Genomic DNA, 56557 nt, shown 5'->3' with positions numbered 1-56557 from the left:
AGGATGGTAAAACATCTGACATCCGGGCGTCCCCTGAGCAACGTCCTTGGCAAAAGGCCAATTCTCTCACACCAGAAGCGACTTGCAGTTTTTCAAGTCATTCCTGCAACGGAGAAATCCAAAGGCAGGAGTTTCTATACTTACAAACATATTGAAAGAAGTCGTGAATGTTTGAAAGAAGATAGATTTATACAATTACAATTACAAGATAATATATAGTTGCATACACTCTTTAAATATATAATTCAAAATATATACAGTAAAGTCTTGCTTATCCAACATAAACGGGCCAGCAGAACGTTGGATAAGCAAAAATGTTGGAAAATAAGGAAGGGTTAAGGAAAAGCCTATTTAACGTAAAACTACATTATGATTTTAAGCACCAAAACATGTTTCAAAACAAAACGACAAAAAGTTCAATACACGGTAACGTTATGTAGTAATTTCTGTATTTACGAATATAGCACCAAAATATCACGATGTATTGAAAACACTGACTACAAAAATGCATTGGATAATCCAGAACGTTGGATAAGTGAGACTCTACTGTATACATATTCTCTTTCAAGCTGTCATTCTTGACCTCTTTCTATATACTGTAGAGAGAGAGAGAGAGAGAGATGGGGATGGTGAGTGACAGTTTGAGACCATAGAGACGCCAAGGTGCGAGGAGCTTCGCACAGGAAGAAATGCTGGCGCTGCCCTTCTCCAAGATGGCGGAGGGGGCGTCGTCTTCCCTTTTCCCACTGCGTAGCGCTCCCTCGCGCTCGACCACCAAAATGGCGACCGACGGGGTTTGAGTCCAGGTCCTCTGGCTGTCGCCTCTTGTTACTGGGTCGGGCGATCAGAGGCAGATCTTGGGGACGAAGGGGAGGAAGAGGCCCGGCTGATTGGCCTATGAAGGGGAGCAACTGCCTCGCCTCCCCCCGCATCGCAATGCCTGCCTTCCCTCCGAGGAGCAGCTGGGCGCTCAAGTAAGCAAGGCTTCCCCGCCGCCTTCCCTTTGACAGCCCCGCGGTGAGAGTGGTGCGTAGCATGGCCTGCCTCCCTTTGGCTGGCCTTCGTCGGATCTACAGCCCTCTTGTCGCTCATCCAACGTAAGGGGATTGTTTCGTTATGATCCGCTCAAGAATATCAAAGTATTCCTTTTTTGTAAGCTGCTGACTGGAGCCTTGCAAGCATTGTTGGGTATATCTTGACAGAGTCTGCTTATATATGCATACATGTACACACACATACATGTAGATATATCTGGAATTAATTTACTTCTTTTTAATAATATTTAGTGAAATCCAGAGGGTACTATATATTTGTACAGATATAGATATACAATAGATTCTCAATGTGTTGTCGAAGGCTTTCATGGCCGGAATCACTGGGTTGCTGTGAGTTTTCCGGGCTGTATGGCTTTTTTCCAGAAGCATTCTCTTCTGACGTTTGCCCACTTCTTTGGCAGTCATCCTTAGAGGTTGTGTGGTCTGTTGGAAACTAGGCAAGTGGGGTTTATATATCTGTCGAATCTCTTTCTCCCACCCTGTAGAATCCAAGGTTGAGAGAACTGGGTTGTTGTGTGTTTTCAAGGCTGTATGGCCATGTTTCAGAAGCATTCTCTCCTGATGTTTCGCCCACATCTATGGCAGGCATCCTCAGAGGTTGTGAGGTATAAACGTCAGGAGAGAATGCTTCTGGAGCATGGCCATACAGCCTGGAAAACACACAACAACCCTGTGATTCCGGACATGAAAGCCTTTGACAACACATTGAGAGAACTCCTAGTTGCTTTGAATTTTGGCATAACAGCTGTACTCACTTCGGCAGCACATATCCATATACAGAGATTAGCACGGCCCCTGTGTGATCATGGATTTAAACAAAACTTGAAAATATTTTTAAAATCTAAAATAAGCCTTTGATTTAGCATGATTTTTATGCAAGGGACACCAGTTTACTAAACTACTGTATATTGTGAGATTTTGATATCCACAGGATGTCTCGGAACCAAGCCTCATTAGGCACTGAGGGCCTACTGTATTGTAAATATATCCGATCTCAGAAGGCTGACCACAATAAAACAATGTAGTTTTTCTCATTGGAGTGGTCAGTGGTTCATATGTGCTGGACCTTGACCAAGATGGCAATCATGCACCCTTCAGCTATTGTTAGACAGCAACGCCAGTGTTCCTGTTCTGATTGCAGCTAATTGGAAGAGCAGAGCTACAACAAATACAAGGCTCAAGTTTCCCATCCTGCCTAGAGCACTAGTAAAATATTTTTAGTAAAATAATAATAATAATGACAACTTTATTTTTGTATCCCGCCTCCATCTCCCCGAAGATACTCGGGGCGGCTCACATGGGGACAAGCCCAACAACACAAGTTAAAACACAGAACAATCAATTAAAAACATTATAACTACATAAAACAATATAACATACCAACAAAATTAAAACCAGGACAATAATAATAACTAAACATTCAGAGGATAAAACTGTAGAATTCTGAATAGGGCTCCTAGGAGGTATAAGGGCAATCAAAAACAGGGGCAGAGGAGCAATCTCAGTACAGTGTTCCCTCATTTATTGCGGGGGTTACATTCCAGGACCTCCTGCAATAAGTGAAAATCTGCAAAGTAGGGACACTATATTAATTTTAATAAATATAGTGTCTCTCCCTCTTTTAATGTACTGTACTGTTTTCCTTCTTGTTCGCTGAGGCAATGAGGCGCAGGTGGGGTCTACTGGCGCTGCCTGCAGATGGCTGAGGAGGACAGGCCAGGCCAGGCCACATGCCTCAGCCTGGGCCCTTTTGTACCTGTGAGGGAGGGCCGTATGAAAAAATCCGCAAAACAGCAAATCTGCAATAAGCGAACCGTGAAGTAGCAAGGGAACACTGTAAACACTAAAACCATAAAGGGTAAGGAATAGTGCAATAACTGATAAAGTGCAATAATTGATAATGAGTTGTAAGCGGGCTGAGTTTCTGGTGGGACTGCTTACTCAAAAGTGCACCGGAACATCCACGCCTTTAGGTATTTGCGAAAGGTGGACAGGGTAGGTGCCAGTCTGATCTCCTTTCCAAGTTTAATAATAATAATAATAATAATAATAATAATAATAATAATAATAAGCTTTATTTGTATCCCGCCCCTTCTCCCCGAAGGGTTTTGGGGCAACTTACAACAACAAATGAATACAGTAAATAATATAGCACAGACAATAATTACATATCACTTAATACAACAAAATAACACAATAGTATCAACATTAGTAAACAAGTTTAGAAACTATTTTGCCCTCTAAAAACTGTAGAAATATATGTGCTGTTTTATTATATAAAACAATATCCTAAATATATAAGAAACACACATGAATTACATTAGGAATAGAGGCCAACAAAGACATGAAGAATGAAACGCCTTATTGATGTCATTAGGGTATTATTCTGTTTGACAGCTGAGAGCTTAGTAAGCAGAAAAGCCCTGTGGAAAGTAATGTTGCCTTTAGGCCTGAACATTTTTATAATCTTGATTTTTTTAAAAATGGAAATCAGTGGCATAACTGTTGCTTCAGATGGGCAGTTTTTGTTTTCGTTCTTGTTGATGCACTTTTATGCAACAGCTAACACCTTTCTCTATTTCAGTTTTGCTATAAACTCGCACTGAGAAGGAATGATGGCAGCTTTGGATGTTAAAGCAAAGAAGACTCTGGGAACTGTTGATTATGTGGAATCATCAGAGTTTGCCCAAGGAATTCTGCCTACAAAGAAGGATGTCATTCAAAACATGTTATATCTACTGCACCCGAAAAGAGCAGGGCAAGCCCAGCGGTCCAAAGAAGATGCTGCCCAGTTGCTTGCTGAACTTTTGCAGGAACATTGGTCATTCTGCAACTTATATACCATAGCAACACAAAGCATAAAGATGCATATTCTGAAGGTGTATGAGGAATTCTCAAAGCTGTATCAGTCCAGAAACCGAAGAAAAAATGAGTTGTTTACACAGAAGGCAGATGATTTCAACAGGAGTTCAGAACAGCTCTTTGACATATTTTGTACAGACACTGTAACCAGAGAGAAACAGGAACAGTTCAGTGGTGTGAAGATGACAGATACTGAGTGGAAATTTCTTGAGGATCAGAGGAGTGAAAGAAAAATGTATTTTGAGGACTTTGTGGTGAAGAAACAGATGGAAACCACAGCAAGACAAAGAAAAGCAGAGTCACTGGAGCATTTCAGGAAGATAGCAGAAGAAGAGATGGAAGGTTGCAAACGTAAAGAAATAGCTTCCAACCGAGACGAACAGTCAGTTGAAGATGTCAGTGATAGGAGTAAAGATGATTCCTGTATAGAACACAACAAAGGAATTGGAAGCTTTTCACATAAGGCAAAAAGAAAGCGCTTATCTTCTGGCTGGATTACTGGGACAGCAAGTTCAACTAGCTATAGCAAATCAGTTCTTCCTGAGTGTCAGCATATACGTATGAGCATTAGAAAAGTCCGACCAGGATTCTATGAAACTTTTGACAAATATGAAAACTGCTAATGTCCATGTTTCTAGAGGCAGTTGTTTCTGTTAGTGTTTACAGAATTTTGGGAGGTCTTAAATACCCTGATTAATTGGAAGTTGATGTAGATAATAATGCAGGGCTTCATTAATCACCAAAAACACCAAAGCAATGGCATCAGTAGAAACTGTCTTTTAGCTCACGGGAAAAGGCTGAGGTGTGGCTTGTTTAAGCTTTTACCACTACCTTCCAAGGGTGAAAGTATGTGGTCCTAAAAGGCTGTAGTATAGCAAAGGACAGCAGAACCACCAACGTCAAAAAATTAAAATAAACAAAAATGCATGACAATAAGTTAATTCTTTGAAGATAACTAGAACAGGCTGTTAAGGAAAATGGTATGCCTGAAAATATTCTGTATTTAAATGTTGAGAGTGGAGGCCTGAGATAAAAATACAAGAGAAAATACATTCTCTTCTGCAAAACAGTAGTCTTACTAAATAATATGTTACGCATTCCAATTTAAGTAACAATCAAGACTGAATGCCAAATACAGATGAGGGGGAAAGTAGCTAATGGGATGGCTGCTTAAAGGAAGGTGCAATTGTAATGGTTTACATTGGACTGTAGAATCTTTATTAATAGAACACTCCTTTATGAGTAAACAGTAATTGGTCTATTGCCCTAAGAGGTACTGTAGCTTCATTAATGGTCTTAAGAGACAGAACAATTCAATTAATTCACTGCAGTTTGAAAGGGTTCTGCATCAGGGCTAGATCCTGGTAGGAGAAGGAACATGGATTACTTCGCATGTCCTAGGAGAGCATGGTTGCTAAGAGACCATTACAATTATGAGGATAAGCTTTGCGAGGTAACATTGGTTTGTTTGAGAAGGAAAGAATGGTCAGGGAACAACAACTTTAGGTATAAATGTGATGGTGACAACACTGTATATTTTTTGCATTCTTAGCAATTAAATAGTATACGGTGGTGAGAAGTTATGTGGAAAAGTAGAATTTGTAACTGTAAACATTTGAGAGTTGAACATATATAATGCACTGAATGTGGCATAGGATGGAATTGCATAAGACATTGTTTTAAAGCAGGCAAAATGCAGGCCATAGGGTTAATCTGGCCCCCCATGGTCATTTTGTGGCCCTCAGATGTCAGAAGTTAAAACATTTTTGCCTGAAATGGTCTTTAGAGGGTTGAAAGGCATTCTTTTTGTGTTTCTGCTCCCAGTCTTCCAGCTCCCCTGCAAACTAAGAGGAGCCCCCCCCCCCCCCCGCCCGCCCAAACAAAGCCCTCTATGTTTTAGGGGACTAAAGTGCCCCCTAGCCTTTCACATTTGCCCTGCTCTGTTTAGAGGGGTTTTTTTAAAAAAAAAAACTGTTCCCATAAACAACTATTAATTCCAAATGTACTGTTGTGTTTGCAGTAGTGGAAAGACATAGCAATAAGCTAATAATGAGAATGATACTGGAAGCAAACTTTAAAATCTAGACAACACTACATGTCTAAATAGATTATATATAGTAGTTTTTTTCCAGTTCAAAGCAAAGCGACACATCCCGTGTTTATATTTTCTCAGTATTCATTAGATTTCCTGTCGTAATTTTAAATCCAGACATATTGTATATGTGGTAGCCTGCACACATATCCCTCTACTGCATGACTTGTTGGTGTCATGCCTATAGATATTCCCAGGCAGACTTGCTGTAAAGCTACCTCAAAGGGGATAGGAATTCACACAGACCTATATTTTCACTGATTCAAGAGAGAGGAGTGATTCCTTTTTCCTAATGTGCAGCTGTATAGACTATTTAACAGTCCAACATTGATAATGATAGGAGTCCTGGAGCTGGTTTTTTGGTGGGGGTATATGTGTATTTCGATCTGGGAGTTTTTAGCTGAATTGTAGCTTAGTTTTAAGGCATAAGGAATGGAAAAGTAAATTGTGCTATTTTCCCCAGAGATATTTCTCTTTGGGTGTTGCCTTTGAATTGTTAAGGACCAAGAATATTAGTTCTTTCACAAGGATTTACATCAAACAAAGGAATACTGATTTATTACTGTATCGTTTCATCTGGTTTAAGGGTATAGCCTAGATGTAACAAAGCCCATGACCATATTCAGAACATATTTTGCACATATGTATGCACTGAAAAAAATGGTAACTAAGAACTACATCCATAAATCAGACCACCTGTATTGATACAAATCGAGAATAAACCACTAAACTACAAGCAGATCACTTGTAAGTATATAAATACAAACTAAATTCTCTGAATAGAAAAATGCATCTTTCAATTGTTTTAATTCACAAATAGTGTTCATTTATATGAATCATCAGCCTGTTTTTTACATGAATTTTATTTTACATCTGCCTGTGTATATTAAAGTCTTTATAAAATTCTAGATTTATTACTTTATATATAGAGGAATGCATGTGTTGGATTGGGTATAGCACATATACGTTTACAAGAGGGTATATTGTAAAGTAATCCAATGTGTAAGAATATCGTGAATTATAAGAATGTGTCAAGTTGAGTGGGAAAATATTACAGAACATAAGATCTCTGCTGGATCATGCCAAATGGCCATCTGTTTCCTACAGTGAGTAGCCAGATGTCTCCGAGAAAGTAGCAAGCAACACCCTTGTCCTCTTATTTGCTAGTTAGTAGCTGGTGATCAAAGGCATATATCCCTGATCATGGTGGTAATATATAACCATTATGACTAATAACCTTCAGTGACCTTATATTCTGTGAATTTGCTTCATCCCTTTTTAAAACCATACTAGTGGCTACTACCCTATTTTATGGAGATGAATGTCTTTGGTTTATTTTGTATGAAAATGCATTTCATTTTGTCTGTTCTGAATCTTATTAATTCAAGCTTCATCAAATGATACAAGGCTGTGCTATGATGAAAAAGGGAAGAAGCAGATACGAAATACAAATCGTGTGGGAGATTAATGCAATGAACAAACAATACTAATTACTGAAGGGGGATAATTTAAACAAAATAGAATTAAATTGCAAAAAGCACAATAAAATCAAAGAAAACAAAAGCAGCATGTTCAATTGGTGTTTCATTTCGCTTATGGATGGAGGATGTGGGAACCCAAGCTTTAATACACCCCGCATTTCTTCGTGTTTTCATTGTTTTTAATCATGTTGGCAACCTTAACAATCATGTCCACTCCTTTTCAATATACAGGCAGCCCCCAAGAAGGGTTAACCCCCCTGTGGTGTTTGTTTTGCTGTGTGTGCCCTTGTTCAGAAAATTTCACCTCACTTTCTGTCCCCATGATCACTGGATTTTGAAAAAAAAAATGGCTTGTTATGGAAACAAGGATTGGTGAGAAAGCTTCAGTGGAGACACCTTTTCCCCATAACTCTTTCAGGAAAGCATTTCCCTTACTAGGGGTAGATTTCTCTCATTTTCTGTTGTCTCACCCCTGAATTGTTTGTCATTCAGATGTTTGTAATTCAGGGACTGCTTTTACTGTTCTTCCTCTATAAAAGGAGCCAGGTGAAATGTAACACTGGATTTAACACTATAATTTTAAGTAAATGAAGTTGTAGTCACCTTCCAAAATGAAACCAGTTAACTATTTACTTAAAATTATTGTGTTATGTGCAACATCAGATGTGCCCACTTACAATACCAGACCATTCTTGGAACAGGTTGAAGTTTTGATGGACTTTTGAATAAAACGCTCACAATAAGATTCAGACAAAGCTCTGAGCTCAAGATAGTTTAGGACAGTTTAGGACAGTGTTAAAGCTGTTCATGAAATTCATAGAAATAAGTAAGTAGTAGTAAGTAAAAGTTTATTTGTATACCGCCCTCTCTCCCAAAAGGGACTCAGGGCGGTTTCCAATATAAAATCAGCATAAAACATTGTATAATAAAACACTGAAAACACTATAAAACGCTATAAGAATTCTTTTCTCACATAATGGTATGGATTGTAGCATTGAGTAAACCTACACAATTGTCAGGAGAAATAAAAGTATATCCTCAGTTCTATATACCTTACCTTTTCCTAGTTTCATTTTGGAAAAGAATTATATAATAAAAGATACCACTGGCCAACACACATTTTGGTGCCTCAAATGTTAGCCCTGTTTCTGGGTATATTTCACCTGATGATTCCAAAAGTGGCAGCCGTTTTCCTCTGTTGGCTCTAGTTTTTAAGGTACAGAACAAATGCCATATATCAGCCATCATCTGCTCGCCCATAGAAAATTATGATAACCATATCTAAGAAACTAGAGCTGATACTGTCTACCCAATGCAAGTTTCTCAATCAGCGCACAAAATAACCCCAGGAATAGGCTTTGAAATCCAAGACACCAAAAAAGTTATTTCTGTTTGCATTGTGTTGTTATGACAGAGAAAACCCTATGAAATATATGGAGTTGCTATACATTGGCAGGCAACTTGAAGGCATTCACTATCATCACCATTATTATTACTACCTTCTTTATTTATATCCTGCCTTTCTCGCCATGGGGACTAAAGGTGGCTAACATCTATGCACACTAAAGAGTTTTAAAAGAGCAATAAAAGGTAAAGGTTTTTCCCTAACATTAAGTCTAGTCATGTCTGACTCTGAGGGTTGGTGCTCATCTCTATTTCCAAGCCGAAGAGCCAGTGTTGTACGTAAACACCTCTGTGGCCGGCATGACTGCATGGAGCGCCGTTACCTTCCCATTGGGGTGGTATCTATTGATCTACTCACATTTGTATATTTTCAAACTGCTAGGTTGGCAGAAGCTGTGGCTAACAGTGGGAGCTCATCCCACTCCCCAGATTAAAACTGCCAATTTTTTCTGTCAGCAAGTTCAGCAGCTCAGCGATTTAACCCACTCATATCTCTTCCCCCCCCCCCCCAGTCCCTCCCACCCTCCTCACACACATATATCATGGAAAACCCATACATTCTGGTATTGCTGACAGCTGCTATCAGGAGTAATTTAGGTTCTTTTAAGCCACTAACGTTCCAGGAGATATGGTTCAGTTATTTTGCATCAATTGTAGCAGTTCTGCCAGAATCAGTATAAAAAAAGAAAATCAACTTATATTCTTTAATTAGCAGCTACCAGCCACATAGTAAGAGGCATGTTTCATTTCCAAAATTATTCTGGGAAGTCCACTGAAGTTTGGAAGATGGAAGTGTTCCTCTAGAAGTGTTGTTGTTATCATTAAAAGGCTACTCAGGGTTGCTTGATATAACGCAGAAAGGAAAAACAATTCCTATTTGTGAATAATCTATATATATAAAAGAGTGATGGCATCACGGCAGCGGACAAAACAACAAAAGTAAGCACCCCCCAACCTCGAAAATTGACAGAACAACCCCTCATCCATGCCTCTAGGTTGATACAACAAAAAGAAAAGAAAAATAAAGTCCTAATTAGAGGGAGAGGAATAATTGTTTTTATCCAATTGCTGCCAGTTACAAGGCTAAGCTCCGCCCACTTGGTCTCCTAGCAACCCACTCAGCCCAGTGTTAATAAAATAATGATAAAAAATAAATACAAATAATACAATAAAAAATTATAAAAAACACTAAAATAATTAATACAATAAAATACTATAAAAATGACTAAAAATAATACAACAAAATAATACAATATAATAAATAAAAAAGATAAGTGACAATAAAATTAATTTTAAAAAAATACAAATAACGTCAAATAAAAATTCCACAACAAGTTTTAACCGATACCACCACCACTTTGCCACAGCAACGCGTGGCCGGGCACAGCTAGTAGTATAATAATAATAATAAAAACTTTATTTCTATTCCACCCTATCTCCCCAAAGGGACTCAGGGCGGATCCTAACATACATTCAATGCCTTCATTCAGATTTAACTCAGAAATAAAGGATACTCAATTCAGTTTGATGTGTTTTATTGTTTTATGTAGTTATGTTTTTAATTGATTGTTCTGTGTTTTAACTTGTGTTGTTGGGCTTGTCCCCATGTGAGCTGCCCCAAGTCCCTTCGGGGAGATGGAGGCAGGATACAAAAATAAAGTTATTATCTTTATATATAAAAAGGTAATGAAATTTCGGGCTAGGACAAAACAACAAAACTACACATCCCAGAAACATTAAACTTGGCAGCACAACCCCTCATCCATGCCTCCACGTTCATACAACAAAAAGAAAAGAAAAATAAAGTCCTAATTAGAGGGAGAAGAATAATTCCTTTCATCCAATTGCTGCCAGTTAGAAGGCTAAGCTCCACCCACTTGGTCTCCTAACAACCCACTCAGCCCAGGGGACAGGCAGAGTTAGGCCTCACTTAGGCCTCTTCCACACTGCCTATAAAATACAGATTATCTGATTTGAACTGGATTATATGGTGGTGTAGACTCAAGGCCCTTCCACACAGCTATATAACCCATTTATAATCTTATATTATCTGCTTTGTACTGGATTATCTTGACTCCACACTGCCATATAATCCACTTCAGTGTGCATTTTATACAGCTGTGTAGAAGGGGGCTCATAGAAGGGGGCTTAATGTCAGGGGGAAACGTTTACCCTTTACCTTAACTACCACCAATTTCTCAATACTTCTCAATACACCATACTTCGCCACAGCAACGCGTGGCCGGGCACAGCTAGTCTATATATATAAAAGAGTGATGGCATCAGGGCAGTGGACAAAGCAACAAAACTACAGGCCCCCCAACCTTGAAATTTGACAACACAACCCATCACACATGCCTCAGGGTTGATACAACAAAAAGAAAAGAAAAATAAAGTCCTAATTAGAGGGAGAGCAATAATTGTTTTTATCCAATTGCTGCCAGTTTAGAGGGCTAATCTCTGCCCACTTCGTTGCCTAGCAACCAAGGGACAGCCAGGTTTCAGTTAGGGGACAGGCAAATTTAGGCCTCACTTAGACTTCTTCCACAGATTATCTAATTTGCACTGGATTATATGGCAGTGTAGACTCAAGGCCCTTCCACACAGCTATATAACCCATTTAGAATCTTATATTATCTGCTTTGCACTGGATTATCTTGACTCCACACTACCATATAATCCACTTCAGTGGGCATTTTATACAGCTGTGAAGAAGGGGCCTCATATAATCCAGTTCTGAGCAGATAATATAAGATTATCAATATACAGTAGAGTCTCACTTATCCAACGTAAACAGGCCAGCAGGATAAGTAAATATATTGGATAATAAGAAGGGATTCAGGAAAAGCTGATTAAACATCAAATTAGGTAATCATTATACAAATTAAGCACCAAAACATCATATTATACAACAAATTTGACAGAAAAGGTAGTTCCACGCGCAGTAATGCTATGTAGTAATTACAGTAGAGTCTCACTTATCCAACACTCGCTTCTCCAACGTTCTGGATTATCCAACGCATTTTTGTAGTCAATGTTTTCAATATATCGTGATATTTTGGTGCTAAATTAATAAATACAGTAATTACTACATAGCATTACTGCGTATTGAACTACTTTTTCTGCCAAATTTGTTGTCTAACATGATGTTTTGGTGTTTCATTTGTAAAATCATAACCTAATTTGATATTTAATAGGCTTTTCCTTAACGCCTCATTATCCAAATATATTCGCTTATCCAACATTTTGCCAGCCCACTTATGTTGGATAAGTAAGACTTTACTGTACTGTATTTACAAATTTACCAGTAAAATATCACAATGAATTTAAAACACTGACTACAAAAACATTGATTATGAAAAGGCAGACTGCGTTGGATAATCCAGAACATTGTATAAGCGAATGTTGGATAAGTGAGATTCTACTTTGATATGAAATAATTTCTAGGATAGAATAATGCAGAACAATATAATCTCTAAAACCAGGACAGTAATAAAGAAATAAAGAAAGTAAATAAAGCAAGAAAATTGGAAATTCCACAAAGGAAACAATCAGGGCCAGCTAACACCTCCCAAGAAAGGATTCTTCCAGAAAGGAAGCTGAGAAGGCAGTGAAGCACTATGTATTACCAAAGTCATTATTATTACTATCATTACTATCATTACTATTATTATTATTATTATTATTATTATTATTATTATTATTGTGTTGCGGTCAACCGTGAAAATGAATACAATCTGGCTCCAAGTATTCAAAAACACTAAAATCAGAATATATAAAAATTTATGTGGTATAATAAATCAGAACAATACAATCTCTAAAATCAGAACACTAAATAAAGAACAACACTCTGAAAACGGGAATTCCACACAGGAAACAATCAGGGCCAGCTAACACCTCCCAACAAAGTATTCTCATCATCAAAGTCTGGCCAATCCTCTGTTTTCTCAGGGCCACAGACAGTAGAAGCACATAAAATATTGCAAACAACACCACTCTGAAAACAAGGCAATTCCAGACAGGAAAGAATCAGGGCCAGCTAACACCTCCCAACAAAAAAATCACTCAGGGAGGAAACAGCTAGGCTTTAAATCTGCAAGGCCATTACATCCTAATCATTTTTCCTAATTGCAGCATTCATACTTGCCTCCAACAGACAAAAAAACAAAAACAAAAAAAAACAATCAAAAATATTGTATATTCACAACCTTTAGGAAATAATATCCCCTGATGGCACAGCATGTTAAAGCGCTGAGCTGCTGAACTTCTGGACCGAAAGGCCGCAGGTTTGAATTGGGGGAGCGGAGAGAGCCCCCACTGTTAGCCCCAGCTTCTGCCAACCCAGAAGTTCGAAAACATGCAAATGTGAGTGCATCAATAGGTACTGCTCTGGCGGGAAGGTAACGCCGCTCCATGCAGTCATCCCACATGACCTTGGAGGAGTCTACGGACAACGCCGGCTCTTTGGCTTAGAAATGGAGATGAGCACCAACCCCCAGAATCAGACATGACTGGACTTAACGTCAGGGGAAAACCTTTACCCTTTACCATAACTACCACCAATTCCTCAATACTTTATTTCCCATACCACCATACTTCGCCACAGCAACGCGTGGCCGGGCACAGCTAGTTTATATATAAAAAAATGTAATGTGGCACTTTATTATGGAGTAAACAGTAAAACCACTGAACCCAATCACACCAAATTTGGCCACAAAAGACATAGTCATCCAAGGTATGTCTTTCAATCAAAAAACCCTCTAAAATAGACCAAATTACAGAGGATGAGGAAGAGCCTTTCTCCCCCTAACTGCCAGTTAGAAAGGTAGGCTCCGCTGCCTTTACCGCCCCCGCCCCCCCGCCTTTAGGCCCTGCCCCCTTCGTATCCTAGCAACTCCCTCAGCCAAAACGGCGCCCAGAGCAGAGGCAGAGTGCACTTAGGCCTCATCCAAACTGCCTATAAATACAGATTATCAGATTTGAACTGGATTCTATGGCAGTGTAGACTCAAGGCCCTTCCACACTCCTATATAACCCAGAATGCCAAGGCAGATAATCCACAGTATCTGCTTTCAACTAGATTATCTTAAGTCCACACTGCCATATAATCCAGTTCAGTGTGGATTTTATAAAGCTGTGTAGAATGGGCCTCATATAATCCAGTTCTAAGCAGATAATATAAGATTATAAATATAATATGTAATAATTACTGTGGTATAATAATACAGAACAATATAATCTCTAAAACAAGGATAGTAAATAAAGAGCAACACTCCAGAAAGGAAACAATCAGGGCCAGTTAACACCTCCCAACAAAGGATTCCCCCAGGCAGGAAGCAGTCAGGCTTTGAAGCTGCAAGGCCATTAAATGCTAATCAAGGAGGCTAATTGCAGCATTCATACCTGCCACACAGAGACTATTACAGTAATTGCTATTCAAACTGGCCAACCAAGGATTCTGCAAGGCAGAAAGCGGCCAGGCTTGCAACCCGCAAGGCTGTTCAGTGCTATTCAACCTGGCCAACCAAGATTTCCCCTAGGTGAAAAACCCCCAGGCTTTGAAGCCACGAGGATACTCCGTCCCATTCAACCTGGCCTGGCAAGGATGCCCAATGTAGAAAGCAGCCAGGCTTTTAAGCTGCAAGACTATTCAGTGCCATTCCAGCTGTCCAAACAATGATTCCCATACAAAGGAAGTAGCCAGGCTTCAAAGCGGCTCTTTGATTGAGGGTGCTACTCCAGCTACTCCAGAAAACGGCCAGGCTTTGAGGCTGCAAGGCTATTCACTGTTATTCCACTTGGCCAACAAATGATTCCCATAAGCCATAGCAACGCGTAGCCAGGCACAGCTAGTTATTATTATATTATTATACTTCTTAATTTGAAGATAGACAATATCTAGAATTGGCAAATAGTCATTAATTTACTTACCTGCCCAGGACAAACTCTGCAGTTAGACAAAATGAGACAACTGCCTTAAGCAGCACATTTAGAGTGTCATGAAAAGGGATGAAAATGTTCACGATTTATTTTTTTATCTTTTATCAGGGATGGGAAGATACACTGTAGGATCATCCAAGATTCTCTCTAGCTTCTGCCTGCCCTTGTTTTCTCCTGCAGACCAATGTCCTGCAGAGGGGCTGAAATGGGGAAGCAGTGTATTTGTTTAAATTCAAAAATTATCAACTACAACATAGCCTTGAATGACTTATCAGAATGATTTTGTGGTTGGCAGTTATCACCTTTTTAGAGAACGTACTGTTTTCTATAGAATCGACATGGCATCACACTTTGGAAAGAGGGGAAACACAGTACTTCCCCCATGCAATGCAAACCTTCTATTTTCCAGTCATGTAAGGTCATATATACGTTGTGCAGGTGGTACAGGGTGGAGTGAAGCACTCACAATTTTTTCAGATAATAAAACAGATAATTGAAGATAGCTGCAGCTTCTCAGATCAACCAAAAGATTACCATTGGGACTCTATCCTTTTTCTCAATAAGAATATTTCAAATTTTACTCCACCCCTACATTTGTGCATGGACTGAACAATATAAAAAGCACAAGAAACTGGAGAAAACAGATACAATATTTTCTCTGACTTATAGCAGGTGAGATGAATAATACTATAGCCTTCCCTTGTTAGGATGGAGTAAAGCAAAATGCATGAAAGCTGGATGCTTAATTTTTGAGATGGAAGACAGAGGTTTTAGTAATCTCTGCTTATCCATTTGAATTCTTAGAGACAGGTGAGCTGATAATGAGAAGTATAACATCTTCTAGGGCACATTAGTATATTCTACTTGACAAAAATTAAATTTATTCTGAAGGGTCTCTGCCTCTATACATCAAACCTTTTTGTCTGGTGAGGGTTGGCAAATGTTGGATAGCAAAAGGGAAAGAGCGGATGCAGTGGATGAATGCTCCTAACCATGCTGTATTCTGTCCCAGGATGTTTAGTTCCAATAGACCATTGGGAGATGGAGACATGCGGAAATTACTGAAGCTTTATCGCACAGAGATTTCAATGGCTGTGGATGATGTCTTTCCATTACTTCATGGACTTGCAGACTATGATGTTGTCACTGAAGAGAAGTTTCAGGTGAGAGAAGCAAAAACTTTTCTGAACTAGTTTATTCTTCAATTGATAATGCAGGCCAATCTCCATTTATTTTATGCTATCCATATATTTTGTATACATACTTCTAAATTTAATACATTTAATACATTTAAATTTAATACATACTTCTAAATTTAAGGTCTTATTTAGCCAACATATCAATGCTTTGCTTCTGGAGTTTCCATGTGTTTTATTTTGCATTTTCATATTGCCTCTTAATTTCTTTATAAGGTTTTAATTTTTAAAAAATATTTCATTCATATAATGGGCAATACATACAAATTATCAAGCAAATGAAGAAAGTAAATGTAAGACATTTAACGTATGGACTTTTGGGGAGAGCATGATCACTGCAAGTATTCTTCATGGCCACACATTTATCTTCCTTTCTGCCTGCACAGAACTTCCCCTGAGTCCAGTTCTGAATCAAATGGTTTAATCAGAGATCATTCTTGCATGGTGTACTGTAGCGTTGGGGGTTGTGGAAGTAAATAAATAGAAGCTTTAACAGTTTCTGAATCAAGATAAACCCTGCAGTACAGTAGAGTCTCACTTATCCAAGCTAAACGGGTTGGCAGAAGCTTGGATAAGCAAATATCTTGGATAATAAGGAGAGATTAAGGAAAAGCCTATTAAACATCAAATTAGGTTATGATTTTACAAATTAAGCACCAAAACATCATGTTATACAACAAATTTGACAGAAAAAGTAGTTTAATACGCAGTAATGTTAGGTTGTAATTACTGTATTTACGAATTTAGCACCAAAATATCACAATATATTGAAAACATTGACTACAAAAATGGCTTGGATAATCCAGAGGCTTGGATAAGCGAGGCTTGGATAAGTGAGACTCTACTGTATAATAAAGCGTCACTCAGGCTTGTGTAACAAGTAACAGTATCATTACTTCAGTTCAAAAGTTCAAACAGGGCAACAATATATATAGCAGTCTTTCTGAATTCACATATAGGGAATAGGGAGAACATAGGAAATAAACAGTATCTTTAAACAGTCTTTAAATATGCCTCATTTGCCTTATAAATAATCAGGCTTTGGAGAGTATGGCAGCCATTTCTTTCCTGACCATTTTCAGTCAGCTGCTCTCTTCCCTCTCTGAGATGAAAATGGCAGTTAAAACTGTTTGTCTCAGCACCAAGCTAGAGACAGCAGCCAATCGGAATTCTGGCTCCTGAACTGGCTTAGCGAATCAGTTGTCGACACATGCCCTTTCCAGTTAACTCACCACATCTTGGTGCCTCTTTTACAAATCCTCACATGTAGGACCAACCTGTGGGTTGAATCTTAAACCATGCTCCCAAGTGGATCTCACTGGAATATGTTAAAGGTCAATTCAAATATATTTAGTGTCTCGGTTGCTTTTATTTTGTCTTCCTTTTCTTTCTTCTTTAAGGAGACACTCCATCTAAAGGAAAAGGAAGGCTGCCACAAAGCTTTTCATGCCATGTTAACATGGTTGCTGAACCAAGATTCAGCTTCTATCCAGGACTTCTGGAGGGTTGTCTTCAAGGATTACAACATGGAGAGATACTCCAAGCTCCAGAACATTCAAAACAGCTTTTCTAAAGGTATTTGCTCATGGCACCACAGCCTATTTACAGGTGAATTATAAATAAAAGATGGAATGAAACATCTCCAGGTTTAGAAGCGGAGACTTAGGGTCCTGAGTAAGGGATTTTATATTTCATTTAAAATCAACTATATGTAACTTAAGTCATGACTGAAGCTCACATAGATATGTCTGGATCCAGTCCTACATATACTTCACATTTTTGGAAGGTCATAAGACTCTCACTCAGAGATTATGTTTCCTCCTCTTCAAAAGAACTCCTTCTATATATAATGTCAGATCCATCTCTGCTGCAACAACCCTGACCTGGAGGAAGGGAAGAGTAGACAGTATCTTCCAGACTTAACCCCCTTCCCTACTATCACTCTCTTTTCCTTGTGTGTTTAATTTAGATTGTAACCCTCTGGGCAAGGAACTGTCAAATTCACAAATTTTAAGACATCCTGGGAGCTCTTTTTGCCTGAAGGGCAGGGTACTCTAAATATGTAAATACATTAATAAATGAGATAATATTTATTTACCTGTCACTAAGGAGGCTGTCCAGGTCCTGAACCGGTGTCTGGCCGCTGTGTCGGACTGCATGAGGGCGAACAAACTGAAACTGAATCCAGACAAGACGGAGGTCCTCCTGGTCAGTCATAAGGCTGAACAGGGTATAGGGTTACAGCCTGTGTTGGATGGGGTTGCACTCCCCCTGAAGACACGGGTTCGCAGTCTGGGTATTCTCCTGGACTCATTGCTGAGCCTGGAGCCACAGGTCTCGGAGGTGGCCAGGGGAGCCTTCGCACAACTCAGACTTGTGCGCCAGCTGTGCCCGTTCCTTGGGAAGTCTGACTTGGCCACGGTGGTCCACACTCTGGTTACATCCCGTTTGGACTACTGCAACGCTCTCTACGTGAGGTTGCCTTTGAAGATGGCCCGGAAGCTCCAACTAGTACAACGGGCGGCAGCCAGATTAATAACTGGGGCGGCTTACAGGGAGCGTACCACCCCCTGTTAAGCCAGCTCCACTGGCTGCCGATATGCTACTGAGCCCAATTCAAAGTGCTGGTTTTGACCTATAAAGCCCTAAAAGGTTCTGGCCCAATCTACTTGTCCGAACGTATCTGCTCCTATGAGCCAGGAAGATCCCTAAGGTCATCTGGTGAGGCCCTGCTCTCGGTCCCACCTGCCTCGCAAGCACGGCTGGTGGGGACGAGAGACAGGGCCTTTTCAATCGTGGCTCCTCGGTTGTGGAACACCCTCCCCAGAGATGTACGACAAGCCACAACCCTTTTGAGTTTTAGAAAAGCCCTGAAAACATGTCTATGTGCCCAGGCTTTCGAAGATTAAATGATAAAGATGACCCGGACTGATTTACGGCTACAGCACGAGGATTTTGGATGAATGGATTTTTAATCATATGTTTTATATTTTTATATTGTTTTAATTGGATTTTAATTGCTGTTTTAATTATGTGTAGGCATCGAATTGTTGCCAATTGTGTACGCTGCCCTGAGTCCCTTCGGGTGAGAAGGGCGGGATATAAATGTTGGAAATAAATAAATAAATAAATAACATAATTCCTTTGCTCCTTAAAGTAAATAAAGTATATTTAAGGATATAACCAGTAATCCATATATCCTACTGTATAATATAATTTATCTTCTTGCTTCAAAAATGATTCCTTTCATTTTTGTCAATAATATTACAAAATATTACAAAATTTCTAAGTCCTTCTTCGGCTTAGAAATGGAGAGGAGCACCAACCCCCAGAGTCAGACATGATTGGACTTAACGTCAGGGGAAACTTTTACCTTTACCTTTTATTACAAAATAACTAGGTATTTTTAATTACCAAAATGTGAGCCAATCACTGAAAGGGCTAAATAAGCTAGCATCGCCCTGAGGAGAGTATGTCAAAGCCTGTTAGAGTTAGTCGGTGAAAGCTAGTGTCATCCTGAGGAGTGTTAGAACGCTTCAGTGTTTTACTCAGCTTCTGTGCGAGAATGCCTCACCGTGAGAGGCTTCGATGTGAGTATGCCCCAGGTTGAAGGCCTCATGTGTGAAGCTCCAGCGTGAAGGCGTGTGTAAAGCTACTGTGTGACACTCTTGTGTAAGTTCAGTGTGAGAGGAGGCTCTGTGAGAGCGAAGCTGTTTATCTGCATGAGAAAGAAGCCCAACATGGAAGCAAAGAAGGAAGTTTAAAGAACTTTGTGTTGTGGAAACCTTGTTTTTGTAAATAGTGCAACCTTATTATTTTGCTATAAAGAAAAGCCTCCTAAGGAAGAGACAACATTGGTCTGTGTGTTTTTGTTCTTTTTATCACTTTTGGCTACTGGTGCTGGGTCACACTGCTGTTAATAAGTTACTCTGCTATACTTTTGTGGGGAGGGTCTTTTGTTAATAAGCCTACTCACCCAACATTTTTCACAGGCAAGGTTTCTATAGGTATAGCCAAAAGTTCTCATGCAGTCTTTGCGATTTTCTTTTACTCCCCCCAGGTACAGATCTTAGCAGGCATCGCAAAGCAAGGAAACTCCCAACCAGTCCCAGGGCACTGACTCAGCAGCATAAGCCTCCTCATGGAAAGAGGAAGGCAGTGGAAGAAAAGGACTCTCTATACCGCTCTCAGTCTCCAGCAAAAGGCGATCCACACCTTGGTAGAAAACTCTTTCTTTGGCTTTGCTGTACTCTTTGTAGATACTAGTATTCAGCTGTGGAAGTATAGAAAATAAACGATAGCATTCCTCACCTATACACACAAAACAAAAGCACCAGGAAAGGATTTCCATTAGGATAATATACTTCTTTTTCTATAAGAACTGTGCTTATATTAAATGTTACACAATGTTCAGTATTTTCATTTCATGCCATTGTGATTGAAGGTGACCCCCCCCCCCACCCAGAACTCTGTAAAGGATGGTTCAAAATCAGAGAATTTGTAGTTTTGCCAGGGACACCAGGCTGAAATGATCCCACAATCCCCTATCTCTCCCCATGGGGAAACCTAGGGCTTTTTCCATGGCCCCACATGGCAGCGCCCCTGTAGCCTAGACTAGCATCTAACCAATTTGGCTCAGGCTGCTCAGTGCTCCTGGGGCCTTCTGTACACCCCCATGAACTCTTATGAACTCTTGTGGACTTTCCACGAATTGTCATGAACTTTATAGGATCTATTGTAGGTTCTTGCCAGACTCTGTGAACTTTTGTGGACTTTGGGGGGGGGGGGCTGACGTGGCTTCCCCTTGGACCCTGCATGGTTCCCCCTCTTCCTGTGAACTCCCATCCCATTCCTTATTCTCTATATGTATGTATGCCTGTATGAAAGCAGGCTGCTTCTGAAAAGCCAGCAACTCATGGCTCTTATCTGACCAGACCTCGGAGGGTTGATAGTCAGGCCATCTGGAATAATAGAGTCTATTGACATTTTGGATCACCCAACATAAAGGGCAATTCTCTATCTGCAAGGAACCAGGGAATTTGCCACTGACTCCCCGCTGTGTCACAACCTGATCCAAAAACCAAGCTTCATCTGCCACCATCTGACAATGGGCCCAGGAAGGGCCAGTCATAATCCAGCCATTAGACAAATATTTTCTGTTGGACTTATATGGAAGCTTTTAGTGTTTGGGGACACTAGGCTTCATCAGAGACTGTACATGCAAAGAGTTTCAACAGGGTTGTTGTCCCCACACAGCAGGAAACTTAATCCCATCAAAAGCCATCGCCTCCTCCATTGTATTGTACAGAGACCTGCCAGCCCCTCTTTCGAAGGCAGGCAGCGCTCTCTCGTTGGCCAAGGCGTGTCAAGCTCCCACCTCTCCAGGGAGCCCATGCCAATCACAGCAAGGCTGGGTCCAGCCAGGGGCGGTGGGAATTTTGAACCTGAAAACTGTATAAAAGTGCATGCTTTGCTATGTTATGGATCCCAGTCTATTTTTGGTGAACTATCACAGGCTGGCATCACTTTCAGCTGAAATTAAATAAAAATTATTTGGTGGCTTCTGCTTCAACCTGGTGAGTTATATTCTGGAAATTATTGGCTTCTATTCTCACCAGGTTTAACCCACAGCTTGGATCTCACTGTCCAATGCTGCTCTAAATTGCTCTATAACACCATTGTCTTTTGATAACAGCCCACACAACTTATGTTATCTGAATGGGATCTTTAATTACTACTCCTTCAGGTCTTGGAGGGGGGGCATATCCTGTTTTTCATGTTGTCATTTTTTCTGGAAATCAACAGGTTCCCTTCCAAGGACAAAAGCAGTGAAGAAATCAGAGAATGTTGAGATTCAACATTATCCACTTCTCACTGGTAAGTATAGAATTTTATTTAATTATAAATAAAGTGACTCGGTACTTATTTTTTTACTTATACTATTGATATATCACCTCTTAGCCTACCATATACACCCCCATCATGTTGCTCTTCACTTACCCTCTTTTTTCAAAACGAAATGGTTCACATAGTTGAGTTGCTGTGAGTTGATGTGAGTTGCTGTGAGTTGATGTGAGGCTGTATGGCCATGTTCCAAAAGCATTCTTTCCTGACGTTTCACCCACATCTACGGCTGGGCCCGGGCTGTGGCGCAGGCGGGAGAGCAAGCCAGCTGCAATTAACTGCAATGAATCACTCTGACAAGGAGGTCATGAGTTCGAGGCCCGCTCAGAGCCTATGTTTGTTTGTCTTTGTTCTATGTTAAAAGGCATTGAATGTTTGCCTATATGTGTAATGTGAGTCCCCTTCGGGGTGAGAAGGGCGGAATATAAATGCTGTAAATAAATAAATAAATAAATAATAGGCATCCTCAGAGGTTGTGAGGTCTGTTGGAAACTAGGAATTTCAGACAGGAAACAATCAGGGCCAGCTAATACCTCCCGACAAAGGATTCCCCCAGGCAGGAAGCAGCTAGGCTTTGAAGCTTAAAGGCTATTCAATGCTAGTCAAGGTGGGCAATTGCAACATTCACGCTTGCCTCAGGCAAACAAGAGTTCTTTCTCCCACCCTGGACATTCCACTGATATATTAACCCCACTTGCCTAATTTCCAACAGACCTCACAACCTCTGAGGATGTCTGCCATAGATCTGAGCAAAACTTCAGGAGAGAATGTTTCTGGAATATAGACATATATACCGGACAACTCGCAGCAACCCGGTGATTCCAGCCATGATAGCCGTCGACAGTTCCACATAGTGTTACTTTTCCCTATAGGAAAGATGTTCCAGCTTCTTGATAATTCTGGTTATTCTTTTCTTCACCTATATATTATTTTTCTGTACTATTTAGTGTGCAGCAGTTTGATACATGGTGAGAAGGAACTTTTTGTTTAGTGTCCCTGCAATAGCTAAAACACAAGAAATCCATTATAACAGGGGCTACTTTATATTCCATTTCTGGTGGCATACCGCCAGTATAATCTTATTGTTTTCAGGTGATACAAAGAAATGTATCAAAGCTGGTAGTGAATTTTATGCATCAAGCAAATTGGAAGACCCTGGCGAGAGGAATAAAGTTTGTGAAATGAAGCTGAGTGTGAAAGCCAAAGAATCCCAGACCCCTGACTATGTAAGTGAACTTCTCAAACCTTCTCATTTTCTAGGGCCCCTTTGACTACAATAGTACAAATCCCAGCCTAGTTGACTTATACACATCCAGGATCAATTACTGAGACTGTAGGGATGCCAGATCAGCAGCCTCCCATTCCCAGAAACTTCAGGGCCACAACCCAAGGCAAGGGAGCAAGTCTTCTTAATATCTAAGTGTGGCATTTTGTTAAATGTTACTTATTTGCCATGAGTACCTTCAGCTAGTTATTATGACTGTACCTCTTGCCGAAATGTAATTATCAATGAAATTTATGTGCAACTGTCAACCTACAGCTTGGAAATGCTATTTTTGCACTATAGTCTTCTACCCAGCATGGTCACTAGCCATGCTAGCTGGGAGAAATTTTGTTTAAAAATAACTCTTCTGAGTTTTGGTTTGAGGTGCAAAACTTCTGCCTATGGCAAAAAGTCATAGTCATTCACTATGTGAAGAGATTTCATAATTTCACCAAATAGAGTCAGTCATGCCTTATTTTACCATTGCAAAATATATTGTTACACTGTACCTCGTATGATCCTCACCACAGACTAGGCTTTCTAGGACTGGTAAGAGTAGTTGTCCAGCAATATCGGAAATACCACATGGTGCCCCCATTTATTTCAAAGCACATTAATGGATGCAGTTCTCTAGTGCAGCTCTCTGTCTTGATACCCCTCATGATGTTTTATCTTATCACCATCACTATAGCTATGGTAGAAAAGTAGCATTTGTGAAAAACAACATTCAAAATAGAAATAAGAGAATGCACAAAAAAGTATAGACTTATTACAAAAGAGACAAAACTTTAATTCCTGAGTATACCAAAGCTATCAAATATTAGAAAAATTAGGAAGGGCAAAGTCTTGCAGTACAGAATTTATGATTTGGTTCAAGCTTGTAGAATGTTCATATTATCTACTAGTCTCCATGTGTTATGGATGTAACAGGGCTAGAGAGAAGTGTAATTTTGTTTTTTAAGTCTACGAGCCCTTTTAGATACCCAGCTGTAGCACTATATCATTTCATTTTAACTTGCATGGCAGTGTCCTATACAATCCTGAAACGTGTATTCTGTTCACCAGACTTATAAACACTAATTTTAAACTGGAACTTTCAGAATTCCATATGATGGACCCATAGCAGAATAAGAGTGCTAAAGCTGTGTAGTGTGAAAAGACACTAGTTATAGAAACACAAAGGACAAGTAGTCAAGAACATAACCTGTGCATGCTTACTTGGAAATAAGTCCTGTTGTGTTCAGTGGATTTATCCTTTACTGTAATGATGGACAAGTGTAGTCCTTCAGATGATGGGACTGCAGGTCCTATCCTTCATCACAGGCTTTGCTAGGGATGGCAAATGAGTTGTCAGCCAAACTTATCTGGAAGGCCATAGTTGCCAACTCTTTTCTACAATACTTTATTATTTTGTCTTTGCTTTTACAAGCCACCCCAAGTTCCCAAGGGAAAATGGGACGGGGTATAAATAAAATTGACTTGACTTTGCAGAATGGACACCAAAAAACAAACCTGCCAGATGGGAGCCATACTCTAACTTTCCCGGCTGGAGATTCAGCAACTCAACAGGTAATTAGATTAATGTTTTCCTTCTCCATTACAGGGATGTACCTGTTCCAGCGCTACTCTCTCAGTTTTATTTGTATTTTCCTTTGTCTCCATAATCTAAAAATTGTTAATGGTTTCACTTAGCAATCATATTTAATTTACACTTTATCGCATTTGTACTCCATCTTTCCTACATGGAATTCAGATGATATACACAAGACACTCCCTATCTGTGAAAGTGGTCAAGCTGAGGGCAAATGATACAAAGTGAGTTTCATGGTTATAAGACAATATGAATCTAGCTGACTGCAAATACATTCTTATTCTTATCTGCATAACATTGTCACCTTGGTGTTGAAAAGATTTAAAGAATTAGCATTTTCACATGAGCTAGAATTTATATTAGATTGAAAAATACAGGAAAATAAGTAGATTAATGTGTACTATCAATATTATGGGGTTTTTTTTAAATAAGGGGAGAGATGGAAAGCGAGCAACAAGACAGTTTCTTGTGAAACAAGTGTGAAGTGTTACATTGGGCAAAGCGAAGTGAGACTCTAAAAGTTTGTGACAAGAATGGTAGATTCTCCTCAGATGAGTAGAATAAAGGTCATGTTGAATTCCATTCTTTGTGTTATGATATTGGTGCCTTGACATTTAGTCTGCCTCACATGGAAAGTCCCGTATTTCTGCAGTTACTTAAACCGGTGTCAGATTTACCTGTGACAAGAGTTTGACCAGGCTAAACATATTCCTGGGTAGAATTTAAACCAAGATGGAATTCCCCCAAACATTTGTAAGCTATACAGATGCTATTTCATGCTTTCCTCACCATTAGGTATGTTAGCTAAGGCTGCTAGGATCTGCAGTCCAGTAATATCTAGGGAACTAAAGGGAAATTTGCCAGAGGACTTAGAGCTGCTGTACAGAGTTGCTTTTTTGGAGTATTGTATAACTATGAAAATGCCATAGCCACTACAGGTTTTTCAGTAACCATGTAATGTGAATATGAATGAGGCTCTAGATTATGATAGCTGGGGGGATTTTTAATGGGTTGTAATTCAAAAAGTAATTTTTCAGAGCTTCGGTTAGACATATATGAACACATAGAATCATAGAGTTGGGAGACACCTCATAGGCCATCCAGTTCAACCCCCTGCCAGGAAGCAGGAAAATTGCATTCAAAGCACCCCTGACAGATGGCCATCCAGCCTTAGCTTAAAAGCCTCCAAAGAAGGAGCCTTCATCACACTCCAGGGGAGAAAGTTCCACTGCTTAACAGTCTCACAGTGAGGGGGTTCTTCCTAATGTTCAGGTGGAATCTCCTTTCCTGTAATTTGAAGCCGTTGTTCCATGTCCTAGTCTCCAGGGCAGCAGAAAACAAGCTTATTCCCTCCTCCCTATGACTTCCCCTCACATATTTATACATGGCCATCTCATCATGTTTCCTCTCAGCATTCTCTTCTGCAGGCTAAACATGCCCAGCTCTTTAAGCCGCTTCTCATAGGGCTTGTTCTCCAGACCCTTGATCTTTTTAGTCTCCCTCCTCTGGACACCTTCCAGCTCGTCAACATCTCCCTTCAACTGAGGTGCCCAGAATTGGACACAGTATTTCAGGTGTGGTCTGATCAAGGCAGACTAGAAGGATAGCATGACTTCCCTGGATCTAGACACTATACTCCTATTTACGCAGGCCAAAATCCCATTGGCTTTTTTTGCCGCTGCATTGCATTATTGGCTCATGTTTAACTTGTTGTCCATGAAGACTCACAAGATTTTTTCACATGTACTGCTGTCGAGCCTGGCATCCCCCATTCTGTATCTTTGCATTTCATTTTTTCTGCCTAAGTGGAAGTATCTTGCATCTGTCCCTGCTGAACTTCATTTTGTTAGTTTCGACCCATCTCTGTAATCTGTTGAGGTCATTTAGAATTCTGCTCCTGTCTTTTGGAGTATTAGTTATCCCTCCCAATTGATTAACCTCTTCCTTCCCCAAACTTCCCTTCTCCTCTTTTTATAAATTGAATTATGCACTTTAAACTTAGTAAATTGCAAATGCTTCAAAAGTGATGCTAATAGCAGATACTTTTAGGCTGGCCAGTGGGTGAAAGCAGCTTCAGCAACACCCTCTGCAGCCACATCCAGAGAATCCTGCTAAAAACTGAGACTCCTGCTTTGGTTCCTTTCTCTCAATTTGCTGGACTAGAAGAACGATGATGAATGTGCTGTCTGCAGAGATGGTGGGGAGCTGATCTGCTGCGATGGATGTCCCAAGGCTTTCCATCTTGCCTGCCTTGTACCACCACTGACAGAGATTCCCAGGTAATAGCAATTCTATTAGCGAATGTCTGTCTACAGCTTCTGAGTCACAAGTAGGCGTTCTTGAACAAAAAATAAAAGCAACAACAAAGCAATATTGCAAAGAGAAATGGCCAAATCAAAACATATTGGCAAATTCCAATCTATTCGCAGAGGAATTAACAGAGATAATGGTTTCTTGACACACTATATATGTCAATGTGCAGGTTCTCATAAGTATAGTGTAATGAAATAATTATCGTCAGAGGTGTCCTCGATGCCAATGCAACTGTAAAAAGAAAGCATATTTACTGCTGTAACTATGGGACATTCTGTACAGTACAGGAATAACTCTATGACTCCACTATAACAGCCACAGTTCCATCCTATAGAGTCCTGTGATTTTCAGTTTTAGGGGGGGCATTTAGAATTCTCTTCCAGAAAGTTCTAGGGCCTCACTAAACTACTAATCCTAGAATTCTATTAACAGCCACTTAAAGTGGAATTATAGTGTTGTGTGAAAAGCTCTTATATAATCAACTACCGTACTTCCTAAACAGCTAGACTATGATAGGTATCTGCACCAGCTTTGAGAGCAGGGGTGTAGAATATAACCAAAGTCCTCATTACTTACCTTTGTAGCACACATGCCAACCCAGCTCACACCACTGATGCCAAGATCTACAGGAACAGAACAGAATACTAGAAAGGAATGGAGGACGCAACTGTTCTCTCTCCTTCCTCCTATTCATTTTTCATGAGGCTTCATATAAAAAGAGAGCTGTAATGTGGATGTAACTGCCTTCCACCATTAGATGAATGCTGCTAAAGAAAGATGCCATCCCCCCCCCCCCAAAAAAAGGAATAATTTGATTTCCACATACCTTTGCTTACCTTTTTTGTTTATTCCTCCCTCTTGCTTCATGTGTCTTTCTATTTTGGAGCAGTGGGACATGGAGGTGTGATTTATGCTCACCTGGGAAGATGAAGCAAGATGGACGTAAGGAAGAAGAAAGCAACAGAAAACCACTTTCTGAAACTCAGGTATAATTCCATAAGCCAGTAATGAACTATATCTTCATACTGCTCATTTTGGAGTACCTCCAAGGGGAGTTGAAATTCAACACACGGAGAGCAAAAAAAAAGAGAGAATCTCTGGAATAAAATAATGATACTACTTCTTATACCTGATTAGGGTCCTGTATATGTGCAGAGGACAACAGATGATGGGCGGAGAGTCCTTATCAAAGAACCTGTGCCCACCTCTTTGAGACTGCCTCTTCCTTCTGCATCCCCAATGTCTGAGACTGCACTGCCAGCCGTATGTGTAGGAAGCGAGAAACAGCTGGTCAGTAGTAATCATCTTGTGGACTATTTCACATGCTTAAGTGGACTTTAAGTCAGTGGGTTCATTGGAGGAAAACAGGATATAAATGTAACTAATAAGTAAATCTTGTTCTGCTGTTTTCAAATACCACGTAAATCGTGAAACATCAGCTGTTTTAAACTTCATTCACAATATGATTTGCACTATTACCTGCATTTATCAAGAACTTAACAGATGAAGAAGAGGCAACATAGTGCAGTAGTCTGAGCATTGGATTATGTGATGACTCATGGGCCTTGTAGTCCTGCTCAGGACATTGTAATTCCTGATGAAGATGAAAACTTGGGTTTTTTACCTTCCCAGTCTGAACTGGATTCCTCTCAGCCAGATCTTTCCCAGGCAGATCTGGGAACCTTGCACCTGCAAGAAAGTTGTCTCCCAGAAGTATGTCAAACAAGCCCAGAGCCTACTTCTCCCGTATTCTTGCGCCGGGAGTTTTGTAAACAACAGAGAAGTTTAGATTCAGCTTCGCGCAGGAGTGCGAGGATTGCTGCTAAGAATGTGGCCAATTAAGACTGCTTCTCGTGAGAATCTTTGGGGAGTCTCACATCTGGTCTCAGAGTTAGCTTTCGGTTCTGATTCCCAGAGAACTGCTTCGGCGGGAAGCTAGACTCTATTTAGGTGTTTTACCCGCGTAGTAACTTCGCGGAGTCAATTCGTCAGCCTACGGAGCGAGTTGTGTCTGGACAGCGCGCTCCGGTTCAAGCCTCGCTCCTGCTCAAGCCTTGCCTTGCTATCCAGCCTTCGCCTTGCTTCCCAGCCTTTGTTTATCTACGGACTTTGCCTTGTTTCCCAGGATCAATCCTTGCCTTGTTCCACGGATTTATCAAGTTATTCCACGGACCTTGTTCTTGTTCTTAGTTACCTTGTTCCACGTTCAAGCCTTGTTTCAAGTATCAAGTTATTTCCTAGCCTCGCTCAAGTTTCATGGACTAAAGGACCTTGTCATCTCCCCTCACTTTGCTTGGCAAAGTGAGTGTTTCGGTTATTGGATTACAACTTTGGACCTTAATATTCCTTATTGGACATTGCTTTTTTGGACTAATTCTGACCTTTCCTGAAAGGTCTAATTCTGGACTATTTTCTACACTTGTTTTTATTAACTTTATATATTCCTACAATAAAGATATTAGATAGATTCTGGCCTCTGTGTATGGTTATTGGTGCTCTGCAGCCTGGGTCGTGACAGTTTGACTCCGCCACCCTAAGCACCAATTAACCTCGGCCAGAATGTCTACCGGAACCGTACCTGGGCCGAGCGGCCAGCCGATTACCTACACCATCGACAAGGAAGAGGTGGACCGAATCCGTGATAAGCTCAATGCACAGGATGGAGAAATAAGGGGTTTGAAGGAACGCGGAGTTCGTCTTCCGGCCATGGCGTTGCCAACCAAGTTTACTGGAGAAGCTTCTAAGGTTCATGTCTTCCGTCGCCAATGTCAAGCTTATCTGGAGGCCCGTGCTGCCGAGTTCCCCCAAGAAGACATCAAAGTGGCATGGGTTTACAGTCTTCTAGACGGGCCAGCGGCCAGCTGGGCGACGGCACTGTTCGACCAAGCCTCTCCACACCTAAGATCAGCGCAACACTTCTTGGACCACCTCAAGGAGACTTGGGGAATCGAGGACAATTTGGAGGCAGCCGGTCACAAACTCCGTCGCCTTTTCCAAGGAGACAGACCTATGTCTCAGTATATAGCCGAGTTCCGAGTGCTGGCCCACAACACCGGCTGGAACGATGTAGCCCTCAGGGGACAATTCCGGGAGGGTCTCAACATTGAAATGCTGGAAGAAATCTCCAAGGTGGATCCTCCCCAGACCCTCGAGGCACTCATTGATCAATGTTTACGGGCTGAAGTCATGATTGCCAACAGGAAACAGTGGGTTCGAGGCCAGGGCAGTAGAGCCGGGGCAAAACCCCCCGCTCCCGCCAGCGTTCAGCCACGTCCGGTGTGGAGACCCCCACCGCCAACCCCATACCCCAGAGGAGGCGAGGAGGTGCCGATGCAGTTGGGCAATGTGCGTCCCAGACTAGATGCCGCCGAGAAGGCCCGTCGTCAACGCTTAAACCTCTGCTGGTACTGCGGGAACGGGGGCCACTTCGCCAGAGAGTGCCCAGCCAAAGGGAAGCCTGCCGCCCGTCTTGCGGCGGCGTCCTCCACGGAGACGAAGGCGTCTGAGCCGACTGGCACACAGCCGGCGGGGGAAGCCAACGACCGGGTGTAGAGGGGCTCGCCAACCCGGTCAAAAAATCCATCCAAGAGCCGCCAACCGGGGTCCTGTTCCTTCTCGTGGTCACATTATGGTCAGCAAAAAGGGGACCCGTCATGATCCACGCCATGATAGACTCTGGAGCTACCAACAATTTCATCGATAGAGAGTATGCCGACTCTCTGGGATTACAATATCATGATTTCAAGAATGCCCGTGTGGTGCAAGCCATAGACGGCCGTCCCCTCAAGACGGGCCCCGTAAGTCAGTGGTCGGAACCCACCAGGATGTGGATAAGGGAACATATGGAAGAGATTTCCTTCTTTGTTACCGAGGTTCCCCATTTCCCTGTGATTTTGGGAATTCCATGGCTGACTCTCCACGACCCTAACATCTCCTGGTCCAACAGAGAACTGCAGTTTGCTTCACCGTACTGCCAAAACCATTGCCTCGTAGCCAAGGTATGCCATGCCACAGACACCGAGCCCATCATCACCTTGCCAAAGAAGTACTCCGAGTATTGGGATGTATTCAATGAGAAAGAAGCCGAAAAATTACCCCCACATAGACCTTATGACTGTGCCATTGACTTGGTGGAGGGGGCCCCGATCCCGCGAGGGCATCTCTACTCCCTGACTGAACCAGAGCAAGAAGCTCTCAGGGAATTCCTAGAGACAAACCTTCGCAAGGGATTCATCAGACCCTCTCAATCCCCAGCCGCCTCCCCAGTGATGTTTGTGAAGAAGAAGTCAGGGGAACTACGCCTGGTGGTGGACTACAGAGCATTGAACAATATCACCAAGCGGAACAGCTATCCCCTGCCTTTAATCTCGGATCTACTGGATCGGCTTCGAGGAGCCAAGGTTTACACCAAGCTGGATCTTCGGGGGGCTTACAACTTAGTTCGCATCAGGGAAGGGGACGAGTGGAAGACCGCCTTCCAGACCAAATTCGGATTATTTGAGTCCCGAGTTATGAATTTCGGTTTATGCGGAGCCCCCGCAACGTTCCAGCATTTTGTCAATGACATTTTTCAGGACTATCTAGACAGGTTCTTGATAATCTACCTGGACGATTTTTTGGTGTTTTCCAGATCACAATCAGAACATGAGAACCACGTCAAAATGGTGTTACAACGATTGCGGGATCATGGACTTTATGCCAAGCTGGAAAAATGCGCTTTTGATCTACAAGAGGTAGATTTCCTTGGTTACCGCATCTCGCCTCTAGGGCTTTCCATGGATCCAGCCAAAGTTTCAGCAGTATTGGAATGGCGGGCGCCAACTAACAAGAAAGAGGTGCAGCGTTTCTTGGGGTTCGCGAACTACTACCGCAAGTTCATTCCAGATTTTGCCCGCTGGTCCGACCCCATCACTAGCTGCATCCGTGGAAAGCAGCCTTTCCGCTGGACTGATCAAGCAGAGAAAGGGTTCCAGCAACTAAAGAAACTATTCACCTCCCAGCCAATTCTACAGCACCCAAATCCTGGAACCCCTTTTGTGGTGCAAGCGGACGCCTCTGATGTGGCAATTGGGGCTGTACTCTTACAACCGGTGGGAGATCACCTCCACCCCTGTGCCTTTTATTCTCGTCAACTAACCACACCAGAGAGGAATTACACCATTTGGGAAAAAGAACTACTGGCCATAAAGGCAGCCTTTGAAACTTGGAGACATTGGCTAGAAGGGGCCAAATTTCCCATTGAAGTCCACACTGATCATCGTAATCTAGAACATCTAAGAACTGCCCGCAAACTAAATCAGAGGCAGCAACGTTGGGCTTTATTCTTTGAACGTTTCAACTTCCAGATCCATTATGTGACCCCAGCCCAAACCAAGCAAGCAGACGCCCTGTCACGTAAACCGGAATACGCTGCAGGACGCAAGGAGATCTTTGAATCCCAACTGCTACAACCTGAGAACTTTGCCACGCTCACGGTGGGGAACACCAAATCCATTCCCATTGGTTCAACTTCCCCTACTCCAGGACCCATCTGTGCTCAAGAAATCAGGGCTAGTCAGCAAGCAGATGCCTGGGCGCAGGACCAACTTCGCCAAGGTCTGCATTTTCCCTTTTCACTTAAAGATGGGCTGCTCTGCTATAGAAATCATGTCTATATCCCACCCGGACCGGGCAGAGAAAAAGCGCTTCGTCTGTGTCATGACTGCAAACCAGCAGGACACTTCGGACTATTTAAAACTATGCATTTGATCCTAAGGGATTTTTGGTGGCCCAAGATCCGCAAGGATGTGGAAAAATATGTCAACACCTGCCCAGTATGCCAGCGCTCCAAGATACGAAGGGAGAAGCCCTCAGGGCTTTTACACCCCCTTCCTACCCCATCTCGCCCATGGGAAATAATTTCCGCGGATTTCATCACTGACCTACCACCTTCCTGTGGGTTCACCACGATCTTAGTGGTGGTGGACCTATTCACCAAGTTAGCCCATTTCATTCCCTGCGAAGGCCTCCCCACGGCCAAGGAAACTGCGGATTTATTTCTTCAACATGTCTTCAGACTACATGGATTGCCCAAGAGTTTAGTCACAGACCGTGGATCTCAATTCACCTCTCGTTTTTGGAAGGCACTACAAAAACTATTGGGCATAGACTCTCGCTTATCTTCAGCTCATCATCCCCAAACAGATGGGCAAACGGAGCGCACCAATGCCACTTTGGAGCAGTATCTTCGCTGTTATGTAAACTATCAACAGGACAATTGGGCTTCTCTGTTACCACTGTCTGAGTTTGCCTACAACAATGGAGTTCAAGCTTCTACAAAAGAAACGCCGTTCTTTGCAAACTACGGCTTCCATCCACGTTTCTTTTCCCCTGTCATTGAAACTTCAGAGGTTCCCGCAGCAGAGGATTGGCTGCAGGAACTCACAGCGGTGCAACAACTTTTGCTCCAGCAACTGGACCAAGCCAAGGAGGACTATAAACGCCACGCTGACAAACATCGCCAGCCGGGCCCCGAAATCAAGGTAGGAGATCGGGTTTTCCTGTCCACTCGCTTTCTGCCCTCCCACCGCCCTTGCCGGAAGTTAGATGCCCGTTTCATTGGCCCCTATCCAGTGGTGGCGCAATTAAACCCCGTGACTTTCAAACTCCAACTTCCGCGTTCAATGCGCATTCACCCAGTGTTTCACCGTTCCCTGCTCCTTCCGGCGGATGGTGTGCGTCCTGATACAGACCAACCGGCCCCCCCTCCTGTTTTGATGAATGGGGAGGAGGAGTTCGAGGTTGAGGACATTTTGGATTCTCGCTTTCACCGCCGCCGCCTACAATATCTCATTGACTGGGTGGGTTTTGGCCCTGAAGAACGCTCTTGGGAAGACGCCTCCACAGTCCATGCTCCTGATCTAACCCGTCGCTTTCATCAGACCTATCCCACCAAGCCGCGACCTCGCGCCTCGGGGAGAGGGCCCCAGTTTGGGAGGGGCCTTGAGGAGGGGGATAGTGTGATGACTCATGGGCCTTGTAGTCCTGCTCAGGACATTGTAATTCCTGATGAAGATGAAAACTTGGGTTTTTTACCTTCCCAGTCTGAACTGGATTCCTCTCAGCCAGATCTTTCCCAGGCAGATCTGGGAACCTTGCACCTGCAAGAAAGTTGTCTCCCAGAAGTATGTCAAACAAGCCCAGAGCCTACTTCTCCCGTATTCTTGCGCCGGGAGTTTTGTAAACAACAGAGAAGTTTAGATTCAGCTTCGCGCAGGAGTGCGAGGATTGCTGCTAAGAATGTGGCCAATTAAGACTGCTTCTCGTGAGAATCTTTGGGGAGTCTCACATCTGGTCTCAGAGTTAGCTTTCGGTTCTGATTCCCAGAGAACTGCTTCGGCGGGAAGCTAGACTCTATTTAGGTGTTTTACCCGCGTAGTAACTTCGCGGAGTCAATTCGTCAGCCTACGGAGCGAGTTGTGTCTGGACAGCGCGCTCCGGTTCAAGCCTCGCTCCTGCTCAAGCCTTGCCTTGCTATCCAGCCTTCGCCTTGCTTCCCAGCCTTTGTTTATCTACGGACTTTGCCTTGTTTCCCAGGATCAATCCTTGCCTTGTTCCACGGATTTATCAAGTTATTCCACGGACCTTGTTCTTGTTCTTAGTTACCTTGTTCCACGTTCAAGCCTTGTTTCAAGTATCAAGTTATTTCCTAGCCTCGCTCAAGTTTCATGGACTAAAGGACCTTGTCATCTCCCCTCACTTTGCTTGGCAAAGTGAGTGTTTCGGTTATTGGATTACAACTTTGGACCTTAATATTCCTTATTGGACATTGCTTTTTTGGACTAATTCTGACCTTTCCTGAAAGGTCTAATTCTGGACTATTTTCTACACTTGTTTTTATTAACTTTATATATTCCTACAATAAAGATATTAGATAGATTCTGGCCTCTGTGTATGGTTATTGGTGCTCTGCAGCCTGGGTCGTGACAGATTATGACTGGAGATCCGAGTTCAAATCCCTACTCGGCCACAGAAACTCACTCAGTAACCTTGGGCAAGTCACTCTCTCAGTCTCAGAGGAAGCCAGACAAAGCTACTCTGAACAAATATTTGAAAGAAAGTCCCATCATTGCGTTGCTTTTGAGTAGCCATAAGTCAGAAACAACTTGAAGGCACAAAGCAAATACAAAAATGAGGGAGACTGGGGCCCCTTCCACACAGCTGAATAAAATCCCACATTTTCTTCTTTGAACTAGAATATATAGCAGTGTGGACTCAGATAACCCTGTTCAAAACAGATATTGTGGAAATTTCTGCCTTGATATTCTGGGTTATATGGCTGTGTGGAAGAGCCCTGGATTTTCTTTTGCTGGTTTTTATTATTTAAATTATGGTTTGCCTCTTCCTTATTTACTCAGGTTTAAATGTTTTTGTATTAAGGAACAAGTAGATTAGAAAGCTAAGTAATTGCAGAGGGACAGTCATAATATCAAAAAGAAAACACATACATTCCAGAATAACCCTGTGAGAAGAAAAGGCCATTCTTTCTACAGTATACACTGACTCCAACTTTGCTTTTTATAGAAACTGACCGTTGGTGACAAGTGTGGTGTATGCAGAAAAGAAGGCGACATGACTTACTGCAATAAATGTTTCAGGGCTTTCCACTGGCCCTGCCACTTTCCTTCCCATACAGATCAAATCAGGTATTGACTACACCCAAGAAGACCAAAGATATCCGTAATTCCCCAAATGGTTGCTTGATACAGTTTAGTGTCATAACCAAAGCATTCTTCGTTTCTCCATATTACATGTGGGACAAGCATCACAAGAAAGATGTGCCACTGAGTCTTGTGCAAATGTTGCTCATTTGAATTTTGCTGCTCCCAAGGGCAATATACATGTAGACTGGGATGCAACCTTACTAAGTAATAACATTACTAACGGCATTTAAAAGTACATTCAAACATGTATGCAGTATCTGAGATGAATAACTACAGGAAAGTTTCAAGAAGAAGAGCTCAGCAGAGCCTCCAGTCGCCATCTTAAGGAAGAGAAAGCATTATAACATGAATGTCCTCAACTTCTAGTCGAAGAAGGGGTTCCATCCAGATTTAACTTTTTATTCATGGTTTATGAAATACAGACCTATGCCTACGAAGGTTGTTTCAGAGCTTTCTTTTATTTTATTCCAGTGGAATCTTGGTCTGCAAATCCTGCTCTGGCAACTCTGCAACCAACAACTTGGAAGGAGCTACAAACTCAATTACTCCAGCACTTTTATCTGTGAAGGTCAGAGGTTCCATAATCTTTCCAGCTTTATAAAGGCCAGTAGGAAAAAATTAAATCTGGTGACCTTGGGAAGATTCAACTGCAATGTGGCAGTGATTCCCAAGTTATTTTTCAACTTGACTGTTAGATGTTGTTATATACTGTTTGCCACGTTGGATCCCAGTGTTGAAGAAAGATTGTGCTGCTGCTGCTGCTGCTATTACTACTACTACTAATCGCAGCAGCAGTACATTCCATTTTAACTACCATAGTAATATCCTATGGAATTTTTGAGTTTGTACTTTCGCAAAGGTCAAGAACTCCCTGAAGAGTCTAAATCAGGTTTGCACAACTTCCAGTTTTGGACTCAACTTCCAGAAGCCCTAGCCAGCTTGTCCAATAACCAGGAATTCTGGGAGTTGGAGGCCAAAGCAGCTGGAGGACCCAAGTTGTGCAAGCCTGGTCTAAATGCTCATTAAACTGCAGGTCCCAGAATTCCATAGGATGTTGCCATACCAGTTAAAATGGATCATAATACTCTAACAGTATGGTGAGTTTGGGACCCAATATCTGGACCAGGCTTGAGGACTCTGGAGCCCCTGAAAAATACTGAGAACTGGAAACATGTCATAGTACAATTCTTTTGTTTTGTAGATGGTTGGATTTGGCAGCCTCCTAATCCCTCTTTTGTAGAGAAAGATTAATACAGTTTATGTCAACATGTTTTAAAAGTATGGTTATTTAAAATATTTTTCACCACTCTTCTTCCATTCCACTCAAACTGAAGTCAGAGACTCAAACCCTTGGTTATACTTCTATAGCTATTTGTTTGAACATTGCAAAATAAGGTATCCTGTACTCCTTTGTACAATGTCTTTCATTCCACGTGCACAACAACAACCAGGGTGGTCATTAGGACAGCTCTGCCCTCTCAATCACTGATTGGTTGAAGGGATGTAGCTGAGCATGCTCTGCTTATCCCAGGGAAAGAAGGAACTTCACGCTGGGGCTGGAAGTTTATCTTCCTCCCCACTGTGTACAAGATCACCTGGAATATCCAAATTTACCTCCTCTTGCAGCTAAGGAGGTGGAGTGGTACCTCCATACTTCCCAGCTCCTGTTTGCAGCCTTGGAGAAGAAGTGGAAAAGAGAGAACCCAAGTACACTTAACCCATGATGGTGTTAAATATACTGGTAGAAACTGCCACCATAATTATGACATTTTGGATGTAGGTGGTAATGGCAGCTGGGAAAATGAGTGTACTTCTGTGAAAAAGTTCTGCATGAAAACCGATGTGATTTTCCACTCATTTACTGTTTTTAAAAATAATCTTTTTACAAATGCTCCACAAGATAGATTCTTAGTGGCCTCACTATAATCCAGCCAATCAGTACTTGATCAGAAACACACCCAGGCCCTGTAAAGGAAAAGTATATTCAGATTATACCTCACAACCTCTGAGGATGCCTGCCATAGATGTGGGCAAAATGTCAGGACAGAATCCTTCTGGAACATGACCATACAGCCCGGAAAACACACAATAACCCTGTGATTCCGGCCATGAAAGCCTTCAACAACACAGACTGAACTATTGAGGTTCTGAACACCACTGTTTTGGAAAACATTGCACACGATATTACCCTAATAATAGTAAGCTACATATAAGACTTCTTCTAGTTCATTCCACTTGCCAGCATTCTCCCTGCATTGGATTCATATATGCAGTATAATAGACTCTTTGAATTCAGCAGGTCTAAGTAAACACTTGTACATAGGATAGTGCTCTAACATAGTATTTTGAATCTTAGGTGTTGGAAGAATCCATTGGGACTGAACCTGTCCTGAACAAAGATGAGCTGGATTCTCTCTTAGGGGAGGTAATAACAACATTCTTGAGATTTTATGACATAAAACACAGAAACACACCTTTAATTATACCTTTTGTTCTCATAAATCGCCTTTTTCTGCTTATGAACAAGTAGAAAAGTAGAAATGCCTTTATGTTGTCAAAGGCCATACACCCCGGAAAACTCACAACCCAGAAATTCCTTTCTTTTTCTCTGTCATCTTCCAGAATACCTTTGATGGAATCTTGCACTGGGCCTTCCACAACATGTCACGTCCAATCTCTGACAACCAAGGATTCTCATAGGACTGTGCCTCTGGTCTTCCTTTGCTCCTGTTTTTCTACAGCCGATACACTGGCATCCAATGTGGTCTCTGTATTACTGTGACAATCATTCTGCTAAACTAATGCTTCTGTGCTTTCAGATTTGAGCAAACTTACTCTCTCTTCAATAAATGTATAAAGAAATATTGATTTATGAGATACTCAAGTTTTTTTTTATCATAGAAATGTCAGCAAGAATTTCCAGAAGCAAAGCACTTTAAATCTTTTTCTTGGACACATTTCCAATGTCATTCCCCAGTCAACAGGCACTCATATTGCCCCAACAAGGTCTGATCAACACTTTCTCTAAATAATTATCCACATTAAAATATGGTAGTTAGCAATTTTTAGTGAGACATGTTAGTCGATTTCAGATTAGAAGGGGAAGGAGAAAGGACCTTCTGACACATTTATTTTATTTATAGTGTCAGAAGCAAATTGAGGATAGTTATAATGTATTTAAAAACACAAAGTTAAAATCTTGGCATTATACTAGATTTCCTTTGACTAGAAGCTGGCCACTTGGAGTGGTACAGGTGTCACGATGAGAAGATCCTCCATTGAGCATGTAGCAGGGCTCAGGCTGCATTGTAATAAGTGGTCTGTGGTTTTCTCTACACTCATGTCGTGGATTTCCTAAGATTGGTTCTGCATCTCGTGGTGCCAGAGTGCAGTCTGTTCACCACCTTCCAAGTCGCCCAGTCTTTTGTGTGCCCAGGAGGGAATTTCTCATCTGGTATTGAGGTTCTGGGTTTCAGCCTGCCACTTTTGGACTCTCACTTGCTGAGGTGTTCCTGCAAGTATCTCTGTGAATCTTCGGAAGCTGTTTCTTGATCTAAAGTGTTGGCATGCTGGCTAATATCTGAACAGGGGATGGGCCAGAGATATCAATGCCTTGGTCCTTTCATTACAAGGTGCTACTTCCCGACAGATGTCAGGTGGTGCAATACTGGCTAACCACCATAATTTCTTCTATGGCATAGGGCGTTTAAGTGACACATTTAAGATTAATAGACTTTAATGTGCATTTTTGTGATGTACACTCCACTTCCTCAGATTAAAAAATATCTGCATTAAAACAATGATGAAGATGGTAAAGAGGTCACAATTTCTCCAAAATTGGTTTCAACATCTTTTCTCAATTCAGTGAGCCTTTGGTATCCTCTGGACAATTACTGGAGATAGCATGACAATATGTGAAATAGTGGGGAGCTATAGCAGGATATACTTACATATCAGTGTAGTGATCAGTGTGCAACAAAATCCGTATTTTCAAGATGTGGCTGGTTGAACCTGTGGATGCACAATGTGGTATAGAGGACCAATTGTACTAAAAGGTGCACACTTGGATGTACCACATAAGGCCCCCAACTGAAAGTGCAGCACTGTCTCTCCCCTTTGTATAACTTCCATCCGGCATTGAATTAGTAGTAAATGATCTGTCTGTGGGTGTATAGTTCATACCTTCACAGACAACCCTATCTCAGTATCCTCCTTATACAGCCTCTCTGTCATGTAAAGAGTCTCGATGTCAGGGCTGAGGTTTGAACAAACAAGAGGACAAGCCAAAGACCAGAGTTCTTTAATATAGAAATCCAAATTCTTAAGTCCATGAACGTTCAGACAAAATAACAGAAATACAAACACAAAACAGCAAGAGTGAGTCAAGCTGAGTTCAGAGTCTAATTAACACAGTCAAGCCAGAGATATATAGAATAAGGTCAAAAACAAATGACAGCCAAAGTCACAATTCAAGGTCTGAAAAGCCAAGCTTCCAAGGAGTAGCAGAGCAGGATTCCGGCAGAAACCAACTGTATCCAAGGTCACTGTCCAAAAGTCAAATGCCAGGAGTTCCTGCAAACATAACCAAATTCAGAGTCCACAAGTCAAAAGCCAGAAATTCTATTATTAGGGTCCAGAAGTCAAAAGTCAGGAAACCAGGAATACAGACCAAAGGGTAACAAAGCAAGGATCTGGAGTCAGAATACAATATTGTCTGCTCCACAGAGCCTTTTTTATTTAGAGATCTCAGCTGGAGCTCGTCTCATCTAGTCCCTACCTCTAATTACTGACGTCTGTGATACTTTTCTTGTTTCAAAGGATGGGGTATGATTAACCCTTAGAATCAGAGTTGGAAGAGACCACATGGGCCATCTAGTCCAACCTCTGCCATGCATGAAAAGCACAATCAAAGTACCCTTCTGGCGCTTGCCTAAAATGTTGGGGAGTCTGTTTCTGCTGAAAGCCTGCCCCCCAGTAGTTGCTGAGCCATGCCAGACAGACTGCTGGCCATGACACTCTCTTTCCATTAGTTACTTGCAAATGGCTGAAGTGCCGACTTTTAAAGAAGACACCGAGGTCCCTATCACATTACACTGTTACAGTACTGTTATTTGATTTTAATTGCAATGGCAACCTTTTATGAAATTCTGGCCTCTGCAGTTAAGGGAGGGGCTTTTATTATTCTCAGCCAGATCTCTTGCACCTCTCTAAACTACCAATTCCAGAATCCACAGAAGGTCATCGTGGTACTTAAAGTGTTATGGTGATATAATGTGATAGAGTCCAGAGTGCATACCAAACATCACAACTATCGTTCACAAGAGTTAAATGGTTTTAAAGAAAAGGTGGTAAGGGAAGTATATTTCCTTATAGTTGTGGCTCTTCCAGGCCCAGAGTTTTCTGGATCTTCTCCACTGATGTTTTCAGTGGTAGAGTCTGCTGGTAAATGTCACTCATTTGTTTCTTCACAACAGACATATTGAGGGCTTCCTTTAAGCCACCCAGTAGATTCTTTATGGCCTGGAGCTTCGTATGCATGGTTCTGTAATCCAATGAAGTATTCAATAATTGTTTTGTTGTTCTGCGTAGGTTACTTGGGATGCCAGTTCTTTGGTTTGATGCTGGAGAAAAGAGATAGGAAGACAAGAACATTGAGCAAGTATTTATACACAGACTCTTGCCAATTTGGGGCAAATTGTAACATGAAGCCAGCAGATACTCACATTTGGGGGTGAAGCAATGGTTCATCTGGGCCTCAGTGGGAGGCTTTCCAGGTGAATAATTGATCATTTCCCCAAGTTCTCCTTTAGCTCTGAAAGGGCCTTTAGTAAGGCAAGTAATACACAGTCTGTTCCTATAGACCAGTGGTTCTCAACCTGTAGATCCCCAGATGTTTTGACTTTCAACTCCCAGAAATCCTAACAGTTGGTAAACTGGCTGGGATTTCAGGGAGTTGTAGGCCAAAACACCTGGAGACCCACAGGTTGAGAACCACCGCTATAGACATTTCCATTCCACCTGCCATTCACATAACATATTAGATCAAGGCATTGTTTTACTATGTCATTCCTTTTTGCTCCCTCAGGATCTCATCAAATTCAAATGCAAATCATATCAAAACAGCAGGCATCAGTCAAAGCTCAATACACAATATATCCACAAGGTGTGCAACTCCGTGCAATTATAAGAGATCTCCAGCGTGATCCTTTGAAGATGGGACATACTGTCTTCTGTACTGATTCTAACAGGCTCTTAATTGTTCTACCAAGTACGGCTAGTGGGAAATATTTCAGGATTATGCTAGGCTGAAAATCTAGGGCTCTAGTTATTGGAAGCGATTGGGATGAAAAAGTTGTTGTGTACTAGACTCTCACCAGAAGTGGAAGCTGGGACAAAAGATGTTGGGAGTGGGTTAGAAAACAGACTGTCAACAGACTTGGAAGCAGTTGTCTCGGAAGCCATGGCTGGTCCTTCTGCTGCAACAATGACATCTTCGGATCCAGGTGATTGTTGTGATTGAATGTCTGCATCCTCTGATGGTGACACAGATGCTGTTGATCCTGTGGCTTGGTCTAGATCATCAACACAGATGACATCTAGGGCAGAAATCAGGAGAAGAGAACTTGTAAACAGGTTTTAATTAATAAGGATACTGTTTGGCAGTCCAGGATGACCCTTGTGTCACTGCAGTTGCAGTCACAGTATCTGGGGAGTAAGAGAAGAGGAATACGATCATCATGGGCATAACAAGATCACAGTACACTTCTGAAGTCCTGTACCATCCACAACACTTCCACCAAAACTTTTTCAAATACACACCTTTCCAAATCTCCCTGACCTATATTTCAGGAGCCACCACAGGCTCACTTTGCTATCTGCACTCAAAAGGCATAGAATGGCCTCCTCAAAAGTGTGGTTGTGATATCTTGCTGCTGATCTAATGCATTTTTATTCTATAGTTAAAGAAAGTATATTGCTCCTGCAGAATGCTGTGAGTTTGCATCATAACAAATGATTCACCTTTTAAGCCTCCATTCCAGCACTGCATAGCAACTTCCTAAAAATACTGTATATACCCATACAGTCTAAGTTTAGAAATTTTAGTCAAAAATTGCCATTAAAATCTGGGTTCAATTGCCCATGGATCATTGTAAGAATTCTATCTTATCTCCTAGCAAAAAGGGAACCTTTTCTGATTGATGAAAGCTCAATCTATTCTGTCTGAACCTAAAATAAGCATTGACCCCTTCTACTATCTTCAGTGTGGCACTGGACATGATTTTGCCTGGGAAGGAAAATAATGGCAACTGTTAGGGATAGCTGGCCCTTGAGGCTGTGCTGTCTCTGTGGAACAACCGTTGACTTATGCCCAGATCATATCATAATCCATACATTTGGCTCCAAAGCTTTTTCTCTACTTGTACACAAGTACACACAGTACCTGTTTTCCAAATCTGGGGAAAACATGCCTTTCTTGACACCTCTAGATTTATTTTCTCATGTTTGGTCCATTACAGGGACATACACCTACTGAAGTTATTGAAGTACAGTTCCCATTATGGGGCTGCCTGCCAATGTGTATTCTGTCTAGATAGTGTTCAAACCACCCATCTAAACATCCATCCATCCATCTATACCAACGGTTTTCCTGACCTGATGACTGGAACTGAGGTGCCTGATGAACTGGAGCCCTTCTCTATCAGATGAAAGAAGACATAAGTGATTACACTTCATTCTGAAAGGTCTACTGTTTAACTACAAATAATGGCAGAACTTCAATACTTTTACAACTTTTGACTATTGTGACAATCATAAAAGTTGTTAATAGTCATGTTTAGATTATGATTTTTGTTTTGTTTTCCTTCAACCAGTTCTTGAAGGGCGTCTAATCCGTTGTTTTAATAATTTTTCCTTGTGATCTGGATATCAATAAAGTTAGTAAGTCCATGTTCATAATGTCTATCATTTTTCAATCTAAACATGACTACAACAGGCTTATAAGCCATCGAGAGAGATTGAAAAGAAAGAGAAGACCATTGGACTATAAAAGATGGAACATAGATTTCTTTTATAATCGCCGTGAAAAAGAATGAAAGGACAAACTCTTTCTTTTCTTTCTTTTTTTCTTCTTCCTCCATTTTCCTGCTTTTCTATTATTATTTTTATCATATGTACTAAAAATTCTCAATAACATTTTTAAGTTGTTAATAGAAAATACAAGCTTTCGAAACTTTCCAAACAGAGAGGTCCTGTTGCTACCAATTAGAAGATGCTGCAAAACTATTTTTCTCCATTCCTGTTTTCTCTGTAAAGAAAAGAAAGATCTGAAAAAGGAGTCAGAAAATAGACAGGAGTTATGAGTGAAAGAAGACATTGGAACTAGCAATGTATACTGCATATGTTTTCAGAATAGGGACTTTCACTTGCAAAAGGATTTATTTCCTCCTCACATTAGTCACAGATATGTCTTCATGAATTGCAGACACAAAAGACTGGAGAAAAGAATTGTCAGTCATATTAATCATGCAATTCAAAACCACCCCATAAACATAAGGTGGGGGAAGCAGTTCAGAGGACCTTCTGGTTTCTCTGTAGCAACACTTAGGTCAAAGAGAAGGAAAGCCTGATCAGCCAGTGATCATGTGAAATACAGTTCTCCCTCCATATTTATGGTTTTAACTTTTGCAGGTTCCATGAGAGAATGTATCTCTGGGAATCTCTAGGTCCTCCAGCACAACATTGGGGTCAACCTTTATCAGAAACTTGATCAGAGTCTCACTGAAGGACCTTGAGATTCCTATATTTACCATATTAATAAAACCTGTGAATAGTCAGATTTGCAAAAGTTAAACCTACACATGTGAAGGGCTCACTGTATTAGGATATTACATGAGTTGATACATGTAAAGAGAAAGATGTAATTAGAAAGCAACTGTAAGAAATATACATTGGATCAAATTTTTATGGATAATATACAGCTAACACTGCTAAGAAAGAGGTTTAATGGAAGCAATATGAGAAAACAACATATAGAAGGTTTATGTAGTAAAGAGGCAAGCTGAGGAAGTTAACACTAATTAGACATGACAACAGAATTTCTCCTATGATTATATGGTAGATTTGCAAGTCAGTACATGAGATAAACCTTTAACCTTTTTAGCTTTAGTGGCTAATACACCAATATGGTTATCTTGAGTCCACACTGACATATAATCCAGTTCAGTGTGGATTTTATACAGGTGTGTAGAAGGGGCCTCGTATAATCCAGTTCTAACCAGATAATATAAGATTATAAATATAATATCTAAAATTACTGTGGTATAATAATACAGAACAATATAATCTCTAAAATCAAGACAGTAAATAAAGAGTAAATAAATAAAGAGCAACACTTACCTTTCCTTTTCTGTGATGTGGAAATTTAGGAAGCTTTCCTTTCTGAAAGAAACACCATTTTTATTAGACTTCTTCCAAAATACCATGAGAATTTGAGGAATTAAAGAAGTTATATTGATTATTTTCTATACAGACATATTGAGATTCCTTAACAAAATGTACATATAGCCTTTAACTAATACACATAAGCATACTTTAGTAAACAAAGTCTCTGACATTGAAGTATTGTTTTAAAAAGGCTTTTTACACTTGCTGAAATCCTCCTTTTTCTCCTGATCTTCCTACTGGAAGGAGCCCGGTGGTGCAATGGGTTAAACCTTCGTGCTTGCTGGACTGCTGACCTGAAGGTTTTGTTTCTGACCTTTGCCGGTTTGAATCCGCAAGATGGGGTGAGCTCCCATCTGTTAGCTCTAGCTTGCAGGGACATGAGAGAAGCCTTCCAGCAGGATGGTAACACATCCGGGCATCCCCTGGGCAGCGTCTCTGTAGATAGCTAATTCTCTCACAACAGAAGCGACTTGCAGTATGTTCTCACGTCGGAGTGAGATCCTGTCTGTCAGCTCTAACTTGCAGAGACATGAGAGAAGCCTCCCAGCAAGATGGTACCACATCCAGGCATCCCCTGGGCAACGTCTCTGTAGATGGCTAATTCTCTCACACCAGAAGCAACTCGCAATATGTTCTCAAATCGCTTCTGACACAATAAAAAAAAATCTACTGGAAGTTTTTTTAAGCCACAACAGCACTAGGAGGATTGGGGGGGGTGGGGGGGGGTGGGGCTGGCTAAAAAGGCTTTCAGGGCCAGATTGCCACAGTACATCTGATGTGAACAAAGCTTAAGTTTGGAAAGTGTAGGATTTGAATCAACAGGAAAAGTTTTTAAAATAGCTGTCTTGAGAATCCCATACAGAAAACACATGAACAGCAAAACAGTGGAAAAAAGAGGAATAGGAGGTAAACCTACCTTACCTGCTGTTCTCCAGGATGCAGTGAGTAAAAAAAAACAGATTTTAGCCACCAAAATTGAAATCAAATCCTTATAAACCAAAAAGCCATTCTGGGGTATGTTTGAGAAGCTGCCATATGGCCTTTAAAAGGTTCAAAGGGATTTTGTTTACTTATGAAGGGTTTACCTGACCAGATTAATTTCACATGCACATAAGATGAATTCCAATTATAAATTTGTCTGCAATAGGTTGAATGACTCTTTTTTATGGTGCTGTAGGAACCTCCCTCTCTTCCTTGTACGTTACCGGTATTTCTGTCTCTGGTATCAAATTTGCTTTTAAAGTAGTAACTGATGTACACCTGCATCATAATGACTTGTCAATTTCTATATTACATACTGTAGCTAAATTACATTCCTATTCCCGTGACAAGCTTGTTTTCTGCTGCCCTGGGGACTAGGACGAGGAACAATGGCTTCAAACTACAAGAAAGAAGATTCCACCTGAACATTAGGAAGAACTTCCTCACTGTGAGAGCTGTTCAGTAGTGGAACTCTCTGCCCTAGAGTGTGGTGAATGCTTCCTCTTTGGAGGCTTTTAGGCAGAGGCTGGATGGCAATCTATTGGGGGTGCTTTGAATGCGATTTTCCTGTTTCTTGGCAGGGGGTTGGACTGGATGGCTCACGAGGTCTCTTTCAACTCTATGATTCTATTCAGAATAAATCCAACTACTAGCTTGCCAAGAACAGAGCCAGTGAATTAATAATAACATGGCAAGTCATTTCTGTCATTGGGACTATCAAATTTTAGTCCAGTAACAGAAATTGCATTAAAATATTATGAGGTAACAGAACCTTAATTTTCAAAGGTTATAACTAAAATCTTGCTATTCCTGCAGGGAAAAGAGCTGGGGTACAGAAGGCGATATTAAAGTGTAAAGAGGTAGACGACTCTTTGCTGTTGATGCAATTTAAAGGTATTATAAATGAACTGCCTACCTTTATTAATATTTCCAATGGTACATTACCACAACGAATACTTCTCTTCCAGCTTTTTGCTTTCTTACATCCTCCTAATTCTTCAAATTCTGACAATGTGAACCATTGTTCATTAGCGAAGATACATTTCTCATAAATACCTGTAACAAATATAAAAGGTAAAGGATTCCCCTTGACATTAAGTCTAATGATATCAGACTCTGGGGGGGGGGGTGCTTATCTCCATTTCTCCATTCATCTCCATTTCTAAGGCGAAGAGCCAGCGTTGTCTGTAGAAACCTCCAAGGTCATGTGGCCGGCATGGCTGCATGGAGCACAGTTACCTAGCTCACCCCACTTCCCGGATTTGAATCGCCGACCTTTCAGTCAGCAAGTTTAGCAGCTCAGTGGTTTAACCTGCTGCGCCATCGGGGGCAAAGATGGTAGTCACATTAATCATGTGTCTCTTGTATTCAACAAAGCTCAACAGTAAGACCCCTTCCTGTGTAAAATCCACATTGAACTGGATTATATGGCAATGTGGACTCAGATAATCCAGTTCAAAGCAGATATTGTGGATTATCTGCCTTGATATTCTGGGTTATATGGCTGTGTGGAAGGGCCCTAAGAGAAAGATTCCTTATCATCCCAATAAAATGAGTCTTTGGCCCCTTCCACACATAACCAAGAATATCAAGGCAGAAAATCCCACAATATTTGCTTTGAACGGGGTTATCTGAGTCCACACTGCCATATATTCCAGTTCAAAGCAGAAAATGTGGGATTTTATTCAGCTGTGTGGAAGGGGCCCTGGAAGGAGGCAAGAAAAATCAATATAAGATATTGCTCCTCATCTGTGGAAACCCCTTGCAATATCTCTCCAGAGTATTATGAGGAGACTGTCCTGAAACTAGGATCTATTCCTTTCTGTGTAACTTTTATCCTTTTATATAATGTATCTATTTCCCCAGTCTGTGCTTTTATTTCTTATTTTATTTATTTATTTATTATTTTATTTCGTACCAATATAAAAAACGGTCTAAACTGCCTTGTTCAAGGGCCATTACACAGGAATGCATAGTTAACCTCAGACGATAGACTTCCTGAAGACCCTCCTTTGTTTACCTGGAAAAACCTGTTTGCTTGTTTTTAGAAACAAGGGGCCTTCTTTTGTTGTTTTCTAAAATCCTGCCTCTGTTTATTATAAAACTGGATTAAGCTATAATTTCATGGGGGCGGCTCCGTAGCCTCCACCCTAGACCAATCCCAGCGTGGATCCTTAGGCAGTCCCTTTTTGTGTCCAACCAGAGACAGGAGATGATTCAAACTGGCAACCTGGTTGTATAAAGCCATTTTGCATAGCACATGTTCTCTTATGCTTGTAATTTTGGGGCAGGAGCCACAATAATCGCTTCTTGGCCAAGAATGAAATAAACACCTCTGTCCATGTCTTCGCTTCCTGGTGAGTCTTTAACTTTGGTTATGGATTTTGGTTGGCATAATGTTCACCAGGCAGCTCCCTCTCATTTTATTGTGGTTTAAATTCCGTTGTCAACATCATGCTCACATCTTTGATTATACTAGATAATTTGTTCATTTCTGCCATTTCAAACACCTTTAAGATTCTGTATTCTTCTATTGTTATCTGTATTGGTATTAAATAGTTTGAAGAGATGTCATTATACTATTCCAAAACAATAGTTACCTTTTTTCATTTTCTCTTTATGCAAAACACCTTTCGTTTCTTTACAGCTGACATCCAGCATTGGTCTTGAGAAACCCCGAAGAGGTATTTTCTTCCTTCGTACCCCTTTCCCTACATGAAATTAACAATTAACAATTAACAACTGAAAGCATTGTTTAAGGTTCCTGTATCTTAGCTTCCTAGAAAATGGCAACCATTTCATTTAACCTCTGACTTGGCCAGACTAAATTTGATAAGGGATACACTTTCAAATCTCTCGAGGATAAACGAAACAGTTCACTTTTGGCAGAGAACAGGAGAGATGTCTTAAGGCACACTCCTGCCTCTATGATTATATTAGATGCTTCCTGGTTTTCACTTCCTCCAAAACACTTTTAGGAAGACTGAGAGAGAATTGGAGAAAAATTGCCTGTAAACCATAAAAATTGATGATCAGTTGTTCAAAGGTTTATTACTATAGTTCTAGAACAAGAGTGATAGGCTAAAGTACAAATTTAAAAGTGAAAAGAATAAGAAAGGAAAGGGTTAATTACAAAAAAAGTTGTGATGTTCTGTAGCGTTGCATTATCTTTATCTTTCTGAATATACAGTTTACTAAATGACACAAGATCATTATTTTTACCTTTTTCAGTGCACACAGTTTTCCAATTGGCAGCTGATCTTTGGGGCTTCCTATTTCTCCTTTTCTTTCTGTTACCACCACGTGCTCTTCCTTAGAAAAACCATAATTGAAATGATATTAATTTATTTGTAGTTTCTCCTTCAGTTTATATTTTTATGCATAAAACCCAGGCATATAGCATAAAGCAATGTATCTGATCTTCACAGCCCTGACAAACCTGCGTAAGTGTCCCTTACACTAATCGGTATCCTTTTCTGAGTACTGTGGGGATTGGTATCCTCAGTATAAACCAGTGGTTCTCAACCTTTGGGTCCCCAAGCATTTTGGCCTACAGGTCCCAGAAATCCCAACCAGTTTACCAGCTATTAGGATTTCTGGGAGTTGAGGGCTAAAACGTCTGGGGACCACAGGTTGAGAACCATTGGTATAAACTATCTGACCTTATTGTTCCCATTTCATGCGTCAACCACATAACATATTGATGCAAGGTATTGTTTTGTTATGCCATCCCCTTTTGCTCCGTCAGCATCTCATCAAATCAAAATTCAAATCACATTGATACAGCTGACATACGTCAAAGCTAAATGCACAATATATTCACACATAGTGTGTGACTCCATACAATCATGAGATCTACAGTGTGGTTCTTTGCAAAGAGGCATAGGGTCTTCTGTGCTGATTCCAACAGGCTCCTTCTTGTTCTACCAGGTATGGTTAGTGGGAAAAGTTGCAGTATAATTCTATCTAGGCTGCAGATCTGGGGTTCTAGATATTGGAAGAGACTGGGATGAAGAAGCTGTTGAATGTGTGGCTTGTACTAGACTCTCACAAGAGGTGGAAGCTGCGTACAAGATGTTGGGAGTGGATTAGAAAATAGATTGTCAACAGACTGGGAAGCAGTTGTCTCACAAGCTCTATCTAGTTTCTGTGGCTCTTCCATTGTTCCAACCATGATCTCTTTGGATCCAGATGGTTGTTGCAATAGAATGTCAGCATCCTCTGATGGTAACCCAGATGCTGTTGATGCTATGGCCTGGTCTAGACCGTCAACAAAGATGACATCTAGGGTAGAAATCAGGGGAAGAGAACTTGTAAACAGGTTTTAATGAATAAGGATACTTTTTGGCAGCCCAGGATGACCCTTGTGTCACTGCAGTTGCAGTCACAGTATCTGGGGAGTAAGAGAAGAGGAATACAATCATCACGGGCATAGCAAGATCACAGTACACTCCTGAAGTCCTGTACCATCCACAACACTTACACCAAAGCTCCTTCACTTATATCCCTTTCCAAATCTCCTTGACCTATATGCTAGGAGTCACCATAGCCTCATTTTGCTATCTGCATTCAAAGGGCAGTGAATGGTATCTATCTCTTAAAAAGTGTGGTTGTGGTGTCTTGCTATTCATCTAATGTATTTTTATTCCATAGTCAAAGAAAGTGATCCCATTTTCTATGCAAGTATATTGTCCCTGCAAGATGCTGTGAGTTTGCATCATAACAAATTGTGGCTCTACCTGGTTGTTTGCCAGACTGCACACTTCTCCTTCACCGAAATACCTCTAATTGTTGGGTAGTCAGAAGGATAAATTTTTGTTAAGACATTGCCAATCTGGGAAGAGATGGATAGTGAAGCAGCCCTAGGGAAAGGAGAAAGTTTGGGGAGCAGCTGCTGGCAGAGATCGGAACAGGCTGTTGCTGGACCACAGTGAAGACTACAGGACAGATTCCGGAGAGATGCTATAGAGCTCAGGTGAACACAATTATCAAGCTCTCGGCCTTCATCAGATGGCAGTGGAGAGTCATAGGGGAACCGCTATTGCAGAAACCTGTACAAAGTACAATCCCCAAGGCTGTTGTGCCCAACACAAATCTTTTTACTGCTGACAAAAAAGCAAAAGAACAACTGACTTCCCAGGAGCCATGATTCATATTTTAAATAGGTCACAGTCAGCACTTCAGCACTGCAGACATATTTGTTTTAAAATTACTGTCTATACTCATGTATAAGTCTAGAAATTTTAGTCAAAAGTGACCATAAAAACCTGGGTTGGCATATTCACAGATCAATGTAAATAGTTTATCTTTACTCTTAGCTTTTTTTCGTGTCAGGAGCAACTTGAGAAACTGCATGTCCCTTCTGGCGTGAGATAATTGGCTGTCTGCAAGGATATTGCCCAGGGGACGCCCAGATGCTTTTGGATGTTTTTACCATCCTTTTGGGAGGCTTCTCTCATGTCCCCGCATGGAACTGGAACTGATGGAACTGGAACTGATAAAGGTTGGATTCGAGCCAGCAACCTTTAGGTCAGCAACCCAACCTCAAGTCATCAGTCCTTGCCAGAACAAGGGTTTAACCCACTGCACCACCAGGAGCTCCTTAGCTACTCTTAGCTAAAAACGCACCATTTCCAAATGTTAAAAGATGAGCACTCAATCCATGCTAGGATTTTTTATTTATTTATATCCCACTTTTTCTCTCTCAAAAGGGATTCAAAGCAGAAAACCTAAAAGAAGCACCAACTCCTTCTATTATCTCTGATACGACACCTTTTCTGTCATTTTTGAATGCCTAGGCATTGGTCATTGCTGTCTGGCCCCTGCGGAGGTCCTGGCATTTCCCCCTCTCTGAGGAAAAACCCTCAACTTATGCATGTGTTATATCAATAGCCATAAATTCAGCCACAATGCCTGCTCTTGATTTATACTTGTGGTTGACTTATACAAGGTACCTGTTTTCCAAATCTGGTGAAAACATGAACTTCTGGGGACCTCCAGATTTATTTTCTCATATTAACAGTTTAGTCTTAAAAAATATAAGGTAGTATTGTAATTGAAAAATATTTTTATTTAAGGAAATGAAGTTTTACATGACTGTTAACACTAAAATGAAGACACGTTCAAAGACAATGGCAAAACGTAAGATTTATATTCAGCCTTCCTCAACATATAACCAGATTCAATGAGTTTTTAGATGGGTAAAACAATCCTTTGTTTAATCCACAGAAATGTACCCAAACTGGAATACGTGATGCACCCCCTAGGCTGCAGAGACACCTTAAAACCACACTGGAGTCCCAGGCTATAAGTAATGCAAGGTGTTTATATGAAGATAATATGTAAGCATCAGCAAATCAAAGTTCAAAGTCACTGTAACAAGGTTATAGCCCACAAGGTATGAGGCACTTAGAAATCTTAAAGCAAGGGTTCATAGAAATCCAAACACAAGAATATACTTCAATCAAGGTAGTCAAAATTAGTCCAAGGAACAGGGTCATGAACTGGAACAAAGAACAGAATCATGATCTGGAGCAGGAGATTCAAAATACAAGGCTTTTAGGAACATGACATGATAATCCAAAATACCCAGGAACAGGAACAAGGCTCAAGGTACAAGGCTTACATGAACTTGGCATGAAAATCCACAGGAACAAAGCATGAAAGTCCATGAAACAAGTCCACGAAGCAGGATCAAACCTCTCGATGAGCCAAAGTTACAACTGCTGAGCTCACTCTCAGAAGCAGTTCCTCTTAAAGCTAGAATCAAGGCCCTTCCCGTGGGAAGTTTCTTCAAAACCCTTTCTCGTTAGTAACCATTTGCTCCTTCTCAAAACCTCCCTTTCTTTTCTCTGTTGACATATTGCTTTCTTTCTGTCAACCTCATTACTCTTATCAAGATTGGAATGCCCATCTGCCAAGGGATAACTCGACCTTGACTCTCCCAAGGAATGCGGTTCAAGCTGCTGGTTGAAACCGTTGTATGCCTGCTCCCAGAATCCTCAGGAACAGCAAACTCATCTAACTCTGGCTGTACAAAATCATCTACCTCTGGCTGCATGGGAATCCTGGGCCCCAAACTAGATTCATCTGACAGGTCAGGTGCAGGTACAATCACAGGCTGAACGGGTCCAATCTCAGGCTCACCTGACAGCTCAGATGCAGGCTGGAATACAACACTACTCTCACCAACATATGATATATTGCTAGGTGAACAACCTGAGGACAAGTTGGGACTATTGCAACTATTGGGAAATTTGAACAAGGGATTCTACTTTCATTCAATTTTCACCTTAACTAAAAATTAATTTCTTCTATGCACATACTTTATCTGAAAGTTAATTTAAGGTCCCTCAGTGACATATAAGGCTTATGTGAGGTCTGAGATGGATACTAACATATATACAGTAGAGTCTCACTTATCCAACACTCGCTTATCCAACATTCTGGATTATCCAACGCATTTTTGTAGTCAATGTTTTCAATACATCGTGATATTTTGGTGCTAAATTCGTAAATACAGTAATTACTACGTAGCATTCCTGCATATTGAACTACTTTTTCTGTCAAATTTGTTGTATAACATGATGTTTTGGTGCTTAATTTGTAAAATCATAACCTAATTTGATGTTTAATAGGCTTCTCCTTAATCTCTCCTTATTATCCAACATATTCGGTTATCCAACGTTCTGCTGGCCTGTTTATGTTGGATAAGTGAGACTCTACTGTACAATGTATTTTATGTGTTTGAAGAAATACAAAAAAATCTAGCATTTATTGAAGGTGCCATTATTAGTGTAATCAGAGCAAATGGAAAGTCGAGGGCGGCAGCAAGAACTGTTAATAATAATAATAATAATAATAATAATAATAATAATAATAACTTTATTTTTATACCCCGCCCCATCTCCCCGAAGGGACTCGGGGCGGCTTACATGGGGCCTTGCCCGATAAAACAATCAAATATCAAAACACAGCAATAAAACAGTTATCCAATAAAAACATCAATTACAGTAAAAACAATCGTTAAAATCAACATAAAACATACAATATTAACACTGGAGACTAATTCATAGAACCCAGGCAACGTGCAACATGTGCCGAAATGGGGGAGGTAATTTCACAGTTAAAATGGACAAAGTGCATTCAGCCAAGCAGTCAAAGCCCTCCCAACAGAGTCATCCAGCCTCAGTTCAAAAACTTCCAGAGAAGGAGAATCCACTGGAAGAGACCCCCAAGGGGTATCTAGCCCAACCCCCTTCAGCCAGGCAGGAAGACAGCGTCAAAGCACACCTGGATGGCTATTCGGCCTCTCTTTAAAAAAACCCAGAGAGGTGTAATTACTGCAGAAGTGGAGTGCTGATGCTGTTCAAATGTAAGTACTGTTATAATGTTTATAATTTGCACAATTTGTTGACTGGCTTAGAGTAATTACTACTAAAATGGATACATTTCTAATTAAGAAAAGAAAATCTGTTAATAATGATATCTATGATGAACCACATAGAGTGGTTAGAGGAAACACACAAATCAACTGTAGGACATAAGAAGTGTAAAGGGGAAAAATCCAAATCTCATTTAAACAGTAAAGACTATATGACACATATATGTTATATATATTTACCATTGCTCATATCTGGATTCAAATCCGGGTTTTCCTCCTTCTCATTTAGTGCTGAGACATCATTTATGTTTTCAAGTGTGTCATATATAGGATTTCTAATATTGTCTGGATTTGAAGCCATTTCCTTTGGGTATTTCTAGAAGATACATCATTAGTTTAATCTCAGCATTCAAGTACATCACACATTTGTAATCAAGGTGAAGCTGTAGGTGCGTCTTCTCTGTAGAAGTAACGCAATTCAACATCAATGACATAGCTCAATGCTATATAATCCTGGGAGTTGTAGTTCACTGAGGAACTAGCACTCATTACTATGGCCCTTTCTACACTGCCATATAATCCAGATTACCACATCATTAATTAATTCATGTTGTGTTTTAATTCATGTTTTACTAATGTTCTCTATTTTATTCTTTTATGTTAATGTTTAATTCATATTTTTGCACGTGGTTCTGTTATCTGATGTGTTTTATGTTTGTTACTGTATTTGCCTGGGCTTTGGTCCCATGTAAACCGCCCCGAGTCCCCTTCAGGAGATGAAGGCCGGGTATAAAAATAAAGTTATTATTATGTATTATCATCACCATCATCTGTTTTGAACTGGATTATATGTGCTTACACTGCCACAGAATCATAGAGTTGGAAGAGACCTCGTGGGCCATCCAGTCCAACCCCCTGCCAAGAAGCAGGAAAATCACATTCAAAGCACCCTCAACAGATGACCATCCAGCCTCTGTTTAAAAGCATCCAAAGAAGAAGCCTCCATCACATCCAGCTCAAAGAAGATAATCTGGATTTTATATGGCAGTGTAGATGGGGCCTTAGGGTGTGTCTACACTTGTAGAGTTAATGCAGTTTGATACCACTTTAACTGCCATGACTCAAAGCTCTAAAATCCTGGGAGTTGTAGTCTGATGAGGCACCACAACTCCAAGGACCCTATAGTATCGAGCCATGGCAGTTAAAATGTGTGTCTATCTGCATTACTTCTGCACTGTGGATGCTTCCTTAAACAACTAATCCTCGATCCTCTCTATGGAAACTGACACTTACCTTCTGCTTCCGCTTCTGCTTCAACGAAAATCCAATGAGGATTTGATGCCACACTTTACAGCCAGCCGGATAAAAATACTTAAATGGTGGCGGACGGGGGACGCGTCTCTGCTGCAACGAGGCTCTTTCCGCAACGAAGAATTGAAACTGAAACTATTCCGTTCTTCCTTTTCCTGTAAAGTTGCTTGGCTGGTTCTTTTAGCGAGGAGGGGAGAGCAATTCGTTCTTATAGAAACAGGCACAAGGGAGGTCAGTAGGATAGAGCAGGCATGGGCAAACTTGGGCCTTCCCTCCAGGTGTTTTGGACTTCAACTCCCACCATTCCTAACAGCCTCAGGCCTCTTCCTTTTACCCCTCTGCCGTACCTATTGATCTACTCATATTTGCATGTTTCGAACTGCTAAGTTGGCAGAAGCTGGGGCTAACAGCAGGCGCTCACTCCGCTTTGCGAATTCGAACCTCCAACCTTTCGGGCAGCAAGTTCAGAAGCTCAGTGGTTTAATCCGCTGCGCCACCGGGGGCACTAAAAGATCACTTTTAGAAGTTGTTGAAAACTCTAATGAAGCTACCAGTCGCTATTACTATTTAGCACCAAGATATCACGATTATCCAACACATTTTTGTAGTCAATGTTTTCAATATATCCTGATAT

At 41.1% G+C, this 56557-nt stretch overlaps 3 protein-coding genes across 5 annotated transcripts; 2 read left to right on the top strand and 1 right to left on the bottom strand.

Annotated features, from left to right (window-relative positions):
- Positions 1-706: 706 nt before the first annotated feature.
- Positions 707-7572, top strand: LOC103278222 (uncharacterized). 2 transcript variants are annotated; one of them, XM_008106443.3, is made up of 2 exons: positions 707-974; positions 3640-7572. In XM_008106443.3, the coding sequence occupies exon 2, from the start codon at positions 3668-3670 to the stop codon at positions 4538-4540; it is 873 nt and encodes a 290-aa protein (XP_008104650.2). In that variant the 5' UTR covers positions 707-974; positions 3640-3667; the 3' UTR covers positions 4541-7572. The 2 variants fall into 2 exon arrangements, with proteins under 2 accessions (XP_008104650.2, XP_008104649.2); XM_008106442.3 differs by having other exon boundaries at positions 708-1097.
- A 4553-nt stretch (positions 7573-12125) lies between these two features.
- On the top strand, positions 12126-38666 carry aire (autoimmune regulator). 2 transcript variants are annotated; one of them, XM_062976425.1, is made up of 13 exons: positions 12126-15997; positions 17431-17605; positions 20091-20249; positions 21836-21907; positions 23027-23160; positions 24690-24767; positions 26953-27068; positions 27992-28088; positions 28240-28392; positions 35665-35786; positions 36276-36372; positions 38161-38229; positions 38427-38666. In XM_062976425.1, the coding sequence occupies exons 1-13, from the start codon at positions 15803-15805 to the stop codon at positions 38502-38504; spliced, it is 1545 nt and encodes a 514-aa protein (XP_062832495.1). In that variant the 5' UTR covers positions 12126-15802; the 3' UTR covers positions 38505-38666. The 2 variants fall into 2 exon arrangements, with proteins under 2 accessions (XP_062832495.1, XP_062832494.1); XM_062976424.1 differs by having other exon boundaries at positions 38161-38508.
- Positions 38667-40087: 1421 nt separating this feature from the next.
- LOC103278223 (uncharacterized) lies at positions 40088-56235 on the bottom strand. Its single transcript, XM_062976426.1, has 9 exons — positions 55906-56235; positions 54853-54988; positions 49452-49541; positions 48830-48940; positions 47146-47285; positions 45201-45242; positions 43458-43500; positions 42179-42400; positions 40088-41425 (listed from the first exon to the last, which is right to left on the bottom strand). The coding sequence occupies exons 2-9, from the start codon at positions 54971-54973 to the stop codon at positions 41172-41174; spliced, it is 1023 nt and encodes a 340-aa protein (XP_062832496.1). The 5' UTR covers positions 54974-54988; positions 55906-56235; the 3' UTR covers positions 40088-41171.
- Positions 56236-56557: the final 322 nt, after the last annotated feature.

This window comes from Anolis carolinensis, chromosome 3, assembly GCF_035594765.1.
Source record: "Anolis carolinensis isolate JA03-04 chromosome 3, rAnoCar3.1.pri, whole genome shotgun sequence".
Taxonomy (NCBI): Eukaryota; Metazoa; Chordata; class Lepidosauria; order Squamata; family Dactyloidae; genus Anolis; species Anolis carolinensis.
Note: the sequence above shows the minus strand (reverse complement) of the source record. Positions and strands in the feature narration are given on the sequence as shown.

Excerpts from the sequence above, each read along its gene's own strand:
- LOC103278222 (XM_008106443.3), top strand. The coding sequence starts at position 3,668 with ATGATGGCAGCTTTGGATGTTAAAGCAAAGAAGACTCTGGGAACTGTT.
- aire (XM_062976424.1), top strand. The coding sequence starts at position 15,803 with ATGCAGTGGATGAATGCTCCTAACCATGCTGTATTCTGTCCCAGGATG. Across the intron at positions 21,908-23,026 it reads ACATTATCCACTTCTCACTG|GTGATACAAAGAAATGTATC; the intron begins GTAAGTATAGAA and ends TATTGTTTTCAG. Across the intron at positions 24,768-26,952 it reads GAGATTCAGCAACTCAACAG|AAGAACGATGATGAATGTGC; the intron begins GTAATTAGATTA and ends TTGCTGGACTAG.
- LOC103278223 (XM_062976426.1), bottom strand. The coding sequence starts at position 54,973 with ATGGCTTCAAATCCAGACAATATTAGAAATCCTATATATGACACACTT. Across the intron at positions 48,941-49,451 it reads AACTGTGTGCACTGAAAAAG|GGAAAGGGGTACGAAGGAAG; the intron begins GTAAAAATAATG and ends AATTTCATGTAG. Across the intron at positions 42,401-43,457 it reads ACCTCAGTTCCAGTCATCAG|ATGTCATCTGTGTTGATGAT; the intron begins GTCAGGAAAACC and ends TTTCTGCCCTAG.